The sequence below is a fragment of the Papaver somniferum genome, chromosome 7, assembly GCF_003573695.1.
Source record: "Papaver somniferum cultivar HN1 chromosome 7, ASM357369v1, whole genome shotgun sequence".
Taxonomy (NCBI): domain Eukaryota; kingdom Viridiplantae; phylum Streptophyta; class Magnoliopsida; order Ranunculales; family Papaveraceae; genus Papaver; species Papaver somniferum.
Window position 1 is genome coordinate 9,057,900 of NC_039364.1, and position 60,682 is coordinate 9,118,581.

General features: G+C 35.9%; 1 protein-coding gene and 2 long non-coding RNA genes across 3 annotated transcripts; 1 reads left to right on the plus strand and 2 right to left on the minus strand.

Moving 5' to 3' along the window:
- Positions 1-37,667: 37,667 nt before the first annotated feature.
- Positions 37,668-38,783, minus strand: LOC113294028 (G-type lectin S-receptor-like serine/threonine-protein kinase LECRK1). The gene has a single exon (XM_026542457.1). It carries the CDS (start codon positions 38,781-38,783, stop codon positions 37,668-37,670), a length of 1,116 nt encoding a protein of 371 aa, XP_026398242.1.
- A 5,798-nt stretch (positions 38,784-44,581) lies between these two features.
- On the minus strand, positions 44,582-46,519 carry LOC113300496. The gene is made up of 3 exons (XR_003335814.1): positions 46,188-46,519; positions 45,061-46,068; positions 44,582-44,760 (listed from the first exon to the last, which is right to left on the minus strand). It is a non-coding gene; the product is annotated as an uncharacterized LOC113300496 (long non-coding RNA).
- Positions 46,520-48,304: 1,785 nt separating this feature from the next.
- Positions 48,305-52,587, plus strand: LOC113295284. The gene is made up of 6 exons (XR_003332799.1): positions 48,305-48,663; positions 48,966-49,026; positions 49,668-49,774; positions 50,769-50,899; positions 51,570-51,631; positions 52,050-52,587. It is a non-coding gene; the product is annotated as an uncharacterized LOC113295284 (long non-coding RNA).
- The last annotated feature ends 8,095 nt before the right edge of the window (positions 52,588-60,682 follow it).

Here is a 60,682-nt window from a genome sequence, read left to right on the forward strand (position 1 = left end):
GATCATATTCGCTCTCATTATATCTTCTTTTCTTCGCATAACTTGTATGTGCGATACTTTATTCCTACATTTTGTCTCTTCTCATATCGTTCTTTCCGTGAAATGAGCGAAATGAGAACCTTTTAATCTTTGTTATCGCACATGTTCAACTTTTCAAATTTTATCCCACCGACACATCTCCGGATTTTAAGATTTCTTTTTTAATACGTATCTTTTTAACCATACATTTCTTGACACATCTTTTTAACCGCCTCTTTATATCCGTTTATTTCTCGCATTAATGAAATAAAGCCTCGGGAACGGTGAATAACTTCCCCTTTTAAGTGTTTCTTCTTATTTCTCTCTGCTACTACATCCTTTATGTACTATTATTTACAGTTCAGTTTCTCTTTCTTACTGTTCTTCACGTCCTGATTTAATCTTATTGCTTTCATCATTCCCATTCTGAAAATGGTTATATCAATTGCTAAGAAGAATGAATTGGCCTTCACATCTTTAAAACAAGAACTCGGCACAAGAGGTTATTCACTCACTCTTCCCCCTGGATGTAATTATTCATCCAAACTCACTCTTGATTTGATCAACTCAGAACGATGGACAAATCAAAGAATCATTGTCTCCTTAGAGCAACTTCAGAATGGTCTTCTTATTCCGTTGTATAATCCTAACATCCCTTTATTCTATGAAATCCTTGATGACAAGCGATTTGCTCGAGTCGTTTTTCAATTGAATGGTGACGCAATTAGAATAGTTCTTGAATATGCTCGTCGCCCAGCTGGATTGGGAACTTCTTATGAATATGCAGTGCAAAACAAACTGTATCTTGATAGTGTTATTGACCCCCGTGAGTATATACTATTGATAACTTATTTCAGAATTACTACGTGGCACTTATGAAAAATGAATCTATAAAATAGGTCATTCACATAAGAAGAAATGAAAATATCGATGAGGATAAGAGAATAATGCGAGATGTTGATTGGAATAGTAACTCCCACAAGACTTGTCATAGATCCAATGATTTGGGTTGGGTGAATTGTCCTGTTAGTGTAACGGGTCCTTATGTAGCTGGCAGAGCTATCGATAACTCGGATCTTCCTATTCCTGAGAAATTTTCTCATTATCATCCTTGGGAATTCATCTTGTCCGAAGAAGAGAAAAAGGTATGTAATATATTTGCATTGCTATTTTTACCTTCGCATATTTATTATTTTCGCACTAACATTTAAATTCTCCCATATTAGACTATAAAGGGGAAAGATAAAATCAAGCAAGATAAGAAATCCGTTGAAGACTCTCCTTCGCGGAATAATAAGGTAAGGAACATTCCACCTTTCATTTTAACAATTTTGTTTCCTCTGTTACTTATCATTATTATTCGCGTAGGTGAGTTTTTCTGGTGTCAAGACTAAGAAGAGGATCAAAATAAAATCTAAAAGAACCCGATCTGCTTCTTCTCCCTCAAATCTTGAAAAGAAGCGTAAGAGGGTATATGATTCCGCTTCAAATACTGAATCCAGCGACGATGACACCCTCGCATCTGAAGAATCATCAATTGATTCTTCAATGAAAGTCTTATCTGGCGTGTTTTTGGATTCCATGACTTCTGTGGGTAATAATAAGTTAACTCGTACCCTTGAAATGGTATCAAAAATTTATGATGCTCCACGCTTAGATGATTCTTCACTTCGCAGAGCTTCATCTTTATTAAGTCCCAGCTTTCAATTTTCTTTTGGTCTTCTGGTAATTTCTATCTTTTTTTAGTTTCTTAGCAAGTTTTAATCTTCGCATCATCGTATCATTTCCTCATTCTATATCATTAATTCTTTATCTTCGCAGATGTCTCGCATGTTATATGCAGTATCCTTAGATTATGAAAGAAGACTTCAATCTCTTTCAACTAAGAATTCCAAACTTGAAGTTGAAGTTTATACTTCTGCGAATAAGATATCAGAGCTTCATAAAAGGAATTATCAAGTGACTGGTATTTTATGCTATAACCATTTCTCTGTCTTATTCCCCTCCCATTTTTTTTTATATTCGCTTTTCTTGAATTATGCATTCTTGCAGAAATTTATCGACTTTCCGATGAAGCAGGCTCTTTATTTCGCTCTTCCCATCATCCTGTTGATGATGACACTCTTTTGAACTACCTTAATTCTTCTTTAAATAATCTCACTGAAGATAGAATAAACTCCATTTCTTTTGAAAAACTCAAATCAAAATACCAACTCCTCAGTATTGATCATAGAAGTGCCCTAACCTCTTGTAACAACTTCAAACGTCGTTTTTGGGAATCCAAAGATAGAATTAAAATTTTAGAAACAAAAAATAACTCCCTTATTGATGAGAAAGATAAAGCTATTCTTAAGGGTGCGAAGGGATTAGAAAATTTTCAAAAACTTTTACTTGAAGTCTAAGTCGAGCGAGATTTAGCTTTACGCGATAAGGAAGCACTCATGTAGGAAAGAAATATTATCCGATCTCAGCTCCTTATAGAAAGTGAAGATGAGTTAAATGGGCTGCTAGAGTTCTGAATGATGCTAGAACTGATTTAGCTATAAAAGTGAGCCTTGAATCCGAACACACTTCTTTAGCTAAAGACATTATTTCCAATAATGAAGGTCATTTACTGCTCTTTTATATTTGCTATTTCTTCTGAAAGAGAAAATATCTTCTTTCCAATTCTAACCCCACTTTATAGTTCGCAGAGAAAGAGAAGACTTATGTTGAAGAAATTAAAGAATTGAAGAAACAACTCGAAGAATCCAAAGGGATATCAGAAGATTCGGGTGCGAAGTATACTGCCCGTGTTTCCAAATATCGCAAGCTCAAGAAGAATTATGTTGTTATTGTCTCAAATAATAACAAAGATGTCATTCATGGTCGTAACACAGCAGTTAAGATAGTGTGCGAAGAAAATAATATTCCACTTTCCAATTAACCTATTGAATATGTTTCTCCCAACGAAGATATTCCTTTTATTTCTGATAGTGAGGCTGAGTATGAAGAATACGAAGAGGGTGAAGAAGAAATTCACGATTCTGACGTTGAGCGAAGCAATAATGATAATTCTAATGATAATCAGAATAATGAAGATAATCCACACGAAGACTGATTTCTTTTTGTCGTTGTAGATTCTTCTTTCTGCATCTTGTATATCCTTGTGTCTTTTTAAATCTTTCCCTTTTAATGCTCTTCTTGAATATACATTAGACTTCTTAAATATATTGATCATTTTCTTTCCTTTATTTTTATATTTGTATTTGTCCAATACCAACTTTTCTCATGTGATCATGAGTTTATTATATGGGGAAAGTAACATCTTTTTTGGTGCTTGCATTCCCATTCTTTCCTCTGTTAGTTGGCGCAGAATGATATACTCATGATCTTGTATGTTTCGCATACCTCAGTCATGTACTTGTACAAGTTTTTTCACAACGTTTGATAATAGATCATAATTTTTATGCTTCGCAGCATATATCTCTAGAGGTCTTATTGTGCCTTCCTAAGTAAAGGTCTTATTTTGCCTGTCTCCATTTTTCTGTGCGACGAAATCGCAGCTGTATTGTTACTTCTTCAGGTGTCTTGTACGAAGAAATCGCAGGACGTTTTTACATTTTACTGTATCGACCCATTGATCTCGTCTTAACTTATTCTTGTATTATTACCTCTTCAGGTTTTCTCGTGCGTAAATGCAATAAGCCTTAATACTCCCGTGAGTAAAAAGCCTCATGACATTTACGTCTTTGACACAATTCAGCTCCCTAATGGAGGGTGTCGCCATTATCTTCCCCCTGGTTTCCCCTTCAAGGAGGCTTACCTCTACCAGGTTAAGGTTGGCTCCTCCCATCCGGTAATTCAACAACCAGTTGTTTTCGCAATCTATTTCCCCTCCACCGATATGGTTTACGGTTACGAGATTGCACCCTAAGTGGGGTATCTTCGGACCGAGTGCATCTTACTCAGGACTTGTCAAGAGTGGTAAAGTAGGCTCCAATGCCCCTCGCACTCTTGACTCAGCCGTGTACCTCGGTTCCCTGATCGAGTTTTTGCACTCCTTGGGAGTTATCCCAAATCTTTCGATTTAGGTGTCCCTCCCGTATGGGCTTTCTCGTTTTTCTCACCCCAAAATCTCCATGACTCAAGTTCCAGAGTTGGTATAGCTTTTCCTTGAGTCATTCTTAACTAGATTGCGAGTTATGACGTGCTTTAGGTCTTACTTTTTGCCTCTTTCATATATGCGAACTAGGGTGCATGCCACAATCGCATAGGTAGGCTCCCCAATTGGAGTCTTTATCTCTGATGCCTTTTATTAAGGACTTATTTCTGTCCCTTAGTTATTAGAGAATCTCTTAAGAAAAAAGTAAATCTTCAATCTTATGCATTCCACCAAACAGTATATTCAGATTCAAGCAAATAATACTTCATGCTTATATCTTTCATATATCTGTCTTTTTGCGAATAACATCGCAAGCTTTTATGACTTTTTAGTAATATAACTCTTAGTACATAGAACTTTTATGATATAGTTACTCATAAAAGAAACAATTGTTTTTTCTTCAGAATGCTTGTGCAATATGCTTAGGTTCGCAGATGCTTATAGGAAACTGATTCATAGTGTGCGAACAACCGCACAATAATTCATATGTCCACCTCAACTTTTTCTCTTAAGATGTAACCTTTCTGTGTTTCCTGGTGCGAACATTCTCAGAGGATTCTGCCTCAGTATCATTCTTTCCAGCTGTTTCAATTCCAGACACCACGTCCACCATTAGTCTTTCACTCCTTTGATTGTCTTTAACATGTTTCTTCCAATTTCTTTGCTTATTCTCTCTTTCTTCGCACTTATCCACATCAATTTCTTGGAAGCTTTTTCCCACGTTTGGATCTCCCCTTATTATTCCAATTCCTTGAGGTAGTGGAAAGTTTATGCATTGATGAAATGTCGAAGCTACCCCCAAAATACCGTGCAACCATGGTCTTCCAATCAGAGCATTATAAGGGGACTCTACATCAACAAAACAGAATGTGATTTTTGTAGATAGACTCTTCAAGGGGATTCGCATTGTCACCTCTCCTTTAGGTTTATCAGCAGTACCGTTAAATCCATAAATCTTATAAGTGGACGGAATTAGTTCGTTATATTTTCCTCCCATGGTCTTATATGTGTGATAAAAGAGGAGGTCAACCGAACTTCTGGTATCTATAAGTATTATGTCAATAGCCCATACGTTTGTATCATCTTCTTCCTCCTCATCATCGTCTTCTAATTTTGTTTTGGGATTAATGCCAAGCTTTACCACTAATGGACTCTCATGTGGTTCTCCTCCTCTTGGTGTCTCTTCAGCGCTGAACGAAATGACTTGTTTTTGCCAATCTTTTAATGGTGATATCTTTGCAAGGTTAAGTATTTCTCGTCCATCATTATCTCTCGCATGGACTCGACTTAAGATATTATCATGAAAGTCTTCGATGTTTTTGAAAGAGTGAATAATTGAATTGCAATATAAATTCTTGGCTTTCGCATCCACTTCAATCACATATGTGTTTTTTCCTTTCTCTGCATTGTATGTGTTGCCTCCAAGTGGTGGTGGTGGTGGTGAATTCTGTTGCCGTTGTGCTAAGAAGTGGTTTAATTTTCCTTGTTCTATCATTTGCAGTATAATCTTTCTCACATTTCGACAATTATGCGTTATGTGCCCATGAAAGTGGTGATACGCACAGAAATCCTTACTTCTTCTTCCTGGTGATGGCTCATTTCTCAAATTGAAGGGATCAGGAATATCTTCCATTAAAATAACATCTTCCCAGACTTTCTCTATTATTGTATTCAATGGTGGAAGTTTTATTTGTTCCCAAACTATCTTTTGGTTTCCTTGTTTCTTATTATAATATGGTTGTTGTTGTTGTTAACCTCCATAACTTTCTTGTTGGTTATCCATTCTTTGAATTTTATTATTTCCTCCCCGGTTTTGAAATTGTTTTTCTTTGTATTCTCTTTCAAGCTCTTTTTGATCTTCACTTCCCATGGCTACTAGCTTTTGTTCTACCTCAGCTCTTTTTTTTCCCTGACTTCCTTGAGATGTACTCGCAACTACATTCGTTATCCTTGGAAGTAAACTCACACCCCTATTCGCATGGTTTATCGCAACCGGGTAAGACTCCATATCTGTTTGCTTTTTTCTAAAGCTATATATTCTTCTTGAAATTCGCGCAGATCCGACATAGTGATGGTATATTTTATCCCGAAGATTTGTGTATATAATAAGTCTGTGGGGAAGAGAGCATTGATAAAAGATAATATAAGATTCCGTTCATCTATTCGTCTTCCCATTTCACTACACATGGTTCTCCAACGTATTGTTAAATGTCACAGACTCTCACTAATCCTTCTACGAAGCCCAAACGTTGTTTCAATTCCTGGTCTTGTCATGTTATTGCTAATATATTGCCCCAAGAATATGTTCTGTAGGTGATGAAAAGATCTTATGGTTCCCACTGGCATCCCCTCAAACCATTGTAATGCTTCTCCAGTTAAGCTGGCTGGAAAATATTTACACAATACTGTATCATTCCCTTCCCACTATCATTCGCGTGCATATTGATCTCATATCATTCTCGTAATTCTGCCATTTCTTTAAGAATTTCCTCACTCATATATTGATCTAAATCGTATTGCATAGGCCTTTTTAATCTCACTTGTCGTAATATATTCTCATGATTATTGCGTCGCACGGCTTCTTGTCTCTCTCTCTCTTCGGTCTTCTCTCTTCTTCCTCTGCGCCTTTCTCTTTCATCTCTTTCTCGTTCACGGAGTTCATTACTTCTTTCCTCTTCTTCTTCGCGTGTATATTGATCTCATAACATTTTTCTACCATGCAATAATATTCTTCCTTGTTCTGGATCATACTCCTCATCATTATCTCTCTCATGATGTATGCGATTGCGTTCCCCAGCATTTTGATATCTGTCAGTCCTATGACCTTCTTGTCTACGATGATTTTCTCGTGGCTTCTCATATCGATCATATCCCAATTGCAAATTGACACCTAAATTTCGTTCCCTTCGAGCATGTCCTTGATTAGATTGACTTTGTCTTGATAAACTTCTACTGGTTCTTGATCTTGATCTTGTGCATGTTGCACTTCTGGATCTCTGATATTGCAGTCTAAGATTCTCTTCTCGCAAATTATCATTTTGTCGTATCAAATTCACACGTATTTCATCTTCTTTTCGTCTTTCTGTAATCAATCTTTGCCTCAATTCTGCAATTGTCATATTTCCTTCATCTCCTTCTATCATTCCCGTTCTTGCATTTCTTTGGTCATCTTCTTCGGTAGAATCAGTTTGCAAAGTATGCATGCTTATTCTATCATGATCGATAGGATTATTTTGTTCTTGTGTACGTTGAGGTCCAATTGGATCTTCGTTTCTTTGAATATTTCTTTCTTCCATTTCTGGTTGATCTGGAATTGCACCTCTTCTTCTCTCAGCAATTCTTGTACTCCTTCTCGTTGTCGTTTGTTCTATAGTTGATCCAATTCTCACCATCACTCCTTCTTTTTGAGATTGAATTTCTAAACAAATTCACCAACATGATTTATCACTCCTAGCTGTTTCCTAGCGCCTAATGTAGTTGCAGGAAATCCTACAACCACACAAATATAAGAATCTATGAATTATAAAGTGTTCATGGTAGAAATTATCTTTTTATTATATCAAGATCTCAAGATCAATTACAAGAAGATAGGAAACCCTAAGTTTCTTTTACACAGACTTTCTCTCTCCTAACTTCTTGACCAAGGATTCTAAAAAGAACTCTATTTCTCACAAGCCCAATCTACCCTTTATATAGGGTATTACATAGTGGATGACAGCTAAGATATCCCCTTATTTCGGAATGACCGTGTGTTATTATCGCACACTTATATCTGCCTACATCGCAGACCTTCCATACTTCGCATAGATCCTCACATTTTACTCGTGATTATGCTGGCTTCATCTGATACGTCATCTTGACTTAACTGTGTGCTATCATATTCGCTCTAATTATATCTTCTTTTCTTCGCATAACTTGTATGTGCGATACTTTATTCCTACAGGAAGACTTTACCAGGTGGAGGAAAAGGAAAGATGTCGCCTGCATCTCTCCTTGAGTCTGTTGGAAGAGTAGATCTCAATGTGATGCATATCTTTGCTGGTATCTTCATTGCAGACATAGTAAATTAATTTTGCAGGATCAACAGCTATAGTGAAACTCCCCCGGCCATAAGGAACACAAGTTTTTCTAACTGGAGGTGAAGAAATGGTCTCCAATGCTTCATGGACGTATTGTATATGACATAAGTTGTGCGATATTTTAAATTACGAACTAGACAAAGAACAAGACCATTGCAAGAATGCTCAAGTTTTATAAGCGAGCCACGGGTAACACTAATTAGAATATTAATGGAACCGTAATCAATGCCGCTTTGTTTATCCATGACCAAAGTTTTACATTGGAATATTGCAAAAATGCTCCATCCATCAATCTTTCCCTCATATGTAGTGCAGGTATAGAAAGGAGACAACCCCGAAGATTATAGTTTCTCTCAAAGTATGGATCAGATATTAGAGATAGCCATTTTTTTGATACGGTTTTGAATACGCATAAAGATTTCACTGGTAAACAATATAGAATGTCCATTAGAAGATCACTGTTGTTGCCTATACTTAATGCTGATGCTGATGATTTTAACCTTTTGTTGCACAATTTCTTCTTCCTGGAAACTGAAAGCATCTTTGAATGAAAAACAAAGAAAAGGTTCTTCTTACTTGATATTGAAGCTCTGGTCTAGCCGGCCTGAAATCTTACTCCGTAAACCCTAACTTTAATATTCCTTAAACCCTAACATTAATATTCCTATCTAGAAAATCTACTTTCCCTAAGGCTAAGTCCTATGGGCTAGATTGAACTGCTAGATTGGCCAAAAAGTGTTGCAAATCATGAAAAAAGTGTGGGAAAAAAGTTAACACTGCTTCTGGATACTTCTCTCTCCTAGCATTTGCTCGCAGTTCAACTAGCAGCAAGATTGAAACGTTGAACTATTCAGCGCTCAAAAAGTGGTCGCAATGCTGAACAATTCAGCGTTTTGCGAATATTCCATGGCATCAACGCTGAACAATTCAGCGTTCACCTGGACGTTGTTCCATTCAACATTAGCTATCGACGCTGCACCGTTCAGCGCTTGACCTTTTTTTCACCAACGACTATTTTTTTTTCCAGAATTTCATTTTCTAAATGTTTGGCAATTTGTTCTAATGGTTGTTTGTTTCAAAATTTGAGAATTTCTTCCATTACATTGCAAAACAAGATTACAGTTTTTTTGAAGAAATTAACAAAATATATTAAAATTAAAATAAAAGGGCTCGTGAAATTGAAATTGAAAAAAAAGTACATTGAAATTGAAATCTTACTTCGAAATAACTTAAAACATACAAAAAAATACATTGAAATTGAAATCCTACTTCTAAATAACTTAAAACATAAAAAACTACATTGAAATTGAAATCCTACTTCTAAATAACTTAAATTATTACTAATATATCACTTTAGCTTAGGGGATAAGGTCCAATCCATAACGGGCTAAAATCTCGTTCTTACATATTTTGTAGACGGGTTTCTCCATTCCTGTAATTCATCCAAGGGTTGTCGTAGGATCTTCATGTTCGATTCTCTTTGCTGCGTTTGTGCCAAGATTGAAGAGTTTTCCATGTTCTTCTTCAGGTACTCTTCCTATGTTTCATACTTGACCACTCTTTGTGCTTGTGCGTTTTCAAGAAGTTCGATGAGTTTATCCATTTTTTCATCTGATTTCTGCGATGCTTTAGCCTCACGAGCCCTTTTCTTTGCTTGATCTCTCCCTTCACTTCTAACGTCATCTGTTTCTCACTCTTTGGTATTTTCGGGTGTGTTTGAGTGAGAAAAGAAATGGAGAAGAAATGAGAGAGAAAGGCTTCTGCGCAGAGAAAACCTGATTCTCAGACGCTGATCCGTTCAGCGTCGTCAACCTAGCTGACCAAGTCAAACGCTGCTCAGTTCGGCGTTCACCTGGACGCTGCACTGTTCAGTGTCGAACACTGAACTGATCTACGTTTCGCTGCTGATTCGTCATCCCATAGGACTTAGGAGGTTGGCCTTGCTGACATGGATGACCAATCTAGCAGCTAGATATCCTGCCCATAAGACTTAGCCTAACACTTTCTTAGTTTATAGGTACTGGGATACTGGGGGTCCTAGTAGGTAATAAAAATAAAATCTAATTTTAATGGCCTCTTCTATAGGTCAATATAAATCAAAATTAAGAATATGTACCTAATTAGTAAATGTTGTTATAGGCCTTTATAGGACCGTGATGGTAAACTTTTATGTACTAAAATGCGAATCGTCAATGATCCTACTGCAAATGTCTGGGAATTAAACTCTATTAAACATGTGTACTCCTCGACAGTAAATAGGGCTTTTAGTTCAGATATTGAATTTTGCAAACTACAAGTAAGCAACCAATTCTATAGCAATACTGGGATTGTAAGGAAGCCATTGAAAATGTATGCTGAAGCTAAGCGATAAATATACAAAAACATTCACAACTTTGAAGCTAATGTTGTATGCATTTTAAAATCACGTTCGTCGGTATAATAATCTAATTACTCCCCACTCTAACTAACTTTTATACCACACCCAGAGGTAGGAGGACTCATAAAAAAGTACGTTTGGTTGGGCCAACGGTAAAACCACGGCCAACCAGGCGGTCTTTACGTACATCCACACCCACATCTCAGACGCAGATTTAATGGCCCTCTACTCTTAGATGCTACTTGTATTAACACTCAACCTCACGTGCTCATTCAGTTAACGCCTCATTATATTTGACTCTAGTCGGGCTTGGCGACTATATTTGGTCCCAAACCCTAGAAAATCCAGGTTTAGTCTTGTTAGTGCAAAAATATTTACCCTAATACTCCTCGAGATGTGTGTAGATTGGTTGAATCTCCATTGTAGATCCAATTCCTGCAGAAACTGTTGATGAAAATTGTGGTTGATGTTGAAAAAGGTGGGGTACCTGCAAAGACACTTTGATGCTAAAGTCAGAGGGAGTTCTTAAGCAGGTGAGTTGTGGAGAAAAGGAATAGAAATTGTGTACCTTTTGAGTTGGGTTCTGGCCTCTATTTAACCCTAATCTAGTTCCACAATAACCCTGTATCTGTGGTTATCCAAAATAACCATATAGATTTGTACTTATCCTTTAAGACTGGGTCTTATGGAGATGCCCAAGCTCTTCCCAGAACAAAAAACCGTGGCCTAAACCTCTTTTTCCCGTTGGCCTTCCCTAGTCTTTGGGAATCCCAGCGGGAAGACTCCGGAGACGGACAATGGTTAGCCGTTCTCAAAAAGTGTAAAACGGCTAACGGTTGCTCGTTTTATCCAAGAAAAGCGGACAATCATTATCCGTTCCTAAGAAACGGTTGATAGTTACCCGTTCTTAGGAAATAAATATGGACGACCATTGCCCGTTACTTGACCTTTTTTAAAGCCTACACAAAACTCGTAACATTAGATTGGTAATGGTTAGTATAACTTTGATTTTCAGTTTAACTGATCAACCATTCATCCTTGAAAGTAGATTGGTAAGAAACCATGACAAACAATAAAAGTGAACAATTATCACCATGACCAATACATGGTTGGGCACCCTCAGCTATGAATTTAAGTTAGACTACACAAACCCATCTTTAACAATGGCCACTTCCACATCCATTTGTTTCGTTGCTCATCATCATTTTCTTCAACCTGTCATTGCTTCTCAAGATCGAAACCAGCAAAGGAAGAGACCACAGCAGCAGCAAATCCCCATAAGGAAAAGATGAAATAATAGTAACAATAATATCCCAAGCCCTAAATTGAAAGAAAAAAACAAATCTTTAGAAGAAGTAGTTCCCAGTTTAGGAGGAGGAGGTAAATATGGTTTAAAAGCTACAACTTACGCGAGACTTTCGCCTACAGATGACTTCATGTTACCTTCTTTGGATTCATCAGCTTTCACTGAAGTCTAACTTTCTGAACTCACTCAACAAATATCTTCTTTGTATTTTAAAGATAAGTATTCAATTTTAGATAGTGATGATGATGATGATATTGGCGAAGAATTTGTTGAAGTTGAAAACATAGGGCTTGATAATTACAGTGAACAATTTTAATTTCTTCAAATGCTAAAATCTTTGAACAAGCAATGAGCAGTATATTTGAAAAAGAAATACAGATATATATATCTGAATGATGGGTCTTCGCAAGTTGACGAACCAAGATAGGTTTCATTGAGAAAGGATAACCGTTGTCCGTTTTCTATGAAACGGTCTACCATCATCCGTTTTCTTCATAAAAAACGGACACTCATTGTCAATCATCCGTTTTCTTCATAAAAAACGGACACTCATTGTCCGTCCGCAAGTAAAATAGGGAATTACCGCTAGAGCTAGGTCCTTCACAGGCTGACGTGTAAAGGCATTTGGAAAGAGCTTGGGTATCTCCACAAGACCAAATCTAATATCTGAATCTATCCATGAAGATCCATGTTTATCTTGAAAAATCCTTGTATATCTTGACAAGATTTGAGTCTATCTTGGAAGATCTTTGTATATCTTCACAAGATTTGAGTCTATCCTGGAAGATCGTTATCTATCTTCACAGGATTTGAGTATATCTTGGAAGATCCATATCATCTTCCCAAGATTTGTGTATATCCGTACAACATTTGTATTTATTTTGAAAGATCCATGTTTATCTCTTCAAGATTTGTACCTATCTTAGAAGATCCTTGTGTATCTTCCAAGATTTATGTCTATCTCAAAAAGGCTTCCAAAATAAGTCATTTGGGCTTTTATAATAAGCTAGACTGGGCTTCAATATAAGCCAAACTGACTTCAATAATAAGCCATGGGTTTCTTTGATAAATCAACTGGGTTTCTTTAATAAAATGGCTGGGCTCTCAAAATAAGCCAAGTAGGCTTCAGTAATAAGCCATGGGTTTGTTCAATAAACCTATTGGGCTTCTATAACAAGTCATGAGGGTTTGTTTAACAAACCGACGAATGTTCCATAATAAACCAAACAGGTTTCTCCAATAAACTGTATTTCACCTATATGAAATAGCTTGTGTGGTACGCACGTGCACCATTTTAATGGGGTACAAACAAGTCCCAACGCTTATGCTTCATTTCCAGATTAAATATAGCTATATAGCTTTAGTATGGCTTTTGGTCCATGACTATGGATGCTCTAACTCTGATTGTTTTATGCAAACCAAACTGGCCAGGCTATTCCATTTACATGTTTGTCGACGGAGCAAAACTGCAAAAGTATATTTTAGAAGTCTGGTGCTGGAAAAAAACACACACACTTTCTTGTTTCTAGAAATTATATGGAGGTTGGTTGTCAAATTCATCTGGTTTTTTTCTTCCTAGTAAAACAATATTGTAACTAAAATATATCTTACAATGATAATTAGTAATTTTGCAAATGATCTTGAATTAGTTATATTTTTGTCAGACCCTCAGTGTCAGATATCAACTTCATGTGTAGTTTATTTATCTTTTGAAATAGTTCATATGTAGTAGTTTATCAAATACACCATACATGAAAACTATCAAATAATTCGATTACAGTTAGCACATAGATTACGATATGAATTGCAATAACAATTTACTTTACTTCAATTATATTCCTGTAACCTGGACGATGCAATAATAAAATGAAGATCAAACATTGCAATTTGCAAAAACAACTAAATCCTTAGCAAGAACCTATGATTTTGCAGATGTTTTTCGGGCCATAATTTGATCCGTAAGACTATAATATTAATAGGAAGAGTGTTTGGTGCGGACGGTCTGACAAGTGTTTGCTCTGCCATATCATTATGGTCGTTAAGTTTGACAATCGTTATTACAGATGGGCAGTACACTGTGTACCCATGTTTGCAAATTTTTACATTTTTACCGACTCAATAATACAATTTTTACAGAAAGAGATGCAACAAATTTATTGAGATTAAAAAAGAGCCACAATATGACTATAATTATTGTGTCACCAAATTCGCCAGAAAAGGACATTAAAATTCATAAGAAAACACAGATTGGAGCATATTTGAATTAGTCATACAATCAGATTGGAAGAAGTTTGGATGTCTATACAAATTAGCAAGAACACATATCTTAAAAAAACAAATTCTGTAAAAGACTAATAAAAATTAAACAAAATAAAGATTACAGCAAAACTTTGAAACAGCAAGAAGTGAATACATTCTCAAAAGACAAAATACACAACAAAATTTTACGAATTTGAAATGGAAGAATAACAAGGAATGAATCCTTACTACAAGCCCCAACAACTTCATTGCGATCCATCTGCTCCTCCTTCTCTAGACTCTTAACATGCTCTCTCAATATACGCAATACAAATAATGATACTTGTTTTCTACAATCTCCCAAATTCTCCCCCTAATTTGACATTATCATTCATCAACTCTCTTCCTTGAACCTCCAATTGCTTAAAATTCAGCTTCAAGCCTTCAAATCTTAAAATCTCTTCTTCCCACACTTGAAATCCTCAATCTCCTTACTTAGTCTCACACCCTTCTCCTTTAGATCCATTTCCATCTTTTTCTCCTCTTCCTCTAGAATCCTAATCTGTTCTAGCAATCTGTCATCATACCCAACCCTCTCCTCAAGGTGCGCCAACAATAAAACACAAGACCTACTCACGAAGGATTTTATGAGATGCGGGAAGATCAGGAAACAGTGAGAGGAGGTACAAAATATGCAAAGGAGGAAAGATTAATAGAGAACTAGAGATGAGACAGAGGTAAAAATGTGGAAAACGAAAAACAACCAAAGGAACAAAGAAGAAATTCAAAAGTCAAGATGAGAAGATAAAATTGTATCATTGTTTTGTTTTGAGAGGAGAAAATATTTAAAGATGGTTGTGGATCTTTCTCCACCAGCTTCCCAACCAAAAGGAGGACTCCATTGTTGTTCTACAATTTCAGAACTTACAGCCGCCAGCATAATTTGATTTTAGGGTTTTGAATTTGGAGGAATTGAAATGAGAAACAGATATCTAGACTGTTCAGTACTTGTATATATGGAAACACGTAGGGGTATTTCTGTAGTATATGCAAGAGATACCTTTTTCCAATTTGACAGTGAGGTCAAGGTTTGACTCTAATTTAGGCAGAACAGCAGCATCTTCTGTTTGGAATAAATTTTTATGGCAGTAATTATGAAACTGTAAAAATCTAAGGCAGAGTGACTATAGAAATTTTCCGACTTAAGATGCCTAGACGGGCAAGATGGTTACTCGAGTTTAGAAGCTTCAGAATTAGGTTCTTCTGAAAGAGCAGAACTATTAGTCAAATTTCTTTCATCCAAATTTCTTCACAAATAGCAATATGCAGCCATTTTTGTGAATTTCTGGGTTTGGTTTCACACTTAAATTTCCAATTCACCAAAAATCTTCAACACCTGGGATTGTTTTACAGATTTTAAGGCGCTAATATTTTTTTTTTTTGATCGACGATTTTAAGGAGCTAAATTGATGAATCGGTTTCTAAATTACTGGTAAATGTAATTCCAAAATGATGGAAACATCTGTACCAATTCAACAACATCCTTACTGACATTGGCTCTAGGAATTTCATCCTCACTGTCAACGTCCAGTACATTGTTTAAGCAAAACTAGACTGTCTCTCAAGCTCCCATCTGTCTTTAAAGCAATGTGTTGTGCAACTGCAATTAACAGCGTAGCACATATGCTAACAAGTCAACAGTGATATACATAAGCAACCAGAATAAAGTAAACTGGTATCAAAGCTCATTTGAATATTGAGCTAAGCAGTGTACAAAGGAACATCTACTTTTCTTGGATTACAGTTACCACATTAAAGTATTACTGAATCAAGGTTCAAATGGTAGATTTTGTAGTGCAGACGCTTGGAATATAATAAAATGAACACGTGGTTGAACTCCACAGCAATAATACTAAACCATCAATCATCTATCCTAGTTAACCTTCGGGTTACTAACTTACTAATTACTAACAACAACAAATGGTGGTTCCTGCGGAATTACTAGTTCAGACAGACCAGAAAAAGAGATGATCTATCGGCTCTATAAGAATCCAATACATGATATGAAATAGTAAAACATTCGTAGATTGTCTACGTCTACAAGGGCACAAAGAGAAACAATGCACGTAATGTATATAGAAACATACTAACAGAACATATACGTAGCACGCAGAATACCATGGATACCTGGGACTTGTGCATCTTCGAAATTCCCGTGATGTAGGGATAGAATATCGCAAATGTATCATATGCGAGCATAGGATAGCCAGGTGAGTGCGAAATACGTCGCATGAATCAAGATAGAGTGACGAATTGAATGATGTCGGTTTAGTCACTGGTAAAGTATGAAGATCTGTGCGAAGCCTATGGATTCTGCGAATATAACTAATGTACATGTGCGATAACGACGCATAGAGATTCCGAAAATAAAGGATCTCTTAGCTGTCATCCATTATGTAATATCCTATAGAAAGGGTAGATGGTTCGAGTAGAAGGGAGAGTTCTTTTGAGGATTCTTGGTCGAGAATTTAGGAGAGAGAAAGTCTGTGTAAAAGAAAATTAGGGTTTCATATCTTCTTGTAATTGATCTTGAGATCTTGATATATTAAAAAGATAATTTCTACCATGATCACTTAATAATTCATAGATTCTTATATTTGTGTGGTTGTAGGATTTCCTGCAACTACATTTGGCGCTAGAAAACAGCTCGGAGTGGTAAATCCTGGTGGTGATTTTACTTTGAGATTGATATCCAAAGTGTTAGATTTAGAAAGGATGAAAAATAACAAGATCTATGGGGAATTCACGGATTATGAAAATGCAAAGTAGAGGAAGATATATACAATGTAATTCCATAACCAAAGAACTAATCTCTTATATGGACTTTCAAAGGAGAATAACAGGAAGAATTCATAAACGAGATCACGAAGGAAAGAAAGTGGAGACGGTGGAGAAAGAATCTCCGCTAAAAGAATGGGAAAAAACGGAGATAACGTTTGCAGCAGACGAAATTTCAGAAGAAAATTTGCAGCGTATAGATCCATTGGTGATTACATTAACGGCTGAACAAAAAAAACATTGTAGGGCAAATAAGAAATCTGAGGAATGGGCGATTAATAGAACATTGGTAGATGCAGGTAGTGCAGTTGATATTTTATTTTATCGCTCATTCAAAGTAATTGGATACAAAGATGAAGAAATGACACATCCAACTTACAATATTCACGGATTCAATAAAGCAGTTACAAAACCAAAGGGAGAGACTGTACTGAGAATATTACTAGGAGAAATAGACACAAAGGTGACATTATGTGTGGTTGACATTTATTCACCTTATAATATGTTGCCAGGAAGACCGTGGGTGCACGCGATAAAAGTTGTAGCGTCAACGTTACATCAATGCATAAGGTTTCCAATTCCAGGTGAAATAGGTGACATTACAGGAGATGTTGCAGATGTGAAGCATTGTAATGAAGTGGATGTAAAGAATTATGAAGGCCGTGCGAAGAAACGAAAAGATCGTTGGAGAAGGGCAAAATAATTAAAGAAAGAATAAGAATGTCGCATATACATGATCAGAGTGAAAGAGGGGAAAGGAATTCCAAGCGAAATACCAGATGAGGAAGGTGAACCAATTCGAGAGATAAAAGAGCCAATACCAATGGGAGATCCAAATCCAAATTTCACCGCGGCAGAACCAACAAAAGAAATAAATGTTGGTACAAAAGAACAATAAACATTTTACGAGAATATAATGATCTCTTCAGATGGAAAATGGAAGAAATGCCAGGAATAGATCTGTCTGTCGCATGTCATAGATTTGATATTAAGAAGAACGCAAAACCATTCAAACAAAGAATAAGAAAGATAGCAACAACATATCATCAGCAAATAGAAATAAAATTGCAAAAAATGTTACAAGCAGGGATCATAAGGCCAGGAAAATACCCGAAGTGGATAGCAAATATGGTGGTCGTGCCAAAAAAAAAAAGGAATACGGATTTGTATAGATTTCACTGATTTAAATAAAGCATGCCCGAAAGACAGCTTCCCGTTACTGGATATCCCACAAATGGTAGAATCAGCATCAGGAAATGATGGGGTTTCATTATTGGATGGATATAAAGGTTACAATCAGATTCCATTAGCTAAAGAAGATCAAGAACATACAACTTTCTTCACACCCAGAGGGTTATACTGTTACACGAAAATGTTGTTTGGGTTAAAAAATGCTGGTGCGACATATCAGAGAATGGTTGAAAAGGTGTTTGCGGAGTGGATACATAAAACGTTGGAAGTCTACGTTGATGACATGCTGGGAAAAAGTAAAAAAGCAGAAGATCATGTGGATAATTTGAGAAAAATCTTTGAATAAATGCGAAAGTTTAATATTAAGGTAAACCCAGAAAAATGCGTCTTTGAAGTATCTTCATGGAAATTTTTGGGTTACATAATATCAAAAGAAGGAATTGAAGTTGATCCAGAAAAAGTACAAGCAGTCCGAGACATGCCACCACCTGCCACTATAAAAAATGTTAAGAAATTAAATGGTTTGATAGCATTGCTGGGGAGATTTGTTTCGCGCTCTTCAGATAAGTGCAAACATTTTTTTAATATACTAAAGAAGGGAACAAAATTTGAGTGGATAGAAGAGTACGATAAAGCATTGCAGATCATAAAAAATTACTTAATGAATGTATCAATCATGCAGAAGGAAATACCAGGAGAAGAATTGCTCTTATATTTGGCATCAAGACCATATGCTTTAAGTGCTATTTTGATACGCATGGATCAACGAGTTGAGAAACCAATATATTACATAAGCAATACATACAACTCAACAGAGAGAAATTACTCAAAAATAGAAAAACTAATTCTCGCACTGGTTTATGCATCATTCAAACTTCGCATTTATTTCCAGGCTCACAAAATTAAAGTACTAACAAAAGTACCAATAGAACCTACAACGAAGAATTCGAAAAAATCAGGAAGGATTGAAAGGTGGAATGCACAGTTGGGGAACTACAATATTAGTTATGAAGTATTGTCATCACTTAAATCACAAGTTATCGTAGAGTTCCTTGCAGATTTTACCTTAGAAGAAGACGAATACGTTGAAGACATGATAGATGTTGATGAAGAATATGGAAATCCAAAAGATCTATTGACAAATCATAATCCAGATAGATGGGAAATATTAGTCGAAGGATCGTCTAATGGAGAATGAAATGGAATTGGAATTGTGTTCATTTCACCAAAAGGGGTGCGAATATCTTACTCTTTCAGGTTAGAGTTCGCATCCAAAAATAATGAAACTGAATATGAAGCAGTGGTCCATGCGTTAAAATTAGCAATCGAAATGCAAATAAAAGAAGACAGAATAACTAGTGATTCACAATTGGTAATTCGACAAATTGAAGGTTCGTATAGTACCAATGAGCCATCTCTACAAAAATATAAGAAATTAGTGCCAGAATTAGCAGCAAGAATCCAAAAAGTAAGCTGAAGACACATCAGTAAAAACGATAACAGGTTTGCAAACGCATTAGCCTTTATTCCTTCCATGTTAGTAGATCCAGTTGCACGAGACTTGAAAATCCAAACACTCTGCTGGCCTTCTGTAAAGAAAGAAGGAGAAGAAGAAAAAGAAGTTGTGGATGCGATGATCGTAAAAAATATTCCATATGAACAACAAACTGAAGAAGAAGATTGGAGAACTGAGCTTCATTTATACTTAAAAAAAGGAGAATTACCGAGAAACAGATTAGAGGCTCATAAATTAAAAAGTCGTGCGAAAAATTATGAGTTAAGAGATGGTATCCTATATAGAAGATCATTCCTTGTACCTTCCCTTAGATGCTTGACGCGAAAAGAAGGTATAGAAATCTTAAAGGATCTACACTATGGAGATGATGGCAATCATAGTGGAGGAAGATCATTAGCATACAAAGCAAGAATACAAGGGTATTATTGGCCATATTTGCACGAAGATGAAAAAAAAGTGTCAAGGCGATGTGAAGAATGCCAACGTCATGGGAAAAGAATACACGCACCAGGGGAAATGTTAAATAATTCGGTAAATGCATGGACATTCGGAAGATGGGGAATTGATATAGTTGGTCCATTTATAACAAGAAGCGGACAACGAAGGTATCTTATCGTCGCAACAGATTATTTCACAAAATGGGCAGAAGTAAAAGCAGTACAACATATTCGTGATAAGGATATATTCACATTCATATTTGATAACAAAATCTGCAGATTTGGCATCCCAGCTCAGTTAGTATCTGATAATGGAAAACAGTTTGAAGGAGAAAACATAGAAATGTTACTTAATGCATTTAAAATCCAATGTGAAAAATCTATACCTTTATACCAGCAGAGTAATGATCAAGTATAGGCGACAAACAAGACGATCGTAGACAATTTAAAAAAGAAGTTAGAAGGGAATAATAAAGGATGGTGCGAACAAGTACATAATGTAGTATGGGCATACAGAACAACAAGGAGAGAAGCCACAGGAGTATGACCTTTCTGTTTAACATATGGGGTAAAAGCAGTATTACCAACAGAGATAATTATCCCTACAACAAATAAAGAAGCATGGGAGAGGAATTTAAGTGCAGATTTAATTCTCACAAAACTTGATGATCTAGAGGAAACGATAGAACTTGCTCTACAACATATGAAAAATTACCAAAAAAGATTATCCAGGAAATACAACAAGCGTGTTAAAGTTAGGGAATTTCAACCAGGAGAATTTGTATTGCGAGAAATACCAACTTATCAAAAAGGACCAGATGGGAAGTTAGAAAAGAAATGGGATGGCCCATATATAATTAAAAAGATAGTTGGTAATGAAGCTTATAAATTGGCTGATTTATAAGGAAAAGATACAGGTCATAAGCTAGATCGCCATGGAATAGGTTGTACTTAAAAAAGTATTACCCATAAAGTTTGCGATGTTATTCGCAGAAAGACAAATATATGAAAGATGTAAGCATGAAATATTATTCGCTCGAATCTGAATGAATAAAATTGAGATTTTAGTTTCTTCTAAGGAGATTCTCTTATAACTAAGAGACAGAAATAAGACCTTAATAAAAGGCATCAGAGATAAAGACTCAAGTTGGGGAGCCTAGCTATGCGATTGTGGCGTGCACCATAGTTCGCATATATGCAAGAGGAAAAAAGTAAGACCTAAAGCACGTCATAATTCACAAGCTAGTTAAGCATGACTCAAGGGATAGCTATACCAACCCTGGAACTTGAGTCATGGAGATTTTGGGGTGAGAAAAACGAGAAATCCCATCCGGGAGGGACACCTAAATCGAAAGATTGGGGATAACTCCCAAGGAGTGCAGAAACTCGATCAATGCACCGAGGTACACAGTTGAGTCAAGAGTTCGAGGGGCGTTGGAGCCTACTTTACCACTCTTGACAAGTCCTGACTATGATGCACTCGGTACGAAGATACCTGACTTAGGGTGCAATCTCGTAATCGTAAACCTCATCGGTGGAAGGAAAAGAGATTGCGAAATCAACTGGTTGTTGAATTACCGGATTGGAGGAGCCAACCTTAACTCGGTATAGGTAAGCCTCCTTGAAGAGGCAACCAGGGGGAAGATAAGGACGGCACCCTCCATTAGGGTGCTGAATTGTGTCAAAGACGTAAATGTCATGGGGCTTTTTACTCACGGGAGTATTAAGGCTTATCGCATTTACGCACGAGAAAACTTGAAGAGGTAATAATACAAGAATAAGTTAAGATGAGATCAATGGGTCGATACAGTAAAATGTAAATACATCCTGCGATTTCATCGCACAAGAAAACCTGAAGAGGTAATAATACTGCTGCGATTTCATCGCACAAGAAAACCTGAAGAGGTAATAATATTACTGCGATTTTCTCGCACAAGAAAACCTGAATAAGTAATAATACTACTGCGATTTTGACGCACAGAAAAAAGGAAACAGGAAAAATAATACCTTTACTTAGGAAGGCACAATAAGACCTTAAGAGATAAAGAAAATATATCTAAAATAAAGAAAGGAAAGTCGCTTAACACAATTGTTTCTTACAAGACATATAATAAGAGGCAAGTGTGGGAATTCAGATATTATCTCTCTTGTTAAGAAACAAGTTAAAGTAAATTCAAAATATAACAAGTTATGGTGCGAATAATTAACAGAAAAAGAAATTAAGAATCGCCCGAAGGAGCTTCATGATTAACTGTAGGAGCTTCGACATCCGCTCTCTGAGTAGAATCTGAGATAGAAGTTTCAGTATTGGTTGTACTATCAGGATCTACTCCACCATTTTTTTCCTTCTCAAGAGAATTTCTTGAATGGGGCGTTTCAGTTTCCTCCCCAGAATGTTTTTCTTCTTCGCTGACGAATTCATAATCACTATCTGGTTTTGGATATTCTTCATCTTCACCTATATTAAGGGGAGGGACAGTTATTGTGGGAAGAGAATTACTTTGAAGAATACCATTAACTAGATCTTGAGCACCAAGATGAGCCTTGTGAAAAGCTCCCTTCTCGAGGTTCCTAGCATTGATTTCCAGGAATTTTTGTAAATGTGAAATCCTTCTTCGCTCACGATCTCGAGAAGAAGTAAGTAAACCTTTAAGTTTCTCTCAATCCTTCCGCATCTTAGCCATATCAGACTTCAATTGAGAGATACTGGTCATATGCGACTTCTCAGATTCTGTGAAAATGGTATCAAAACATATACAATTAAATGTCTAAAGGAAAAATAAATAGTAATACACTGGAATTAGGGCAGTCAACTTTAAGTGACTACCTTCTTTTTTGGAAAGGAGAGATTGAGAAAAAGCAAAAGTATTGTTCTTCATATTATTCATAACTATATCGAAATCATCACCAATTGAACCAGCAAGACGGGATCGAATCTTCTTCGCATCAACAGAAAACCAATGATACTTTTTCTTAAGAAGACTTTGAGACTCTTTTAATTAGTTATATTGTTCGTGAAGTTGATTCGTCTTTACAGTTAGGTTTTGAATAATCTTTTGGTTCTGGATGCTTAAGTCCTTAAGAGATGCTTCATACTGAGTTTTTGATGAATGGAAAGCTTATTCACGGTCATCACAAATTTTCTGAAGAATTGAATACTGGTGCGAAAACATTATTTCCTTAGATAAAAAGGAGCGTTTTTCTTCGGAAAGAAGGGGATTTTCTTATGATAAAGTTTGATGTATTAAGTCAGCATGCGAATTTAATGATTCATTCTCCTGATTAAAAATAAATATTTTATTGGGTTAAATTATCTATATGGTCAACAGAATATGTCTGTTGACTCTTTAATTGATTTATCTGAACCTGCAACTCTTCACTATTCGCACGGATGTCTTCAGCAAGAAATTGAAAATGAAATCTCTCTGAAATTCGCTTCTGGTGTAAATATTAATAGATATATAAAGAGATTTAAGAAAATAAAGATAAGCGAAGAAGCGCGTTAATGGAACAAATTAAGAAAAGTAAAGAAATAGTTACCTCTATGTTTTTTAGTTTGATCTTACAACTGTTCGGAATCAAAGTTTGCGACCTCAAGTTCTCCCTTCAACCTACAAACTTCCTTCTCTAAGTAAGCATTTTGATGCGAAAGTTCTAACCGAGAACAACTAGATTCAAAACGTCCTTCAGCAAGAACTATCAACGATGAGATTCCTAATAAGAAGACAAGTAATAATAAATATGAGAAATATGAAAAATGTTAAGAAAATATATGGAAGATATTTACTATAACATCTAGAGAAATATGAATGTTTGGATCAATCTGAGAGTAGATCTATTCTCTCGAGGCGTTATTAGGAGGAAATTCACACAGTAATTTGTTCAAAATAGAACAAAGTTGAAGCTTATAAGGATCATTGGTGGATGAATGAGCAGCAATGATAATTACGGACAAAGCTCGAGAAACTAGATTTACATTTTCTAACATTTTCTCATTAAAAGAAGAATCCGAAGAAGAAGAGGGAGCAGTGAAAGTTAAAGAAGTATTTTCTTTGATAGCCTCAACATTCGCAGATGGGGAAGTATGTGTGAAGGATGACAGAACCGCATCTACATTTGACAAGATCGTAGAGGCAGGAGGAGGAAAATCACTTACTTCAAGATTAACCACAACTTTATCTTTAGGAGGAGAAACTTCTTTAAAAGTAGTTTGAATTTTTAAAAGGGTTGCGTCTATTGAAGGTTGGACATGAGGATTTATATTAACTTGAGTTGGTAATGAAGAAGGTGATGGGGAAGTAGTTTTCACTGATCCAAACTGGGCATGGATATATTAGAAGTAAGCGCTACAGGCTTGCAAGATTTCTTCACTTGGTTGAAACCCTGCGAATAACAATGAAGATAAGAAATAAGGGAAACAATATTGTTAAAAGAAAAGTGAGATATTTCTTTCTTCTTTGTTCTGCAACGGTTTAATCTTCTGAGTTTCCTTATCTTTGTCTGAAGAAGATCTAGGGTTATTAATGGTTATCTTCATACCGCTAGAAGAAGACATCGATCTACAAACAGTATGGTAATTAGGTTACTAACAAATCAAAGGATAAAATCTAAAGAAAAAAGGATGATTTAAGGAAAATAAACATAATGTGAGTTGGTATTCATGGAGATAAAAGATGATAATAACAGCAGTAGCAGCAGAAGATGATGGTGATCAAACAAGCAAGCAGCAGGTAAAGAAGTAAAAAAGAGAGAAGATAATTTTAGGAAGAGAGAGAGAGTAAAGAAAAAGAAAAGAGATTATATTTTTCTGAAGAATAAATAAGAAGAAGAAGATGACCGATTAGAAACAGGACGTACCGGTAAAAGAGGAAGTCAACACATGTAGAAAAATAAGCTGAAATTATGGAAAAATGTCGGCAAGACTGAAATTCGAAAAATCAAGGATGTGCGAAATTAAAGGATGAATGTTTCTCATCTCGCTCATTCCACGAAAAGAACGAAATGAGAAGAGGCAAAATGTAGGGATAGAATATCGCACATGTATCATATGCGAGCAGAGGACAGCCTGGTGAGTGCAAAATATGTCGCATTAATCAAGATAGAGTGATGAATTGAATGATGTCAGTTTAGTCACAGGTAAAGTATGAAGATCTGTGCGAAGCCTATGGAGTCCGCGAATATAACTAATATACATGTGCGATAACAACGCACAGAGATTCCGAAAATAAAGGATCTCTTAGCTGTCATCCATTATGTAATATCCATATGAAGGGTAGATGGTTCGAGTAGAAGGGAGAATTCTTTTGAGGATCATTGGTCAAGACATTAGGAGAGAGAAAATATATGTATTTTTACCCCCACAAAATATTTTTCGACAAATTAACATCAAACAAAAAATTACCTAAAACAACTAAATTTCAAGAAATCTTATTGCTTTACCAAAAATACATATTAAATACTACCTAATTATAACAGAAAAAATCACAAAAAAAATTTGAAATCGCATCCAAATATATATTGTACATCATGATTTAATCAAAAAATTAAATCGATCATCAAATAAAAAAAATGTCCAATGTCCGATTACACTTTTTATAAGCCCTGATTATTCCTTATTACAATTCCAAACTACTGAAAATTAAATTAATCTTAATTGTAATTTATATTACAATTTTAATTAATTGAAAACCTTTGATCGCATTTAGATCAATGATTAAATTTTACATAACAAAAATGTAAAGCTGTGACGCATACCCGTGCATGGAAGCCTACTTCCTCTTTCATAAAAAATCGACTGCCTAAACCTGCCCAATAGTCAAAATACAGAATCGTTAGTTGAAAATTGTGATAAACAATATTAGCAGAAAAATCAATTTTCAAGTAAAAGAACAAAAATGTTTGTAGAAAAATCAAATAGGGTTCAATATTATTTTTCTTGATATTGTTCACTCCATTAAGGAAAAACATAAAATTCCTAACACGTATTAGAAAATATTTTGTGGAAGAAAATATGACTATCCAAAATTATACTAATAAATTATTTTTTTTTACATGCGACGATTTTGTAGCTATGTTTATTAATATTCTCACTATGTTTATCAATATTACCTAGCAAACATGATAGGTAATAAAAGTAATATAATAGGTACTTAAATGATTTTCGTGGGTTGAGCTTGCCAACTATAATACATAAAAAATGGAATTTTAGATATTTTTGGATGTTTATTTATATTATTTCCAACTTATAAAATTCTTTTTATTTATGAGTTAAGTGTCTGTCTCTATATAAAGCGTTACAAGAATACCAAAACGGCCATTGTTTTGATGCCGCTTCTTTGTTCTAATGGTGGCACTTTTTTTTATCAGGTTTGTTGTTTGTTTTGCAGGTATCCTATGATCGACTGGCGCTGTATTTTTCTTTCACTGGGATTTCTAATAGTTGTCGCATGGAAAGATCTTGACGGCACAAACAAATTGGTAAATCTCTTCATCTCTTGCAAACGTTCGTATATGCATGCATATGTTTATTGATCTAAATGCTTGATTAATTATATTTTATGAGATTTTATTAGTATCAGGCAATAATTTTTTTTACCGGACATTATTATCACAAGTTCAATCAACTACAACCAGGGTGCCAATATTTTTTTTTTCTATTCTGCATGTACCCTCAAAAATGGAACTAATGGCTGCGATAGTGGGAGCTCATGAGTTTTGTTGTTAATTCCTTTAGAACTTTATTCGAAAATTTGAGATCGTCCTTTTTTGGTTTCCTACGTTTCCGACAATGTTTTTGTTTTGTAGTAGTCAGCCTCTTCACGATGTACGGATCACATTATGTTTTTGCCTAATCTTTTCTTTTTGTTCGGATTTTGTTGTTTATGTTTTCCTGGTTCTTTCGGTTTAAGGTTTTGTTGACCGATTCATTTTTTTTTTGTTGCATATGCCTGGAAGTGTGAATGGAACTGTTATTTTGTTAGCGTACTCAAACAAGGTATCTAATCGTGAGGATTGTTTTTTCTTGGGGTTTGTTTTTGTATTTCTATATCTTTAGGTTTATGATATCATAGTCTAATTTATTGGTGCTTTGCTTGCATAAAGCTCTAAAGATTAAACAATGTCGCAGTAGTGTGGTCTAAAAAGGCTTGAAGATGAAGCAATAATAATGTCTTTGTTCTACAGATGCCTGTATTTTTATTTTTTTTTTATGATCCGCGTATATCACACTGCGGGTAATCACATATTAATAAGATCAGTTGGTGCTTGGAAGATCACAGAAATATTGTAACATATATCCACGCAATGGTATTTCTGATGAGTATGTAAATTTTCTCTCGATTTACTCTAACATGGAAAATTCTTAATAGCTGAAGGATGTTTGCGAAACCACTAGAATGACTCCATGTTTGTATTATTTTTGCTCTTTTTAGCGTTGATTTCGGATAACATGGATGTACAATGCTCTTAACATTTATTTCTACTCTGTAGTATATCCCAACCCTTTAGTTGACATTGTTGTATGTATGGCTCTTTACCATTCTTTTGTTGTGTTAATTTTTTAACTTAGCGGTCTTTTTGACTTAATGAAAAAATGTACTTTTATCATTTTGCAGCAAAGATGATAAGCAAGTATGGTCATGAAAATTGGTGTTTTAAATAAGATGCTAGAAAAGAAAGGTCATGATTACCACCAAAATGGAAGCTTCCCTGTTGCTCATAGATTTTGGAAAATGAAGGATTCAATATATGTTTGATTTCATTTCAAATTGACCAGTGTATTCTTATCTTAGTAACTAATAGTAGACATGGGAATATAGTTAAAAGAATCAGCTAAAAGAATTACAAATGTTTTAAACTAAGTAAAGAAAATTTGGCTCAAAAAGAGAAATGATTATCTATACTCAACACAAAAAAGAGATTTCTTTTCCTCCAATATAAGATACAGAGGCAGAGCCATCATCCTGCATTTTCTAAATAAATCGGCTAATCCAAGAAACTACCTTGGACAACCCAACACAAAGGAAATATTTATGTGGAAAAAAGTAATTGGAAAGTGTGCAATGATGTATTATGAAAATAAATGTTATTTCTTTTTATACATTTAAAAAAAATGTGTGTTTGTAACATGTTTACCTAAAAGTTTACCTTGTGGAAATGAGTGCGATGAATTTGATGGCGAAGTTTCTTCAGTTGTTTGACATTAGGCTTGAAAGCTGACTATTCTTGCATACTTTCTCTGCCTTGGATGATATATGGAAATGTTTATTTCTAAACCTATACAGGAAGCATTGACCCCTTTAAAATACAATATTTCCAATTCTCATGCTTGAACTACTTATCCATATCTCCCCACTTTACCATATTCCTCGTGTTAAATACCAGTTTCTGGATCAACAACCCTGATATCAACATCTGGATCATTTGGATGCACATATCCGCAACAAACTCTCCCTTGCCAGTCCACCGTAATCGGGTTGACTTTTCCGAATGCACATTTTACAAACACGTAATTTTCCACCAAACCGTAATCATGGGCCAGCACTTCTTGAGAAAGCAGAAGGGCGTGATATGCGTTCTAGAAAGAAAGGTCACCAATAAAATGTCAAAGGAGGTTATGATAAGAATAAGAAAAAATATTACATTTTATTTTATTTTTTGATATAAAGAGAAGATAATATTAAATAGAAGATTACAAAGGATCTAGCGGAAGTGAAACTAGCTGTCATGGCTAGAGAAGTAATTGTGATCCCATCCATAAGTGAAAGATAACATAGAGCTAGGAAAGACCCAAGCCTAACTTCCACCGGATGAGAGAAAATGCCATATTTTCCGAGCAAAATGCAGGAATTATAGATGGTCATCCTCTTATTGTTCAATCTATCAAAATGTATTTACTTTCCCATAACTCAGATTCAGACACCATACAGGGATTTATGTTTTCCAGATAAAATATAGCGAATAGTCATCCACACCAGAAAATGTGTTACATTCTCATCACTATTCCACCTTTTCTTTTGATCGTTTATTTTTGGGGGAATTTCTGCTTTTGGGGATTTCTTTTTTTCTTTTTGATTGGTAAAGAATTTGGCGCTCGCGAGTTCCGAACTCAGATATTCACCTATTAGATGACGAGTGACTCTACGGCTGTACTACAGTGACACCGACCATCAATATTCACCTATAAGACGATGAGTACAACCTAACTTGAACCCACACTCAGCCCTTAGTTCAAACTTACATGAACGTTTTAGATGCAAATTATCAATGCAATCACGTAAATTTATTAAAATTAAGGTTTTTTTTGGCTCCATATCTACCGTTCAAGTTTAATAATAGACGGTCTACACACGTGCAAATGATGCCACAACATGTAAGTGCTTCCCATCCAACAAAATAGCACAAGGAATATATTCTAGAATATGCATGGGTCGGTATATATATACACAGTTCATATATGTACGAGGGTTTGTTACTGGGCAAACCCCTACGTTTTTCACTTAATATAAGTTCAACATCATATATGTTTAATGGCACTAGCACAGACTTGGCCGGCGACTAAAACTCTATCATAAGAGATATGTCAAAACCCTAACTAAACACGGCCGCATATTTGGCGTGAAAAAACATATATTACTTCCTCACAGAAATCTTGATTTTTAGCCAAAGTTTCTTCAAAATCTAACCAAAACCTATATAAACTATGAAAATTGGTATAGGTTCTCATGTGCTTTGTTTTGTGTTTATTACAGACATAACACTTCCAATAATTCATCATCGATCATACTGAGTATCCAAATTAAATTTTTTCAATAAATTATCAAATAAAATGCTAATGCTAATAAAATACGATTATACAAATATGGACCTGTAAAGATGGGAACAAATTGCGAGACACTTTCGTGTTTCTAATTTTTTTATGGGATTATATTATTACTGTGTAAATGGAGACTTTGTGGTCGTAAATGCAAATTAGGGTTGTTCATTTTTTGTCAAAATTTTACGCCTCATCGAATGTACTTAATCCTAAGATTACCATACTATTTTTAAAGAATTCCTGTTTAGGTGTTAATGGTTTCTAATACGACGGTGTCTATTCTAGGTGCAATAGTAATATGGTAATTTATTTTTATATCTCGCGTAATTAATTTGGAATCATTTTGTTGTATTGAATTCTAATTATGCTTGAGAAAACACTCTCCCGTGAAGCAAAAATAGTTAGTTTGATTAAACGCAAGGATTGATATAATATGAAATGATGCAAATCTAACAGGAAAATTGTACATAACGATACCCAGTCATACTGCGTCGAATGATCTTTGGCTTCGTCAACTAAACCATTATAGGTGTAAAAAAATTGCTTGAGATAAGAAAATAATGTGAGGTATGAAGGATTAACTTTACTGGTGCATGTAAGTATAAAATTCATCTCATAGGGTGGATGGATCACACTTCCCATGCACTCTTTGTTCTTATGATTTGAAGCTTTGCCACAATTTGAAGGTTTTATGGACAAGACGTATTTTCTTGGTTTTTAGGATTCAATATGGAAACCGGATAACAGGTTCATGGTCTTGAAGGTTAATAGTTATAATACTCTTTACCAAGACAAGGAGGAAGCAAAAGAACTCTTCCAAAACAATAATGGCTCCTTACCAGGATTGTAATTTGTAATGACCTGTGCCTCTACTAATATTGTCCCCACTTAGCCGCTGCAGTTATCTGGCAGTGTAGGGTATTTAAAGAGCATCGTTGCGGTAATACAGCATCAACTTCTCGGGAGTACGCTTAACTACAAAGTTTTCTACCAACTCTGGAACCAATTGTACTGAAAAAACCTCGGTATTAGGAAAGAAAAAATCATTACTTATATTCTATTCGGCCAACTACTGCCAAATATCGAGATATTACAAGGATAACAAAGAATACTTCACAGCCAGGATAAAGAGGATATGGAAGAATACTAAGAAGAAGTTCTTCATTGCACTATCTCTTCACGAACTTGTATTTGTTTTATTCCTTGATGGTTCATTTTACTTTCTTTCTCACCAACTCAAAACTTACTTATTTGTTACCCATTTTATAGTATTTTTCGTAACAACCGTCCAATATTCCATAAATAAGGAATAGACACGTGCATCGCACGGTTGAGAAACTAGTTGTACCAATTACCAAAATAACACAATTATCTGACATATCTTTCAACTAGATGAACATCCCAGTTTGATAGATTAACATGCTTCTGCCACAACCCTCACGGTTGTCCTGTTTTTCTTCATTTTATTCTTAATGTGTCTTCCGCTTCTTTTTTATGAGTCATCTTCATCAACTTCACCCGCATTGTACTTCCCCTAGAAATGTACCCGTGTCTAGTGAAATTAGACTCTCCACGTAGGCAGAACTAAGGAATGTATCATGTTTCGGGTCATACAAAACTAAATGCAAACATTTTTGTCTGTAAGCTCCAAACAAAATCATTTCTCTAGAAACTTTAAGGGAATCAGAGTCTTCCAATAAGTTAGAGTTACCTATGCCAAGGGTGAAAGGTTGGATCCATGATTTCTTCGCCCCATTGTCCTTCAACTCCCAGAACTCAAGCCCACAACCATACTCATCCTCAAGTAACCAAACAGATCCTCCTAAAACACACAAGTGCCGTAAAAGAAAACCATCGATTTCATCAGGTATTGGTATCTGATCGAACTCTTCTTTATCGAAATCAAAGAAAAGAATTATTTCGGTGTCCAAGTCCTCTCCAACAAAGGCTTTCCAGTGATGAGCCCCGCTTACAGGTAAACGACCGATATCAGGTGTACGATATTCATAAGAAAGTTTATCAACCTGGATGTCCTCAAGGATTCTCCATGAATTTGATCTTAGTGAAAATACTTGAACCTCACACCAGCCTTTCTTAAGACCCTGTGCAATGCGCACCACTTTAAAATCCTCAACCTGGTAATCAACACCAAATCCATATTCTACAAAACCCCCTAGGCGCTCCTTTAATCTACTTGGTGGATTTGGTAACTTCTTACATTCATTAGTCGTGGGGTTCCAAGGAATAAGTACAGCAGAGTTGAACTTATTAACATGCCTCAAGAAAATCAAGCCATTACAACATCCAAAAAACTCAATTCCCATCTTGAGAGAATCCACCGGGTTTTCCAGAAATGCTAGGTAGTCTTGAGTTCATGCATTGGACGTGGCATGCGTGTCCGGTAGAATGGGCGGGCCAATATAAGGATCATTATCCAAAACCAACCGTAATTTTGGAAGCTTCTGATACTTATGATTGTTGGTTTTGGGATGCCTTTTTTGGACTCTCGGGTTCAAATAACGATCTCAACTTTTTATATAAGTCACCATTGTTTGAGGATCTTAAGAACGGGGTCGCGCCGCACTGTAATTTCACCATCAACGATCATCACTGCACTCAGGGTTATTATCTAGCAGACGGAATCTATCCAGAATGGTCAACTATGGTTCAAGCTTATAAACAGGTAGGCTTTGGTCCGACGACTTCGAAGGATATGCAGTATTTTAAACCCAACAAATTGCATGCAGAAAGGATGTTGAACGCTCTTTTGGCATATTGAAAATGAAGTTTGCCATCATTGCTGGCCCGACGCGCTTTTTTGATATTCAAGAAATGAACAAAATTATGCTGACTTGTATTATTCTGCATAACATGGTCATTGAAGAAACCAGGCGTGACCCAACCTGGACTAGTTTTCCAGATGAAGATTTAACCAAGGATCTTGTGGTAGAGCGTGGGCGTCCGACAAGATAATATAGACTTGCCACTGACAGAATCCACAATCAGGGAATCTATGCACAACTACGACAAGATTTAACAAAGCACCTTTGGGCTTTAAAAGGAGCAGCATGCGGGGGGGGCGAGGCAAAGGGAGAGGAAGAGGGAGATAAACGTGTACAATTGAGGCTTATAATAAAAATTTGTTGTTTATTTTAATTAATATGTTTTTTAATTTAAAGTTGTTTGTTAAAATTGAGGCAATTATATTAAAGTAATTTTAAAGAAACTTTAAATAAACGTGTTTATTCATTAGCAAGACTGAATTCCTCTTCGTTTTTTTCTGAGGCATCATCTTCGTCTTCCACATTCACATACTGGCCAATTTGTTGAGGGGTGACTTCACTTTGTTGGTGGGGGACTTCTTCGTCCCGGACTTGATCGGTCTGGACTTGTTGTTGTTCGGCCTCATCCATTTGCTTAGTCCATATAGCATATTTTCGTTCATTCATTTTGCTGGTGTCCAGGGCGAGTAACTTGTTTAGCTTACAATCCCTGTAGTATTGTTCTCGCGAAAGACGACTTTTTTGTTGATTATTTAAAGAAATTACACGGTCCCTGACTCTATCTTCCTCCATTTGCATCTCAATTGCCTTGTCATCAACATAGTTGAACTCGCTTGAACCTCCTTCTGCTGCTCGTTGGGATGCGTCTCTCGCTGCTTTTGCAGCTTTCTGACCACCTCCTCTTCTTCTCTTGCAGTTGGTGTTAATGTCTAGATTACTATTGTGTTGATCCTGACTACCTGGAGTTCCATCAAGTGAGGAAGAAGACCCTCCATTCTGAAAATCCCGCGAGATTGGACCATGTGGTGATCTCCCAGGCACTTGATGACCTTCCATCATGTATGGATTAAACTTGTTAAGCACCCTCAAAATGGTGAAACAAGTTTCATGTTGGAAGCTTGAACCTTTGTGGGATCTTGTCCACTCTTCCCGACATCTTCGTTCCACATCTCGTTCGCTTTCACCATTTTTTATGTTGTTCCAAATTTGAGTGATAGTAGCTACATATTCACTAATGGCTCCTGCAATTGTGCAGAAACGATGACACAACCCATCGACATCACTATCATGAACGTTACCGGTTTCTTCACAAATTTTTTGTAAATTCTTACCATAAATTTATTTATTTTCTTGACTAATACCATTGATATCATCTAATGTATATAATACATAATTTCTGCAAAGTGACTTTGTCTTCATCCATCGTATACTTGGGACCACGAATTCTTGTGTTCCTTTGTTGTGATTGTTGTGTTTCTTGTTGTGTTTGTTGTGGTGTTCGTGTTTGTTGTTGTGTTTGTTGTTGTGATCGTTGTTGTGAGGATGCCATATTTGTTAAAGATGAAATTTTTCTAAAAGATTGAATCGATATGAATAGTTTTGTTTGAAAAGAAAAATAAAAGTTGAGATGGTATGGAAATTGTGTAATGTTGAGTAAGGTGTGAGTTTAAGTTTGTATATGAAGTGAATTTATAGGGCAAGGAAAGGAACAATACCACCGGGATGGGAATAGCAGTTGGCGCTCTTAAAAAGAACGCGGCGCGATTAGCAAAAACGCTGGCGTCCTACTGGTGGATGCGCGTTGGTGGTAATATCGTTGGCGTTTTACCTTCTGTCGCCAGCGTTGGTAGAGATGACGCCCGTCCTTACCACAGACGCGCGCTGGTTATTCCGACTCAATGTTCAAATCAACAAATCTGTTGATTTGAACATCCATTTTTCATATTTGTTCATTGTATAGTGGGAGCAAAATGAACAAACTCTAAATTTGTTCATTCCATAGAAATTGCGGAAAGCATGCATATGAATAAAGTGAGGGTATCCCCGATAGTGGTTGGATAAGTGGAGATAAAATTTAGATAGATTTAATTGGCATAACCGGCAAACTTTTGAATATAACTAGAACATCTCGGGCGGAGTAGATTAACACTCATATTTGAAAAGTTTTCTCGCTTCTTTTCAGATCTACCAGTTCGGTTCGGACTCGTGGTCAATTGCTTTCACTGTGGCTTAAAGGAAGACTTAGCCTCATGTGACCTACTGTGAATCTCTATGTCCAACCATTAGTTGGGGTTTTGGCTTTGCTATAGTTACATTATAGGGAAATCCAACCATTAAGGAGCATGGCTTCGCTCAAATATATATGGTGAATTCGCTTGGGTTGGCAAATGAGTGGAACACATCTGTTCCACCTTATATAGCTAAGGGTTGCCTAACCGAAACTGAGTTTCCATCTATCAATTTACAGAAGTTTCTGTATTCAATTTTTAATAAATGAGCTAAAGTTTAGGGATATTCCAATTTATACAGTAGAAGTTTGAAATATCATCGGATCTACAAAAACAGTATACAAATACGGAGTTTTCGTATTTCATATGTGGACGGAAAATTAATTAGTTTTTGTCAGTATAAGCCAACAAATACACCTCTGCCGCAGTGGTTGTGGAAAAATATTTGATGAGGGTGTTTTTTGATGGGTATTAGAGATGAATCATGTCTTGACACGTGTTTTTATTATAAATTGATTTCATCAAATTTTGATTCTTTTTTTTTTTATTTTATAGAAAAACTTAGACATAGCCTAACAAACAGACAAAGTAGTAGTAGTACCTGTGCCCAAACTGGAGGCAATACTACTTTCATAGTTCTTACAAGCAATAGCAATGTTTATAGATTGCAAATTTTGTAGTCTATGTATGATATTAAAGACTAGTTAAAACAAAAGTAACTTGACTAATTTGTAAGGACGTGTCTTCATTGGTGTTTTGCCTTGCTTCATAGTAACTGCGGGTGAATCTTCCCTTGATGGCTTGATTGTAGAGAGATTGGAATTTTAACAGGATTTCAATGAATTCAGCTTGTACTGCAATGTTCATGTGCTTCTGATCCTGTGCCCAGTTGTAAGCTAGTTCTGCTCCATCTGTGGCTCCTCTTTCTCCCAATTGGTCTGAGTATCCTCTGCTACCAATGTAGTTTCCTGCAAAATCCAAGATAGTTAGGGCAGAAAAATACTTAAAACTAACAGGATCCTGTGTGGTACATATTTTGACTATGAAAGCATAGTCCTGTGGGTTCTGAAGGTTCAGGTTATAAGGGACTGTCAATTCCTCCTGATCAGGCTCTACATTATTGAAGTATAGAGTGTTGAAAGCATGAGAAGTTAATCTGTGAACTCTGTTAAAGTCACAGAGATACTATTTAATGCTAAGAGATGTTTTCTTTGCATTAGGCTTTATGTTCTGGAAAGCTAAATCACATCTAGCCTTCCAAATATACCAACACATGGTAACATAAATGTTGTATCTTTCAGAATTGCTTGTATAAATGAACCAGTCCATGAAGTTTGTTGTATGATCAACCTGTCCATGGGATTCTCCAAGGACTTCATGCCAGACTTCAGTAGCTGCGGGACAGTTTAGGAACATATGTGTCACATTTTCCTCCCCACTTTTGCAAATTGGGCATATAAGGTCAATATAATGTAGAATACTTGCTGCCTTTGCATTTGTAGGGAGTATTTCATGTGCACATTTCGAAAAGAAGATTTTTATGACTGGGGACACATTCATCCTCTAAATGGCTTCCCAGTTTCTTGTTGTGATATCATTCTTGTATAAGTTGTCTATCTTTGCCTTGTACATGGCTTTCACATAGAATTTTCCAAATATATAAAAAAAAGTGTATTTTTGGTGAAAATATTGGTTATCTTAATTGGTGATATTTTATCCTTTATATTTTTGGTAAAAGAATTTGTTAAAACAATTAATTGGAAAAACACATGTCAAGGCATAATTCGTTCCCCATACCCCCATCATAAAACGCCCCCATCAAAAATTTACTTAGTGGTTGTAATGTTGCTCTCTTTTTGCTTGGACATATATAGAGTTATAGCCGAGCCAAATGGCCTTGGTCTAAGCAAATTTGGGTCTCAAAGAAGATTTAGTCACAAAGGAAAAGATGACATTCAACGATGTAGACTTCCGCTCATGAGATATTTTGGCGTTCTCAAATACAAATCTTTGATCATGATTCAATGTTAGAAAAAAGGGCAGAATTTTTAACACAAAAATTTTATATCAGGAGGGAAAATTTGGATGAAAAGACGAGGTTTTGTTAGGATGCAGGAAAATTGATTTGGGGACAACGGAAAATTTAGATAATAAGGTATAACAATGGCAAAAAAAAATTATAGGTTATGAGGCAGATTTTAGATTACAGGATATATTTGGGTTCGCACGCAAAGTTTGTATCATAGGAGAAGTGATGGGACACAAGATACATTCGTGTTAAAATGTCAATATTTGAGTCACACGATCAATAGTTTCGGTTCATATCATGCCTCGGGGACATGCTTTACGTCACAATGCACAAGTCCCGTAAAAGATTTCCAAGTCTTGGTGGCAAAAATTAGGTTGTCCACATATTTTGGATCGCTGTAGCTGATTTGTTTAATAAGATGTCATTTTATTTTATTTTTGGATCAGTTTTTTTAGCAAGATGTGATCAGTTTTTTTTGAAGTAAACAAGCCCATATTGGACTATGAATTGCAAATTAAGCACGACATGACTTAAGGTTATATGGGTACAATATATTCTCTTTGTTATTTTGCTATTAATGAAATTTAATTATTATATTTAATTATTATATAAAAATAAAAAGCTAGAGAAAGATAAACATATCCTTTCTCAAAAAGAAAAGATCAATATTCATGTTCTTGTTCCTAATTCTAAACAACCTCCACTTTCATCCTTGTTAACTTTGCTTGTACAATATCTATACATTGCGAAGACTCCCAAACCAATACAAAACAGAATGAGCATAACCATTAGAACTGTATCACTTGCATGATGATTAGGTCTTACATCATCCCCTGTTGTAATATCTGTTTTAGGAGAAGATGACCATACCATTGTAGCGGATGACTTTTGATGAGGATTATCTTGAGTATTGTTGTTTCCTCCTCCATTAATTCTTTCTTTGTACAAATTCAAGCGCCCTATTGAACTCAACGTCGCTCTGTAGATATAATCCCCATCGTCCTTGACTTGTTGTTTTCGTTTGTCTTGGTAAAAAACTTTAACCACTTCAGCATCAGAATTTGCAAGATATAATTTACCGTCGATGTCTAAACTTAAGGTTACAGGCCGACTTAGTGAATCCCCAGCTGATATTACCGATACACTCTCTTCAGTTATATCTCCTTCACTATCACCATCTTGATCAACAATAGTCTTTCTATATATAGCAACAAAACCATCAGTCCGCGAAACTGATAACCTGTATATACCAGAGATAAGATCAATCTGAGGTCTCAATTTTTGACCGCCGAGAATGGTATCAGTAGGATAATCAAAACTTTGCCAAACAATTTGAGAGTCTGAACCATATAATACAAAGTTGCCATCATCCTGCATCTTTGCGTATGACGCAGGTTCAGGTACATTGGGTAGCAAGAGTAAATCTTTATTTTCTGTACGCAGTACTAACTTTCCTTGGTCAGTGAATAAAATTGAAGATGGTGTGTGCAATGGAAACTCATTAACGTTAGCAGTCCAAACAAGAGTCTGTTTTGACGATTTAAAAAACCATATACCAACAACATATCGGCCAGGATACCACTGTAACGGGTAAAAGCCAAAAGCAAGGTTACCCGAGGGAGAAAGCCAATAAGGACTAGTATCATTAAAAGAAAGAGATGAACCTCTTGTTATGTTGCTGACCAAACTGTTGTCGGACGAAGAAGATGAGGAAGAGGATTCAACAAGTAATGGAACGACAAGTAATAAGGTTAAGGTGAGAAGAATTACCTGTAGAAACTTCATGACGTTTTGATGAAAGAAAAATAACAGAGATGTAATGTTAAAGTAGAGATTGTTTGTGGTCAAAATAGGGCCGTGATCACTTCATTATATATAGGCTCAAAAGTTATACAAGTTTGAAACTTACAAGGAACTGAGAAACCCTAAACTAACTAGGATTATGAAAATGAAAGCAGATCTGATTTAGGAAACTAAAGGTAGAAACAAGATATGGCAGTCCGGCCAAGCCTTCTTCTAGTCCTTGACTATTGTACGCTGACACTGATTTTGACCCACAAAATTATGTCATATGATGAGTACGAGTACCGAGTACAAATGCCTGCATACGTTATTCGGTTAAATTGTGTGCTTTAATTATGAGTTCACTTATTGTTGATTCGCAATTTCACATTGTTTATCATGATTTATAAAGGGGATGACAGTTTTGGCGGGGTGATACCAATTTATCGATCCGACGGTTGGGATCTGCTAAAAAAAAAATTGTCCCATATGCAGTGGTATTAGCTGCGCCAAAAATAGTATCCCCTTTATAAATCGTGTTGTTTATAGGGTACTGTATTTACTCTGCTTACAATGTTTGACATGTAGATGTTTTCTCTTGATTTGATTTATTTTGTCGGCATTGATACACTAGTTTTGTATTTTGTGATCAATTTTCCGCAATGTGTGTTGATTGGTGTTGATAATACTTTGATCAGCATTACAGGTTGTACTAGTTAACATTAAAATAACAATTAAAAGTAACCAAAATTATTTGCTCAAGTCGATCAGAATTGAAATAAAAAGGACCAGATCTTCTTAAACTGCAGAGATGTTTACAGTCTTCCTTGTACATTGGAAAAATCTGAAGTAGCCGGACTTTAAAATCTTGCTTGTATATTTATAGCTAAAATTCGAGCAGTAAGTAAAATATCAGCAAGACATAACTTAGCCGAGTATAAAGGGTACCAGTTCTCCAAACTCTCATGGACAAAAATTAGTACATGTTTTGTTCTTGGTCATACTACAAAATTCCTACCCAACACCAACCAGCTTCCAAAGTACAAAAAAAAAAAAAAAGAATCTGGGAACTGGAAGTTGTACGCTTTGACAATATTAAGGACAAGCTCAAGGTTGAAAATTAGTAAGACGCAAGCTCAAGACGAGCTGATAGAATTAGTTTCTAAGCAAATACTGCTACCAACTGTATAACGATCACTGCCTAGGCAAAAATGTGGAGACTCACTTCTCAACAATTAAGGAATTCTCTGATTGTCTTAACATGTACTTAATAAACTTGTGATACAGAAGTTTACTCAGATGAACCTTGCAATTAAATGGGAACAATGAAACAGAATTACTGAAACCACAACACATTTTGACTCTTAAAAATTGCAAAAGCAAATTCAACAATTTCAATGCACTTTAACCTCACACATGTATTCAGTGGATGAACTCAATATATCAATTTGGAATTTCTATCTTACTAAGAAGGTTAAAACCATCAAAAAGCAAAATTAAGCACAGATGCCACCTGCAGCGATTCTCAAGGTTTCTAAAGAAGACAATAAAGCTTCATACCTCGATCCCCAAGCTTCCTACTTCGATCCCCAATCTTTATTCAGGCCAAAGAACAAGTAATATGCTTGGATTTATACTCTAGCTTGATCATATGACAGAAATGTGTGACCGTGAATGAGAAATGCTCTACACTATTTCCAATTGACTAAGTAGATCTGTTTCCGGCTTAATCTCAAGCTTCGATCATGAAGTGCAATATCAGCCAATTGAACAAACCCAAAACATAAAGAAGAAACCCGCATATCATTAGACAAACTGCTGAGTTTGAATAACCAAGCATATATGAGAAAGGTTCTATACATTTTTTTTCCCACAAATCACTAAGACACCAGCCTAGAAAAAACATAGAAAGTAGACACATATACTTCAAGTACATAATAGTCATGTTCTTCAAATATTCGAAGACCAACCACATCTTCTGAGTCTTCTTTCTCTGCATTCCCCACATAAGTTTCTGAGTAAAGCGATACTAGGCTCTCCACAAAATTAGAAATACTGACAGAGTCAGCCCTAAGTACTTGAACTCATGAGTCCTACCAGTATCATGCTCTGGTTCATACAAAACCTCGAAAATCACACACTAAATCCTAAAAGACAGCATTAAACAAATATAAGCAGAGAACTAAGAAAGAATTAGATTTCCTAGATGGCTAGGAGCAGAAGACCACTGGGAAGTAAGTTTACTGAAGTTTGCATTGCATTCTCATTAACCACATTCGAAATATGGCCTGGACCATTTTCTTTATTCTTCTTCAATAACCACATTTCACTACAAAAGGCATTGCGAGAATAAGTAGCGCTTAGAAAGTCGCTCAAAACCCCTAGTGAAATAGGAAACGTTGAAAAACCAGACCGTGTAAACCAAGGTGGTGATGGAAGTTTGCTAAACTTTTCATCAATCAAATGGAATGCAAGAATGGTTCCTTGGTCATCCACCCAATAGAAAACTCCATTTGCAAACGCCCCAGAAGATTTTCTGTAGATTTGCATTTTCCTCTCCATCGTTCCCACATGTCTCCATCCAGTGCTACTTCCAGGAGTGTATACCTGGACACTTCTAACATTCGAGTCTCCTTTAATGTTATATATCCTAACAACCTTGTACTCATTGGTGGAATGAATGTAACCAAATCCAGTCCACCAGTAATCTCCTTTAGGTGTTGGAAGCATAATATATTCTCCGGTGATTGGATTTAAGATATAAGTTGGCCCAAAAATATCGCTAAACCATGAGTCCAGGAAAATTAATCCATTACATGAACCAGCAAAAGAATAATCATATTTAGACTTCTAAAAAGGAAGGTTTATGTTGATTCTTGCTTTTCTACTAAAGGGTGTCTCTTGAGAATTCTCATCATACTCAGCATAAGAAAATTCATCACGCATATTATATTCTCCGTTGATCGGATTACTCTCAGGACTTGAGAATACGCGATTTAAGAAAACAAAACTTAACTTACTAGAATCACCACCAGCAGAATTAAGATGATTCAAGTGCATCTGAGAGAAGGATGAATAATGAACAAGATCTTTTCACGGTTTGCATACCAATTTACACTCAAGAAATCGGTAACCTACACAATATCTCTCGTATGATCTCTTTTGATAGATCGTCAAACCTCCTCATGATGAGATTCTTTGATTAAAGAGAGGGTTTAAAGGAATCACAAATTTCGGATTCAGAGATTAGAGTTTGGTGGAGACGAAATCTGTAGCTTCAACTGATTTGCAAGTAGTTATGAGCAGCCAGCCAACATATATGTCGTGTGCGGTTGTGGTGCGGATAATATTTACATGTACGTATGCGGGCCTCTGAGGCTTGGACTGTGTTAGTCTTAATTAAGTTGGGTGTACCCTCAATATCCGCCCAAATCATTATTGGTTTTAAAGTTTTACTTGTCTCCAGAGGTGCGATTTTTTCTTTCTCCTCGTAATGTTCCAGGCCACTGCTGCGGGGATCATATTCCGTTCAAACCAAACTGATTACTATATATATTACTAAATATTACAGTATTGTTTTCATATGTGCATATGTTGTCTTGCAAAAATCAGAGTTAACCGCCTCCCATTACTCATAATTATTATCATAATACAGTAAAAATTCCATATACTAATAATCTTGGGACTTCACAAAATTATTAATATATGGAGGTATACCAAAAATAATTACTCGACAAGAAGCTTTCAAAATGCTCGACAAGTTGGAAATATTTTGGATTAAACAAGAAGGTGCACATAGTAACGAGGTGTTACGCATACGCAAATCAAAAGATGCGATAACAATCCAAGAAATTACATCATTTTCTCAAACAACTATAGATATATATTTTTCTTTATCTTAAATTTTGATTTAAGAAGATTTATAATTTTCCGATTATGTAAACTATATTAATATATGGAGGTAAATTCCTTATGGTGGGACTAGAAAAATCTATTAGTATTAAAATATGGAGTTTATTATTATTTACAACTGGCCCAAGTTGGGACCATGATTTTTTATTAATATATAGAGTTTATTAATATATGGAGGATCAATATATGGAGTTTTTACTAAGGCTGCACAAGAACCGAACCAGAACCGGAAATTTTGGATCTGAACCGGCCCGGAACCAGTGTAGCCGGGACAGGGAACGGGAGTAGAACATGAGAACCGGTGTAGCCGGGATCGGTACCGGTTCTTACCTAATTCCCGGCCAACCCGGACCGGTTGTACCCAGAAATATTCTGACCGTAGATTATCAAATTAAAATCAATCTTAACCGTCCACTTAACATATATAATCCTAATGACCTAGCCCCTTTCACTCGTTTCTCCTCTCCATTTATTTCTCTTCTTCACCTCTACACAGAGAGATTCCGCCCCCACCTCTCACCATTACAACCCCCGCCACCAAAATTACCACCATCTTAGTCGTTTTACTATCTTGTTCTTTATTTTTGTTTCTACTTTTTCTTCTTCAAAGGCAAGGAACGGAAGAAATACATTTTACTTTTTCTTCATCACCATCTGAAATAAGGTAATGGTTAATTCTTTTTTATTCTTCTTCTTCTTCTTTTATTTCTCTTTATTTCGATTTGTTTATCTTTACTTCGATTTTGGTTTAATTTTGTTTCAGTTTTTAGGGGTTCTCAGTAAAACGAAACCATAGGTTTTACAAATTGGGGTCTTTTAAAAACGAGTATTATGTATGATTTTTATTTATTTGCATGATATCCAATCATCTGTTAATGAATAATGATAGCATATTGATGTTTTAGGGTTTTGATGATTTCATTCTGTTGATTTTTAGGGTTCTGAGATGTTTTTCTATGAAGTAATTATTAAAGATGATGGATGAGATCTATGCGGATGTCATTAGAAATACACAAGGCATATTCAACAACTGATGATGATTGGGTAGAAATATGAATGGTTTTGATAAAGCCGCATATCAATCTTGGTTATTAGGTCCTGGTGATCTGAAGAAGAAGAAATATGTTGATCTGGTTGTATCATTGTCGGTAGGAAAATATTTGTATGGATTGTTTGATTGTATGGATTATCAAAACTTGATCATTTTTGGTGTATTTGGATCTGTATATTTTTTTCTATATATTACGACAACATTTTTATAACAAGTCCAAAACCCGGTACCGAACTAGAACCGGACCGGTCTTATACATACAGGTACAACTCCAGGTACAAGTACAGGTACAAGTCCTCAAAATGAGGTTCCTGTCAACTCTAGGTACAGGTACCGGGTTCATAAGAAATCCGGACTGTATCGTCCCATGTGCAGCCCTAGGCCGGGGATCAACCTTTCTATCATCCCACAAATTTTTCGTTAGCCCGATGATCTGGGTTGTTCACAGTTAGCCGACCATAAGGGCGATTCCAGTATTTAGTTGGGAACATTATTTAAATACCCCTACTATATAGCCTCTTCAAATATACCCTTTCACACTTTAAAAATACCCCTAAACTTTATGCATTACTAAAATACCCTCTTTTAAAAAGTGTATATACAAATCACTACCACTAACCAGTATTCAAAAAGAAAAAAAAGAAAAATAAACAAACTTTACTGCCCGCCATCATCACTGTCCACCACAGCCAACAACTACCACCGTCCACCACCAACCACCACCACCAACCACCTCCACTGTCCACCGCCGACGACTACCACCGTCCACCGCCGCCGCAGCGTACCACCACCGACGACAACCACCACCACCACCGCTAACCAACACCGCCACCGACAACCACCGCCACTGCCCACCATCACCGACAACCACCACCACTTTCCTCCACCACCACCGCCAATCACCACCAGCAACCACCGCTTCCATCACCATCATGTGAAGTCAACTTGCCGATGTTGTGTCCTTATCGAAGGCAACTAGCTCAAGTTGTCTCCAAAAAATATAATGTATAGAACAAGCTGCAAAACAACATGGAGCCAACTAACTCAAGTTATCTCCGAATCTGGGGCAACTAGTTCAAGTTGTCTTCAAAAAACGAAGGCAATTAGCACGAAGTTGTCCCCAAATATGGAAGCAACTAACCCAAGTTGTCTCCATATATGGAAGCAACTAGCACAAGTTGTCTCCAAAAAAAAGTTATACATAAATGAGTGAACCTAGCGTGATTTGAACACACATTTTCTGACATATAGTCAGTTGTGCTACCATTGCACCACAGGTTCATGCATAACACAAGTAACATGCATAGAAAAGGCTACCTGGTTTGGCAAAAACTAACTGACATATACTAGTTGCGCGTCCATCAGTAAGCTCAACTTAACAACCGCAAACCCAGCTCTATTCACCAAGCTTCAACTGCAACAACAAACTGTTATGCACTTCAACTCTCATTTTTTCACTTCTTCACCAACTGCAACCTTGTTCCACAACTTATAGCTCAACTCCAGCAACAACAACAGCTGCAATTTTTCTTTTGTAGCATCACCAAAACTCAATCATATTCTACTACCACTCGAACCATTCTATTACCACATGAACCACACACGCCATACACCAATATCGCATCTGCAATATCACATCCTGTTAGCAACTGAACCACACACCAATATTGCATCTGAAATGTCAATTCAAGGATGACTTCAGTCTCATCATTTTTTATAAGACACCACCACCTCCCACTGCAGCAACATAAATCACCAGTTCAACACCATCTGAGACTGAAGCACCACCACTTTCCTCCATTGCAGCAGCAACCTAAACATTAATCTAACTTCAGCTCTGGCATCACTACTGCTAAATCTGCTTCAGCTTCATCAAGCAACCACCGCAGTATAACAACATCACCACAATGAGTTCATCCTCATTCCCTGTAAGCTTTAAACAACATTTAAATTAGTACTTCCGTTCAACTTATCCTCCATCATCTGCATCAATTGAGTCCAAATGCACTGAACCCACAACAACAACTTCATCTCAAAATCCAACAACAACCCAATCTCGTATGTTGTCATTAACTCGACCCAAATTGTAATTGCACTTATATCTCACTAGAACATACAACAAAAAATAAGAATTAAATTCACCACCTAAAACAAACAACAATCTTACTTGTTAATCTCGGGATCAACTTATACAACTCTACGAATCTTCAAATCGAAATCATAAAATTTGGGAACGGGATCAATTATCAAATTCCGCTACTCCTGTTGGTGGACGATGATTTCAATCGAACCACTCAACCACTCAAATCTCTCTCTCGAATCACACTGGAAAAGAAAAAGATAAAGAAAGGAATTCATACCTGAATCTACTATCGATTAGGGTTCGAAAAAGGAATCATGTACAATTCAGTTGAAAATTGAAATCTAAATAACCGATCACTTACCTGAAATTACATTTCTCATGCTCGAGACTCAAGATTAGGTTTGGAGATTAGTTCCTCGTTAATTCATCTTTAGATTTAAGTTTTGTAGTTGAATCAAGGAAAAATAGATCTAAATCGATTTTTTAAAAGGTGGTGGTGGTGTTACTGGTGGTGAAGTTTGGTCGAAATATAAGAGGTAGTGCTGGAACTGTTGATAAAATCGGTTGAGGTGGTGGAGGAATTAGAGACGATCTTGAAGTGGAGGTGGTGGGGACGATAAATTTGGTGGTGGTGGATTTCGATAGTTCTTCCCAGTTTTCTCTTTCCGATTGAAACTAAAAACCAGTTTCTGCTAGAGGGTAACATTGGAATACTTTTATTTTCAGGTTTCTTTTTTTAAGGGGAGGGATATATACATAATAGATAAAGATATTTGTGAGAAACCCATGAATAATAGGGGTGTTTGTAACATTCCCATTAGTCGTGCCATCGTACAATAACTTATCTACGGAAACGCTACCTTGACTCTTACATATAAGAACGTGGTTCACATACCTTGACCCACTCACGTTAGATCCTAGTTAGCAATTCGGGATTCGGTAAACGTACGGAACGGCAAACGTACGAGTATTATACGGTTTTGTAAAATCCAGATTCGGTCCAAAATTCGGTCAACGGGACGTGATTCGTCAGTAATTCGGAACGGCATACGTACGTGTATAATTCGATTTATAAATGTGAGTTCGGCTCTGAAAATTCGGTATCTATATATAACAAATAATTTGTATTTATAAGGTCATAGACCAATTTTTATGCATATGTGTGAGTTATTTAAAGAAAAAATAAACTTAATATGATGATATTAATAATATATACAACATTAGTTATCCAAGAGGACGTCGTATGGTGGTTTAGATGCTTGGTTAGTGAGTTTGAGATCTCTCTCACCTTCACCTTCAAATCTCTTCAGTCGTTTTTGTTTCATAAAAATTACAACACGTCTAATATTCGGTCGTGTATGTTCGGAAGACAGTAAAGCCCAAAAAGTGGAGTCTTTGAAAAGTAAAAGCTAAAGAATTTATGGCGAATTAAGCGGACGTATCATTCGGAATACGTAAAATTCGTGAACGGTTCGCGAATAATCCGGGAATGCCACATAATACGCGACTTGGGTTCGGAGTTGCAAACATACGCGAATAAGACGGTAAAATTCGTGATACGGAAAAATTCGTGAATGATTCGCGAATCATTCGCGAACTTACTAACTAGGCGTTAGATAACTCTGCCATGATCATTACTAAGCTAGAACCACATTTTCCACGGTGTTGGTAGCTGTGTGAATTTTCTTAGAATCGAGGGTGTCTTTTTTTATGAGAGGCTTGTTTACATACGTGAAAAGTCAAATGTTACGATTGTACTACTGTATTCATTGAAGGACCACTTCTCTGTCTCAATTTTATCTCCTAAAATAAAAAGGGGACCACTTCTCTCTCCTCTTTCTCTAATAACAAATGAGTGGGTAGTTAGGAAAAAACATGGAAAAGTGGATTCAATGATTAATTTTCTTAATTTTTGTGAAAACCAAACAACCCTATTTTTTAGAAACAGAGGGAGTAACAATAGGCCTGTCAATATATATCCGATATCCGAAATCCGTTTCCGAGTATTCGGGATCATATAGGATTTTATCCGTTTTATCCGATATCGGATACAGATATTTATCGGATATTTCTTCCTTAACCTATCAGAATCGGATTAGACTCTATCCGTTTGGTTAATATCCCATATTTATGATTTATTTGTGATTTACCCTAATATACGATATCCGATACAAACATCCGATATCCGATATGAAATGTTTGAAAAATTAAACTTAAATTTCAATTATGAACATGTTTTAAAGGGTTTTTAACATTTTTTTTCTTAATCGGATATTATCGAATAAATATCCGATAGCTTAGCCTATCGGAATCGATATCTGATTTTGATATCCTATAGGATATTATCGGATATCAAATATCTGATAGTTCTTAACCTGTGGGATATCGGATTTCTGAATATCGGACGGATATTCTTCCATTGGCATGCCTAAGTAACATTTTTTTTTTCTTTTTTTCTTTTTTTGTCGGCAGGAATGAACTAACATTTCCTAGACATCTCCGCCGAGTTACATTTTTTCTCTTTCTTTCTCTTTCTTGTGTAGTTTTTTCCAAAATTCTCACAAATAGGTTGTCCTAAAAACCCAAAATGGTATCTATACACTTGGGGATAGAGCTTGATTTTTCAAATTCCAATCATTCTCTTCCAAAAAAATTTTCTAATTCTCAAACCAAATAATTTTCTTTGCCTACAAAATCCTAATTTGTCTTCTTAATTTCGTCATGAAACTCCATCATTCATCAGTATTGCATTTTATATAGCTTGTGAGATTTCGTTACTACTCAAATTGTAAGCAAACAGAAACGGGGCTTCGTAAGATATATTGGATGATCTACAGGTTTTAATTCTCACATCTTATAATCAAATTCAATTTTTATTTATTACCCTTGTCTTGTGATAGAATTTTTGGGGTGTTCAGTCTGTACTTACCTATATCACAACATTTGAGGTTTTCTAATGTCACTTGTCAGAGTAATACATGATGATGTTTCGGGTGTGTGTGACTGGATTTGCTTAATTTTCTCTTTGATTTGTTTTTTTATTCTTGTCTGTGGGGTGAAATTTCATGGGTATTCGTTAATCAGTCGCTGTATTTCGTGTAACATATGTTTATAGATGATGTTTTGCGTTTACTCACAGACAACAGTGAAGGGATTGTAAAGGTTTGGAGATTCAGTTACAGACTATTTTGGTTGCTCAAGTAAGTATTGTAGTTTCTTATTTTATAGTGTTATTGTTGTAGACCTACACAATGATTCGAAAGGAAAACACCCATAACTAACATCAATGGTTATGTAGTTATCTTCGATTGTGTTTTTATTGTTCAGTTGAATGATTGATAAATTAATGGATACATAGCAATTGTTTGTGAGCAGTTCGATTGACCGTTGCACTCAATAGTTGTTCAATAATAATGAACAAACTAAACCCTTATATAATTATTAGTCAGTGATATTCAAAATTTTGAATGGATGTATATCATGTAAGTTGAGAAAATGCTATCTGTCCCATATTCAATGCTTAATTGAGTACCACAGTGATATTCCGTAAGACATGTAAAGAAAAAAAATGTGTGCTGGAACATATGGTATAGGTAGTTGATCATGCAGTCGAATTTTCTTCTTAACCCTTCACATCATTTTGGGATTTTTGTGGAGTCTAGCGAGACGCTTTATATTTATTGAATTAGAGATCTAAAGAGGGTTGTTCATATGGTTACTTTACTGGTCCGTTTCAGTTCATGCCCTTGATAGGTTTAACTTTGTTAGAATTGCTTTATCCTACGATAATATATTGGTTTGAGTTCACGAAGTTGATATCTTAATATATGGGTGTGTGCAGGATTTGGGAGTGGGATTCTTAAACATGTGGTGGAGATGCAGGTCCACACAAATCTGCTCAAGTCAGACTTAGTAGGTGTTTGGGTTTGCTGTTCGGGTTCATCAGTGGTAGTTTCTTGCTCACTCTCTGTTTCTATTCTTGCCTAATCATTGCCATGTTCATTTTTTGGACTGACGGTGAGACTTTTGAAATTGAATGATGCATCGTTCAATATGAATTTGAATATGCACGTTTCCCATATAGCATTGGCTATCCATTAGACATTTTTAGTTGAACCTGAGTTTCTTGTAATCACAATTTATTTTAGTAACGGCTGGAAAAGATAAGAACTATATTTTATACCTCTATGTTTATGCCTGAAAGCTTCATCAGTTCTGTTATCTCCATATCCTCGACTATCTTTTCTGGTACTCCACTATAGCCACGATAATGGTAGTGTCACTTGAATCCCATGCCATCGTTTCAAGCTTGTACCTGTAAGAAATTACATTCTTGTGCTAAAAATTAGATTGCCTCTTATTCACAGTTCCTGACAACATCATCTGATAAAAGGAAGGGACTGTTGCCATTGAACACAAATTGGAAATAAAAGAAGTATGCTTAATTTATACTGATACGGTCTTAAGTATAAATTCTCTATTGTTGCTTATTTCGAAAGCTTTTATTTTGAAAGCTAAGCTTTGGTAAAGTTCTATTCTACCGATTGGTAAAATTTTGTTTTTTGTTTCTTTAGTTAAACTAATGATAGTACTAAAATTTAAAGAAAAATTTGAAAATAATTATATAATAAACAAAGATAATGTCACAATTAATTACAGTAGAACTTCTGGAGAGACAACGTTAGTTGTTTCAAGTTTGTCATTATTCTAGCCAGCAATACCGTTATTCGATTTGCAGCAGTGCATCTTGGCAAAGCAACAAATAGGTGGTCGTGGCCGAACACAGAATTTCGCATATCGATCTCTACTTACTTTACAATCTGGCTTTATGATTTTTTTGCATAATTGTTTCTGGATTTAAATTGCATAGTGCCAAACATGCTGCCTGTAATTTCTATACATGAATTTGCTTCAACTAAAAAGTTGTTGTTCATTTTCGCAGAAAATTAGATGTTCTTATGATTTAGAACGGTACCATTGATGGCTCCTGTTTTGAATTTTTTGGCTTCTGCTTCAACTCCATGCGGCAACGTTTGTTGAGCCAATAGGATCCTTGCCTGTCAATTTGACTAAGTGAGTTATTGAACATTTGAAAGTAAACGTTGGATAAAGTAATTTGAAATACACTTGGTGAAATAACACTTTAGTTCTCTCTCTGTATGGAGAAATCTTTATTACCTTCTGATACTATTTTCTTAAGCTGTCTATCTTGTATTTCTCTTTTAAGTCTTTCCCTATAGTCTTTATCCTTTTTGTCTCTTCTCGACGCGCTTGTTGTGCCAAGGATGGTGCCTATTAAAACAATTAGCACAACAAAATTAATGATTTTCTGAATCTGTTATTATTAGATTAATGTAGCTTTGAATTGATAAGTAGAACTTACCTTGGTGTAACCTCTTTTGTCCACTCTCTTTGAAGTGAGGATTGATTAGGTTCCACATTACTGCACGATCCTTCTGTAAACTGTAAATGCAAATTTACTTTTAATTACTTATATGCTACCCAGAATATAGTAACAGTGCGTTATATTGTTACTATGCATGGTTAAAAGATAATTTAACCTGCAAATATGTTTTTCCTACTTAACTTTTCTTGCTTTCCCTTTCTCGCGGTGCATCTTGTGCCAAGAATACATCCTACTTCTCAATGTATCCTTGCAGATTTTTTGGTCTTGATATATACCACATATGGGCTATACATATTTTACAAAAATTAAGTTTAATATATGGTTTTGAGCGAGCAGGTGCCATCTGCTGTAGAATTGGCCTACATCAAATCTGTTAAAGAGAAAGACTATTATTCGAGGTACTTCATACTTATGTAAAATCTGTTACTATTTCTTTAGACAATTATTTATTAAATGCATTTCATTTGTTTATGCATCAATGTACTTGTCTTTAGAATAAACCATAATGACTATACCAGATACTGCGATAATAAATTACAATAGAACTTCTGAAAATACAATGTTAGTTGGTTCAAGTTCTTCAGTCTTGTCTTCGAGAAGTACTGTTATTCTATTGGCAGCAGCGCATCTTGAGAAGGCCACGTAAAGCTGGCCGTGGCTGAACACAGGAGTTTTTAAGTCGATCCCAACGTACTTTACAGACTGTCCTTGTGATTTATTAATTGTCATTGCATAGGCTACCCTAACTGGAAACTGACGTCTTGACATGTTTATATTCAATTCTGAAACTGATGGTTGAAATGATATCCTTGGCAGTAATACCGTCTCTCCTGCTTTGTGACCTGTTAGAATTTTAGCCTGAAGTACATGTTTACCGCATTTAGTAACCAATAATCTGGTACCATTGCAAAGACCCTCGGATGGAGACAGATTTCTCATCAGGATAATTGGACATCCGATTTTAAGATTTAGCCTGAATAAGGGCATTCCTGGTGGATTTAAATTCTGTAGAAATTTGCTGCTATAATTTGGGATTATGCCACTTTCGTCGGGATTCAATCTGTCTGCGGCTAAATAAGTGAACGTCTCTCCGACCAAAATATTCAATGCTTCCATGTTAATATCGTTAACATCATCATTACGTGCTGATAAAATGATTCTCTCGGTTAATTCTTCAGGTGATACTTGATTAGATGTCCCTAAAGAGGGGTACAGTTTAGATATCAACTCTTTCATATCTTGCCATCTGTGTACTGATGAAGGGAGTTGTACTTTTTCTTCTGCTTTTGATCCGACTACCATAAATTGGTATAACATATAAGTTAAATATTGTTTTTAATACTTTTTTTCATTATTTTTAAAATGCAGTGTAAACAAATATTACCTCGAGTAAGAATTCGGCTAAAGCTATGTTTTCTGGATTGCACTGATCAAGGCGCATATTCTTTGTAACCGTCAGAGCTATTATATCATTCCAGAGTACGGAGCTTCTCACACATGCTCCTACAACATCTGCACGGCCTCCATTAGGTATAACTGGTAAAGTTTGGCGGAAGCCTCCCCCCATAACAATGGTAATACCGCCAAAATGTAATTCGTTTTCACATACATCTTGCATTAGTTTATTCACTGATTCTACACAATATCTGTGTTGCATTGGCATTTCATCCCATATAATCAGTTTGACTTCTCTAAGAAATGCAGCTTCTTTGCTTTGTTTACGAATTGAACATATGCTGGTTTCGTTGATCTCTATTGGGGTCTTGAATGTTGAATGTGCTGTTCTACCCCCAACCAAAGGTAATGAAGCAATACCTGATAATAAAGTAACCATAAAGATCATTAGGTATAAAAATTTACAGTTAACAAAAACATTCATGGTGTAGAACCTAAAAGCAATGAGCGGTTAAGCGGTAATTTAACGACATGAATTTCAGCCAACCAAATAAACAATAACATCTGTAAAGACAAAAATAAAGACAAAAGGATAATCCCTGTCTACATCGCCCGGAAGGCTGCAAGAAGTTCTTTTGTTTATCTTGAACATATTATGACATATGTAAATGCTTTAATGATTGTAACATATTACGACATGGAAGTACTAACAATCTTTTTAAATTTTTTAATATTGGTCATTGTCAGGTAATCATCTTATTTAAAAGTAAATTGCACGGAGAAATACGTCATGGTGCAACAGTGAGAACTATGTCGTCATTGAAACGGCAGCTTGCAGCTACAGTATTATATACGAAAGTTTTCCCGTCCCTGCGCTTCCATTTAGAAAAAAGGTACGACCATCCCTTTGTTGTACAGACTCTGTATGCTGATAACTGTTCTGGATTCAAATTTGCAATATTTCTTTGAAGTTCTGGTTGTTGGATTGCAAACTGAAGTTGCCTATGCTCACATATCAACCTGTTGCCAATTATCCTACCCCAATTTTCTTTTGGCCGTGGCATGTTAGAAAAATGTTTTAGTTTTTTTCCGCCTTCACGCAACAATCTATCCAAGAGGTACAATCCATAATCCAAAGCCTGTTCATCCGTTGGATTTTGAATGTCAAACATTGTTCTCAATCTATGAGGGAGATCGTCACATATTTTCTTCCCATACTTTTCCCACAAAATTTCTGGTTCTGTTGGGTTGCAGTCAGATAACACGATTTTGAATAGTTTCCGTAACTGACTGCCTGTTTGGATATGGGTGACCTCTCCAAGAAGCGCTAGCCATTCTCCATCATGTTCTAGTAATCCAAGTTCTATGCACGCTTTCTTGAATGTAGGGCACAGTTCACTGTTAACTGTTTTTAAACTGTCAAATGAATCTGCACCAGCAACAACGGTCAGCAACAATCTTAAATAGTACAATTCTCCGGCATTGGGAGAAACAAAATACATTCTAGCAATCGCAAAACCCCGTTGCCTGGTTTTCCACTTTTTTTTTTCACTCCATACAAAGTGTTGTGGAAACTCTTGATAGGTGTATGCGGGTGCCGTTGGATTTTCAGTATAATATTCAAAATAAGCCATCAAGGTTAGTTCTCAGCCTTATCTGTAACCCCTTCTATTGTTCCTTCTGATTCGTAGATAATTCTTTGTTTTCCTGGCAAATGTATCGCCAATCTGACGACATTTGGTTCTTCCTTATGCATTGAGTGTCCGAGTAAACGCCATGCACCTTCCGGCGGTCCAATATACATTGCATCAATGTACATTTGTACCTCATCTTTTGCTCCAACAACAACTGTCATTTTATCATATCCTTTGTAGATGTACTTGTTTATGAATTTAACTGCTCTTACTCCGGCGCATACTTCCACATTTATATGGCAGTTGAACATTCTTGATAAGTGTGGGTTATAAGTACAACGTCAGTGTTGTATGCTTTACGTCCATTGTGGACGATAACTTCTCTTCCATCATCTCTTCGACGATAGACTGGGTATCCGCCACTATCTAAACACGTAGTATCATTGTATTTCTTAGGGTAGTTCTTAGTACATTTTCCGTTTTTCATGCAAGGAGACTCTGGATTCCGATCACCGCATGGTCTGTGAACCATGCACTTTCTGACAGTATCAAAGAGAACCGGATCTTCATTCTTGTCTGGAAATTCCGCTGATACATATTTATCAACCTGTTCCACAGTACGGTTTTTCTCTGATTTTTCTAAAAATATCAGCTGATGCATATGTGGTAGCCCCCGTTTCTGGAATTCTATAGTGTGGACATGAGCTACAACTTTTCCAAACACATCTTTCTTGGTTATCTCCTCCATAAGCGCCTTTTTAATTCAAAAACCCGTGCCACTAAATCAGGACGATCACACGCATGTTGGTGCTCTAGAAGCGCGTCTTGGATTTCTGGCCATTTCGTATTTGCAGTCATTGTCAGAAAAAAATCAGGATGATGGTTAAAACGTGTAATTGCCATCGAATCTTGGTAAATTTCATACATGTGCCTTGGACTTCCAGTATGTGATGACGGTAAAACGCACGGTGTATCTCCTTTATTAGGCGTTATCCCTTCTTCTTTCATTTTTATTATGGAACCATAATGATCTGCGCGTAACTTTCCTTGGTGAAATTTGATATAACCCAAACGATTTTGTTCTGTCGAAGCCCAAGCATCCACTATGAATTCCTGGAATAGCTTTCCACCTCTTAGGATTGTTGAATATTCTGATCTCCGTTGGAAGAGCCGGTAACTGAAATACTGCATATGAGATATTCGTGTATCTGTATATTTTTTTTCATCCACATCCCGTTGTGCAAGCTCAATGCTCCAACCTAGCTCTCCATAAGGGAATAACAAAACATAATGTAAAGGTAGGTAAGTAGGATTGCATTCATCTATTCTTGTTAAGCCGTTTCCATCTTTTAGATGCAACAGAATATCTCGAGTTGTTGTCACATCTCCTGGTTTTTCAGGAATGATAACAGATACTTCTTTAACCGCTGGCAAATTATAACGGCGCTGATCTGAGTTGCAGTGACACTTGAACTGTTTTGTCAGATGAAGCCTACCTATCTTTCAAGATATCATGTGCCTGACGATATAAAGGAATGAATCCGTTGTGTTTCAATAGAGTATCTTGGATGATACTTAATATTTCTCTATGTAGATCCTTATTTCTTTTTCACGTATGGACAATGCATGAGCTGGATCATATAAAAATAGTTGAGAGTAAATAGCATCGCCTATTTGTTTTGGCATCAGCGATCCACTGTAATGTCGCAATTCAACGTGTATTGAGAAGCAGGGTGGGCCACTTCCCTTTGCTTCCCTTGTATCATATTTGCATCCCAGACTTGTAAATGCCTTGGAAGCATTGTAGTTTCTGATACCTTGTTAGAAACAATCTTGAACGATAGCCAATTCCTTCGAATAAGTCCATTATTTCCGGAGGAGGTTCATGTAGTGGCGGTAATTGAATTTTTCCTTTGTGACAACATGTCCCAAATTCAGGATTCTTAAACGATGAATCAGACAATTTCTCATTAATCCAATGCAATGCACCACAAAATGGACATGGAACGTCCATTTTTCCAAGATAATTTCTTCCATCCTCATTAACAGTTGAACGTGCCTTCCTTCCGGATTTACGTTTATTTCCAGCGTTTATACGTACATTACTGAACTGTGTTAGTACATTGTTGTTTTCATCTTCAAGACTGTCATCTGAAGAATAGTAATGATCAGTGTACTCATCAGATGATACGTCTGGAACTGGTACAGACCTGTTGAGAAAGAAATGTCAAAACACGTCATTAGATGAATAACTTTAAATTATAGAAAATTTCCCATCATTAGATGAGTAACAAATGTGAAAACACATCATTAGATGAAGATCCGGATAGAATTCGTATGAAATTAGCATTTTGTGAATCTAATGAAATTACATTTCGTTTTCAGTTGTGGAAGATTGTGCACTGGTTGGACCTATATGAACGTTGCTCTCCACTTCTGGTGCAACAAAAGAAAGGTACATAAAACCACGTGATTTTTTTGTTTTTAATGGTGTACATAAACAATTTCCAAATGGATTTCCAAAAAGGTCACTTGCCTGATCGCCGCACGTGGCTTCAATGTCAGGATTTGTTGACTCTACATATAGCACGTGAGGTTGAACTGTTTTTCTTTTTTTTGGGGCGATGACCATCCTGTGCGATTACAACTGATATTAATTCTAAGGTAGTCATAAATGAATCATTTGAAGATAATATCATTTTGCATATTTTCTGACCTGTAATTGTATCGGCGTCTTTCTTTTTCTTTTTGTTGCTTGCTTTTGAGTTTGCATTGAATGTTCTTCTTTTCTATCACCATGATCACTGGCTGAAGCATTTCCTTGTCTCTGTACTTGCTCAATCTCCATTTGCACACCTTGGTTCAGTGTAATTCCTTGTTGAATATTTTTCTTCTCTCTCTCCTTTTGCCAACGTGCTTTTTGTCCCAAGGATCTTGCCTGTATAAGCGTAAAATAGTTTTTGTTCTAGCTCATTTTGTTCTTTACAGAATATTATTGCTACGACTGCAAATTAACTTTACCGATGATAATGATGGTGATGGCTCCTTTTTTGGTCGTTGCTCCAATTCTCTAATTCGGCGTTGGCGTTGGGATAATTTCATTCTTTCCTGTCATTTTAAGAAAATGAGTGATCAAGCATTCAACAATAATTGTGTTAGGAAAGGTTGGATAAATAGTTTTAAAATAAAATTATTGAAAAAAATACCTTAGCTCTCTGTGAAACAAATTGATTGATGTCTGATACTATTTGTTTAGGACGTCTATCTTGTATTTCTTCTTTATCTATATCACGATGATCTGTTGTGGATTACCTCCGTATCGATGTGCTTGCTGTGCGCACAATGCATCCTGTTATTTGAAATTAGCAATTTGAAATGCTTATAAACTACCCAAAATATATATTTGCAATTACATGTTTATTTTCAGTTAGTTATAGACTACCTGAATGCCTAAATGCCAAGTGTTGGAATTTCAGCTTCTTAATCTTTATGCTTAAGTACTAAACATCCTATAAGCAAACTACATGCTGAAATTATACTTTAAACTAGTGTTGCATACTCAACAACTCATTGAATACATCAGCATACATAACTAAAACACTAGAAATGATTCATACAAAGTTAGGTTGTAGTACAAAGAAATAGAAAACACTTAAGACACTTAAACCTAAACCTTCATGACTTATTATCTTCTATTTCCTCACATTTCTTTTTGATGGATGAATATTGATTTGCTTCTAAAGAAAACTTGTGAGGCTAGAAGAGAGTCCTAGTCATGCTTGTCATATGTCACTCTAACCTTTCCATCATGAGTTGGAGGACGCCTCATGGCTACATTGGACAGCTCATATGACATGTCAAGCTAAAGGATATGTCATGCTTAGACTCAACCTTACCTAGCATTAACCTTAAGCTAGTCTTTAGTACATGATTACTACCAAAAACATGCCTTAATTCAGATTAAGACTAATCTGGCTTAACGTAGTATAAACAAGAATTAGTTTAACCAAATTGAGATTTGTTGCGCAAAACCCATAAATGCTAACATCTACCACTTGTTTAAGCAACAAAACTTTTCTTGAAAACTTTATAAAAGAATTTTTATGCTAGCCGCTCACTCGAGTCAAATAATACGCTAGCCTTCGACTATAGAAACCTACATGTCACATTTAAGATGCATAAGCCATTTCTACAATCAGAAAACTAGACGGTCTATCATTCTCAGGTAAAACATTTTATTTTCAAACCAGAAACATTTTATTGGCTTAGCTTTACGCAAAAACTAAACTGAACTTGAAAATTTCATTTGGCTTAACCTTATGCCAACTGAATTGCACTTGTAACTTTATTGGCTTAGCTTAAAGACATACAAGCAGCACTACATATGCTCTTACGCCACCCGCTTTTTCTCCTTAATGATATCCCCATTGTCTTGCTCGAATTCAGCACTATGCTCGTATTCTAATGAGACCAAGAACTTTAGGACATTGATGATATCGAATGAGAACTATGTCTCCTACCAGAAACCACTTTATGAGCATAAAACACCTTACAAAAGTAAGGAAACAGATATAATGATAAAGCCATAACATTATATTCCCATTTACTTTAATCACACTATGCTTCATATCAAACTAGAGACTACTTTATAAGCATACAAAACTCACAAGAATGTAAGAATGATGACAAACAAGCTATAACCAAGCTACAAACATCACTCCCGCTGAATTTCAGATTCAAACACATGGAATAAACTTGATGAAAATCACAATCACAATTCCACTGAAATTCACATAACACACATGCTTAATATCACTTTATACATCTATAACATAAACCAAGTAAATAGCATGTTAATAAGAAAAACAATAACATCTTAAACTCATAAACAAGACTCTATATCATCGCAAATCATCTTTGGGCAGAAATTACGACGTACAATGAGTCCCAGTAAGTTTAAGAATAAATTCTCATAAGAAAAGTTGTCACTCATATGAGACTTGATTCACATCAAATTTCATAAACACAAAACACCTTTGGGAAAGATTCGTGTTTACGATTTCCGAATGAATCAAATAAACCACCACAATCACATAATTCTCATTAAAACCACTTCCATGTACTCTCAAAGCATCACTTTGGCAACACTTAGTCGAGTAATGGAAGCTGCAAACTATTACAAGTTACAATTTTTCAAACCAGAAAAATTCAGACCTATTGTTACAAAAAAAACCGCCATCTTGAGAAGTCCAAAACTACCGCAGATCTGAAAATACCTTGATTGTGATACACAAACCTTCTACAACTGCTCCAATACTTGTTGTCCTGAATTTTCATCCCCTCACCATCCAGCATGAAGTACCAAACCACCGCATACAAGAAGAACTACAACTTTAGAGGGAAAACAGTCCAAAACTTCAACCATACAATCACTCTAGCTGCTGAATATGTAATAACCAGGTGAAATAGAAGTTGAATGTTGGAATTTCATCTCCTTAATCTTTATGCTTAAGTACCAAACATCCTATAAGAAAACTACATGCTGAAATTATACTTTAAACTAGTATTGCATACTCAACAACTCACTGAATACATCACCATACATAACTAAAACACTAGAAATGATTCATACAAAGTTAGGATGTAGTACAAGGAAATAGAAAACACTCAAGACACTTAAACCTAAACCTTCATGACTTATTATCAACTTCTATTTCCTAACATTTCTTTTTGATGGATGAAAACTGATTTTCTTTTAAAGAAAACTTGTGAGTCTAAAAGAGAGTCCTAGTCATGCTTGCCACATGTCACTCCAACCTTTCCATCATGAGTTGGAGGAAACCTCATGGCTACATTGGACATCTCATATGACATGTCAATCTAAAGGACATGTCATTCTTAGACTCAACCTTATCTAGCATTAACCTTAAGCTAGTCTTTAGTGCATGATTACAACCAATAACATGCCTTAATGCGTATTAAGACTAATCTGGCTTAACATAGTATAAACAAGAATTAGTTTAACCAAATTGAGATTTGTTGCGCAAAACACACAAATGCTAACAACTACCACTTCTTTAAGCAACAAAACTTTTCTTGAAAACTTTATAAAATAATTTTTATGCTAGCCGCTCACTCGAGTCAAATAATACGTTAGCCTTCGACTATAGAAACCTACACGTCACATTTAAGATGCGTAAGCCATTTCTACAATCAGAAAACTAGACGGTCTATTATTCTCATGTAAAACATTTTATTTTCAAACCAGAAACATTTTATTGGCTTAGCTTTACGCAAAAACCAAACTGAACTTGAAAACTTCATTTGGCTTAACCTTATGCCAACTGAATTGCACTTGTAACTTTATTGGCTTAGCTTAAAGCCATACAAGCAGCACTACATATGCTCTTACGCCACCCG

Coding starts and splice junctions, on each gene's coding strand:
- LOC113294028 (XM_026542457.1), bottom strand. CDS start 38,783: ATGAAGTTTCTACAGGTAATTCTTCTCACCTTAACCTTATTACTTGTC.